Source organism: Peromyscus maniculatus, chromosome 21 (genome assembly GCF_049852395.1).
Source record: "Peromyscus maniculatus bairdii isolate BWxNUB_F1_BW_parent chromosome 21, HU_Pman_BW_mat_3.1, whole genome shotgun sequence".
In the NCBI taxonomy this organism is placed as follows: domain Eukaryota; kingdom Metazoa; phylum Chordata; class Mammalia; order Rodentia; family Cricetidae; genus Peromyscus; species Peromyscus maniculatus.
Genome location: NC_134872.1, coordinates 10106645 through 10176592, shown reverse-complemented (window position 1 = coordinate 10176592; position 69948 = coordinate 10106645). Strand labels below are relative to the sequence as shown.

At 53.2% G+C, this 69948-nt stretch overlaps 1 protein-coding gene and 2 long non-coding RNA genes across 8 annotated transcripts in view; all 3 read left to right on the top strand.

Moving 5' to 3' along the window:
• The first annotated feature begins 28226 nt into the window (after positions 1–28226).
• Positions 28227–50515, top strand: LOC143270035 (uncharacterized). Of its 3 annotated transcripts, none has more exons than XR_013046898.1 (8): positions 28227–28491; positions 35300–35480; positions 35592–35645; positions 41946–42012; positions 43255–43585; positions 43783–44552; positions 47186–47262; positions 48164–50515. It is a non-coding gene; the product is annotated as an uncharacterized LOC143270035 (long non-coding RNA). The 3 variants fall into 3 exon arrangements; XR_013046897.1 differs by having other exon boundaries at positions 35592–36174; XR_013046896.1 differs by lacking the exons at positions 28227–28491; positions 35300–35480; positions 35592–35645 and having other exon boundaries at positions 41624–43585.
• Positions 29496–33178, top strand: LOC121824804 (uncharacterized). 4 transcript variants are annotated; one of them, XR_013046893.1, is made up of 4 exons: positions 29496–29766; positions 30780–30861; positions 32340–32455; positions 32719–33178. It is a non-coding gene; the product is annotated as an uncharacterized LOC121824804 (long non-coding RNA). The 4 variants fall into 4 exon arrangements; XR_006066802.2 differs by lacking the exon at positions 30780–30861 and having other exon boundaries at positions 29519–29766; XR_013046894.1 differs by lacking the exons at positions 29496–29766; positions 30780–30861 and adding an exon at positions 31816–31908.
• Positions 50516–69610: 19095 nt separating the features above from the next.
• Sik1 (salt inducible kinase 1) overlaps positions 69611–69948 on the top strand; it is an 11676-nt gene continuing 11338 nt past the window's right edge. The window contains exon 1 of the mRNA XM_076558496.1: positions 69611–69749. The gene's annotated coding sequence lies outside the window, so the exon portion shown is untranslated. The remainder of the gene's footprint in view (positions 69750–69948) is intronic.

Genomic DNA, 69948 nt, shown 5'->3' with positions numbered 1-69948 from the left:
CCTCCCTCACCCCAGGGAGCCACTGCCTGGAGCGGCTTCCCTCTGCACTCAGGGTAGTGACCAGGCTTCCTGAACTAACCCTAGGAGAGGCGGAGAGGAGGCCATCCAGGGCCTGGGGCTAGGCCGAGGTTGTAGGTGGAGGGGTCCTGCTGGTCCCCAGGAGAGATACTGAGCCTTCCAGAGAATCCCAGCTGCCAAGTTTTGCTGAAACCCTGACCTCAAAAGGAAAGATGGAATTCAGACTCTGGCAGGACGGGGAATGAGTTCTTCCCATGTGGGCTTGCCAGCCAGAATCCGCTACACAGATCAATTCACTCACAGGAAGAGCATGTGTGTAGGGGGAGGTGGAGTATGCCGATAGATAGATTCCTGTCTCCCTCTGGGCTTTGATCCCAATCTGTGAGATGAGACCGTCCCTGGGTCTTTTTCCATGAGGTTCCTGTATAGAGGGATGGGAAGCTGAGTCCCTGCCCAAAAGTGTGCCCATCTGAGCGTCTGTGCCAGGCAGGACAGCCTCTAAGTGGATGGCCTGGAGCTTAGTCCTCCTGGTGCTGCTGGTTCCGCCGTCCCCTAGTGGATGCTGCTCTGTGGTCAGTGTTGGAGAGGCTAAGCAGGCGAGGCCTGGCCAAGGGGCCTCTGTCAGCTACGAGTTCTGAGACTAAGGAAGAGATAGAAGAGAGAACCAGACCAGGGTGGAGAGCCAGGGAGAAGTCTCCATGCAAAGCACGGGTCACCTAGGAAGGAGAGGGGCGCTGAGGGCTCAGAAACCGGCCCCACCCAACCAGACCTGTGGGGATCAAAGCAGTTGGCCCCACAGTGCCTGCACTTCAAGGGCAGCCTCCATGTGGGCAGCTGTGCCCGCGGGTCTCTGCCTTCCACCCAGCGTGCGGGATCTGTCATTTTTCATTGTGCCGGGCACCCATGTAGACACGGGGCAGAGAAAGACAGGCAGAGTCCAGCTGGGATGGAGATGGCAACTGCGTGAGCCACTCGGCAATACGCTCCAGCCAGGGGAGAGCCACGACAGGAACAGGGACAGGCTAGGGATGGCACCCGCAAAGCCAGGTGCCGTGGGGGACGGCGCCGAAGTGGCAGAGAGGTTCCCGGCTGCCTTGTGGGGTTTGGAGCCCACGACTGTCCTCATTGCTTAGTTCACAGGTGGTCAGAAGCAGGCTGGGCCAATGACCTCCCACCCTAGCCTGGTGTGGACTGACCCAGTCCCCTCACACAGCAAGGCGTGTGATTGGCAGGTGACTGATGGCCCTGCTCAGTGACCAATGGTAGGCAGAGGCGGCCTCTAGGAAACTGTTCCAGGAAGAGAGACGCTGCCCCTCCGCAGTTCCGGGCATGGGGAGGGCTGGGGTGGGGCTGTCTTCTTGCTGTCCAGGGTCTCAGAGACCTGGGAGTCCTAAGAGGACCAGAGCAGCTGTTGCCCCAGCGTTCAGAGTGACAAAGCCCAAAGCCCCACGGCCCCACCTGCCCTCCTGGGAGCTGGAGGCTGACTGGCCCTTGCCCTTTTAAGGACATCTCTGGCCAGCCCCTCCATTGCTGTGGCTCCAGCTGCACTGAGATGGCGGCAGGAGCCAAGACTCTCCTGCTCTGGAAGGAAGCTCTTCCTGGCTGCATAGCACCGCCTGCCCGCTGCTCAGCATGGAACTCCGATTTGGGAGTGGGAGACAAACAGCTCAGGGAACACTGCCCCTGACAAGCATCTGGAGAGGTGGCAGAGGCTGCTGCCTGGGCCACAGTGATGCTGGGTGTCGGAGGCACTGAGCTCTGCAAAGGGTGGGTGTCTGTCTGGGGTCCAACACATGCCCTGTGACTCTGTGTGCACTTCTCGCCAGATTCAGGACACCCCGACGGCTGGAAATCCATGAGTGCTTCTCCTTGCCGGAGGCCCTGAAGCCGAAGGAAGGAAGGTGTGTGGAGGCCTGGCGGGAGGCTATAGCAAAGGCTGCCCTGCCAGAACACCAGTGTCTCGTGGCACTGCACCAGGTTAGTGCTGACAGAGTCACAGGAAGAAAGGAGTTGGTGGGGAGAGATAAGGCTTTAGGAGGCCCAGGAAGAGCACTGTCCTCCACCACCCCCACCCCCCGGCCCCGACCCCAGCCAGACTCCACTGGGTGCCAGACCCTGCCACAGCTAGGGTAAGAATGAGGGCGTGTAGGCATGGCTACTCCATGCAGGCATTGCCCACATCTCAGTTGTCTGCCCGGCACACAGAGGAGTCACCTTGCAGGCTGCTGGTGAGTTGACTGTGTATCAGCTGCCTGTCCTGATGTCTGCCCCAGCCGGGCTGGAGGTGGACAGCACTCTAGTCTACGACCCCCTCCTTGCATCCCTTGGCTGAGGAGACATGGCAGAGTGAGCAAACTGCCCAAGACAAGGCGCCCAGAGGGAAGGGTGGGTTCCTCCAGTGTGCCACTAAGCCGGGGTCGGGAAGAGAGGTAGCCATGAGTGCAAATGCAAATGCCGGGGCCAAGCTCGTCTGGCCAGGGCCTGGGGGACTAAGTGCTGCTCTTGTTTTATTGGGTACACGTGTGAGGATCTCAGCACGTTTAGGATGACCAAGAGACCCCCCACAGCTGATGCCCCGTGCTGTGTTGGTTCATCCTCCCACTTTGAGTGGATTAACAAAGGCCCAGGACATCAAGTCAACCCGTAACACCTGCTAAGAGAAGGACCAGCACAAAAATACCTGGCCCTCCACTTTGACCTCCACTCTGGATTCTGCTCTGAGTCACACAGCAGGAAAGTGGGAGAGGAGGCATTCAGCTGGAAGGGCGGACGCCAGCTGCAATGCTCAGGCGACATCACTGGCTGGCGAGAAAATCTTATGCAAATGTGCAGAGAAACCCTCCTTGGCTCAGTAAACTGTTTAGTTAAGCTAATACAAGATGAATGTATAGAGATTAATCATATTCTATTCACTAGCAGCAAATAAGTCAAAATTAAAGCAAAGCCACTACTAGCATATGTGAAGTATCTAGGGATGAATCTTACAGAAACTGTGCAGGTTGGCTGAAAAATACAAAACATTGTAAGGGACATAAGATAATTAAACGGAGATGCAGACCAGTGAGATGGCTCAGCAGGTAAAGGCTCTAGCTGCCAAGCCTGGTGGCCAAGCCCAAGACCCACAAGGTAGAAAGAGAGAACTGAGTCCTGCAGGTTGTCCTCTGGCCTCTACACATGCACTGTGACACACTCAGTCATTCCAGGTAGGTAGGTAGGTAGGTAGGTAGGTAGATAGATAGACAGACTCAGCTTCGATAGATAGATAGATAGATAGATAGATAGATAGATAGATAGATAGATAGATAGATAGATAGATAGATGGATAGATGGATAGGTGGATAGGTTAGATAGGTGGATAAATAGATAGATAGATAGATAGATAGATAGATAGATAGATAGATAGATAGATAGATAGATAGATAGATAGGTGGATAGGTGGATAGGTTAGATAGGTTAGATAGGTTAGATAGGTGGATAGATGGATAGATAGATGGATAGATGGATAGATGGATAGGTGGATAGGTGGATAGGTGGATAGGTTAGATAGGTGGATAGATAGATAGATAGATAGATAGATAGATAGATAGATAGATAGATAGATAGATAGATAAATAGATAGATAGATAGATAGGTGGATAGGTAGATAGATAGGTGGATAGGTAGATGATAGAACAAATGGGGAGAGATGCTGAGTCTATGGTTGGAATTACAGTGTTAAGGTATCTATTCTCTGGGTTAATCTGCCCATCTGAAGCAGTCCAACCAGGATCTGAGTCTTTTGTTGATGAGAGCAATAGTTCTCAACTCAACAGTGAAATAGAAACAGACTAGAATAACCAGATAAGATCTGGTAAGTGCAGAGTGGCCAGGCATGGTGGTGTAGACCTGTGACCATAGCTACTCTGAAGGTTGAACTTGGAAGACTGGAAGTTCAAGGCCTGCTTACTTTAGTGAGAGCATGTCTCACAAAGTTTGATGCCGGGCGGTGGTGGCGCACGCCTTTAATCCCAACACTCAGAAGGCAGAGCCAGGTGGATCTCTGTGAGTTCGAGGCCAGCCTGGGCTACAGAGCGAGTTCCAGGACAGGCACCAAAACTACAGAGAAACCTTGTCTCGAAAAACCAAAAAAAAAAAAAAAAAAAAAGTTTGGGGAAAAAAAAAAGGTGGTGGTGGGAGATAGGAGATGCCTGCCTAGCTGGCTCGAGGTCCTGAGTTCAATCCCCACTGCTGACAGGGGAAAACAGACACAATTCAATTTTGGAGGACATACATGATCCGACTTTGAAACTTAGTATAGCAGTTACCTCAGTGGTGGAGGCCTGGCGTTGGTGTGAGGGCTGGCAGTCTTCTAGCGGACTGGAACAGACACACACATGTAGGGGCAGTTTCTGACAAAGGCGCAAAGGCTGCTCAGTGGAGAGGGCTTTAAAGCTGATACTGGGCAGGTGGGGTGGCACCCAACTTTAATTCCAGCACAGGCATAGCTCTGTGAGGTCAAGGCCAGCCAAAGTTTCGTAGTGAGACCTTGTCTCAAAAAATTAAAAAAAAAAAAATTAAAAGGAAGAAGAAGAGAGGGAGGAGGAGAAGGAGGGAGGAAGAGGAGGAAGAGGGGGAAGAACAGAAAAACAACCCCAGGTAGGGAGATTTTTGCTAAGAAAAAAAAAAAAAGACTTACAGCTAGGATACTGTGTAAATTCTTAAGTCCCACAACACCAAAACTGTCCAGCATCAAAATGGGTACTGTGAGTCACATTTACTCAGCTGCAGCTGTCTGCTTTGTTTGGAAAGAGGTAGGGAAGGAGAGTGGGACCAGTCGTGGGGTGGAGCCTGAGGAGAAGCAGGAGGCTTCCCAGGATCCCTGGATGGGATGGGCAAGCTCACTTTCTTATTGGTGCCAAGAGTTTGTATTAAAATGCACCAATCAGTGCATCCGCGCCATCAATCATCAGGAAGATGCAGCTGGGAGCCACACCCAGAAGCACAGTTCACTGGAATGTTCAAAGCTCTGTGCCAGGTGTTGAGCCGGGGGGAAGCTGAGAGTCAGACCATGCTGGCACGGAGGAAACTTGGTAAAGCCACTCTGGAAAACAGTCTCGGGGCAAGGAGGGAGGAGCTGGGGAGACAGCGCTGTCAGGAAAGCACTTGCCGCACAAGCTGGAGGCCCCCGCTTCTGGTCCCTAGCACCCACATAAATGCCAGGTATAGTGACGTGTACCTGTAATCCAGCACTGGGGACGTGGAGACAGGAGGGGCTTGTGGGCTACCCAGCCTAGCTGAATCGGCTGGCGAGCTCCAGGCTCAGTGGGAGACCTGTCTGAAAATAAGGTGGCAGGTGGTTAAGGAAGACACCAGACACTGACTGGTCACATCAGTATGCACAGGCACACATACCCACCCCCAGTCCCCAAAACACAAGTGGTCTGGACGTTTCTTGGAAAGCTAAGTGTGTGCTGTTAGCGTTTGGACATGAAGTGGCCTTCTGGACGGCTCGTGGTGGCTTGGTACATTGGTGTTCAGAGGTGGAACCTTGGGGAAGAGAGTGGATCCAGAGGGCTCTGACTTCTTCAGTAGGTTAATCCATTGGTGTGTTTGTGAAAGGATGGCATTGTAGGAAGGTGGTGGCATCTAGGAAGTGGGACCTCATTGGAGGAAACCAGTCACTGGGAGCATGGCCCTAGAAAGACACACTGAGTCCCCAGCCCCTTCCTGTCTGAATGCTTTCTGGCTATAAGGTAAACAGCTTACTTCCACACCTTCAGCCATGATACTTGCCTCATTTACAGCCGAGTATGAGCACAGCCAGCCAGTCACAGATGGGAGACCTTTGAAACCTCCGAAACTGTGAGCCAAAACAGTTCTTCGCTCATTTAACATGTTTCTCTCAGATGTCTGTCACAGCAAGGGAAAACACACACAGCCAGCCTAGTTCTAGAGGAATGAACATATCAGGCTATCTAAAGACTTCTGTGTGTGATCACAGCAGCCTTGTTGAGAATAGCCAGAAGCTAGAAGCACACCCATGAGAAAGTGTGTGGGTGAGATGCCATCCGGAGAAGGTAACAGACTCTTAGGTCATCATCCGGCATAGCTGCTTGGACAGCTGCTAAGCAAGAGGAGCCAGGAAAGCGCCTATGTGGGTCCCTTTGGAATTCTGGAATGTCCCAGCTAGCCTCTAGTGTCCAGAAACTCGCCTATGGCTGTCTGCTTTGTTTGGAAAGAGGTAGTGAAGGAGAGTAGGACCAGTGGTGGGGTGGAGCCTGAGGAGAAGCAGGAGGCTTCCCAGGATCCCTGGATGGGGTGGGCAAGCTCACTTTCTTATTGGTGCCAAGAGTTTCCCCACAGGTTTGTATTAAAATGCACCTAACTTCATTCTTTGGCTAGTTTCTCCATACATTTATGTCAGAATGTACCAAACATCACTCTAAATATGGGCAAATTGATGTGTGTCGATTATGGCTCAGTAAGGTCATTTAAATGTCACATAACAACTAAACCTCCAGGTAAGGAAGACCCCAGATGTAGAACTTTCCCAAAGGATGCTTCTGTGTGCATGCACGTGAAGGCACATTACTTTGTCCATGGATTTGTAGAAGTCTACCCTCTAGGACTCAAGTGTGGTTGACTAGAAAGTAGATCCAGCTCTTTTTCTAGCCTGTGATCGCAGAACTCCTAGAATAGAGGTAGGAGAATGATTGTCCCAGGCCAGCCTGGGCTTCACAGCAAGAGCCCATCCTACACAAGCAAAACCTTCCTCTCTCCAGAGACCCCTCCCCTGTAAAAGGTCACCCATTGGCTCAGCTGAGAGCGGAAGTACTCACACAGCACTGCTTGGGTTGTGCTTGGCCACCTTCCTTTTCTCTAGTTTAAAGGAGGCAGGATGCTTCCTTGCCTCATGGCTAGCACTTGGAACTCCTTTTGCATTCCATGCTACACTGGTCTTTAAAAGAAAAAAAATGAGCCAGGCACATGCTTTTAATCCCAGTACTCCAGAGGTAGAGACAGGCGGATCTCTGTGAGTTCAAGGCCAGCCTGGTCTATAGAGTGAGTTCCAGGACAGGCTCCAAAGCTACAGAGACACCCTGTCTCGAAGAACAAAACCCAAACCAAACCAAACAAAACAAGAAGTGCAGCTGGGGATGTAGCTCAGTTTATAGAGTGCCCACCTAGTATGCTTGAGGCCCTGGGTTCAGTTCCCGGCACTACATGAATTTGGGTATGGTGGTGCACCTCTGTAATCCCAATTTGAGAGGAGGCAAGAGTTCAACTACATAGAAAGTTTGAGACCAGCCTAGTCTGTAGGTAGAGTTTCTCTGTCTCTGTCTGTCTGTCTGTCTGCCTGTCTCTCTCTCCCTCTCTCTGTTTCTCTCCCCTTCTCTTTCCCTCCCTCCCTCCTACCTTCTCCCTCTCCTGCCACACACAAAAGAGACAGCCATGTTTCCCAGAGAAGGTTCCATGCCAGCAGTTGCTAGAAATGGGTCATAAAGGGAGCTAGGGCACAGATGGAATGACCAAAGGTGTAGCCTGCAGCGAGCTTCTCGGCCAGCGAGGAAGAACGACCACCACGCGAGGATTCTTCTCAGAACACACTTTATTGGAGCGCCTCTTGGTTAAGGGAGAGCGGGAGGTGAGGGGCCCCCGAGGACTAAAATGCCACTGCTTATATAGGGAATCAGGCAAACGTGCCGTACTGTGATTGGGTCCCGCCAGAATGCAAGCACAGGGAGCCACGGGATAGGCTGAGGACATAAGGTCGATTACCATACTCGTGCATGCGCAGATCACAGGACACATAGTCCCGAGAGCACAGCCAAATATGGAGTTGTTTACAGCTAGGCTACCAGGAAGCCAGCGCCATCTTTGAATGGCGGCTCCCTACAGTAGCCCCTGAGAAGAGGGTCAGGGCTCCCAGCAGCAGGCTTCCCTCAGCCCTGCAGGCTTGAGGGTCAGACCTGTGATCAAGGCAGAAGGGAAATGGGTAGCAGTCCCCTCCTGCTCTGTACCACAAACCTCAAATTTCTGAATACTCTGAGCACAGACAGAATGCATGGGACTCTCCCAAATGGCCCATGGCTGGCTAGAAGTAACCAGGAGAAGGCAGCTTTCGTCGTCTGTGCTCTTTTCTATGTCTGAATGACGCGGCCTGGCTGCCAAGGTGAATAACAAGCGTGGGCTGTCCCACTGAGTCCCCCCGGGCAGGTGGAGGGAGGCAGCAGCATTGAGGGGCACTGGTTGCTGGGGAGGTGGGACTTCTGCCATCTGGCTCGCTGGGACTGTGCTCCCTAGCAATCCACGCCAGACCCAAAAGCAGGACAGATGGCCCCTGCAGCTATGCATAGGCCACCAGGAATGAAATGTCATGTCCCAACAAGCTACGTCAAGGGACAGAAGCTAGCCTGGGTGGGGCAGAAAGCAGCTTCTGGAAATAGCACACTCCTAATAGTTGCAACCCGATTAGGTTGCCGTGGCGAACCCCCAGGCTCTCTCTAAAGCACCTGTTACGATGTGAAGTTATGTATTCACTGGGGAATTTGCCATATCCCCTCCTCAAAGATGCTAAGTGCGAACCCCTAGGACTTCAGAAGGATCTTCTTCAGAAACAGGCTCTTGACAAATGTGGTCAAGTCAAGATGAAGTTTAACTACAGTGGGGTGGGCCTGAATCCAACATGGCCAGTGTCCTTTTAAAGAGGGAAACTTGGGGCTGAGGAGATGATCCAGTGGGTAAAATACTTGTTGCCTGAGTAGTTGGTATCCCAGAAACCATGGAAACTGGAACACAGTGTAATAGCATCTATCATCCCAGTGGACCTGCCAGGAATCGGAGGTGGAGACAGGAGACTCCAGAAGCCAGAAGACTCAGGGCCAGCTAGCCCGGCTAGCACAGCACAAAGACCCTGTCCCCAATAAGAAGGAAAGGAGACCCAGCACCCAAGTTCTCCTCTGGCTTCCACACATGCTGTAGCACACACATGCCCTCACTCACATACATGAGCAACACACACATGCACACGCACATGCACACACAGCATGGGTTGAAGATTTGGATACAGCCTTATACACATGGAGATCATGGTTACATGAAGACAAAGGCAGAGAGCTGAGAAATTCCTCTAAGAACCACTGATTGCATGAGGTCAACATCAAATCCCCGGCATCTGGACAAGGCCTGGGGCAGATTCCCTGAGCCTCAGGAGGAGCCAGCCAGCCAGGCTGCACCAGGCCCAGACTTCAACCTCCAGCTCTGTGAGACAGTTTGTCTGTACTTTATTATGCAGCTAGCTGTACTTGCAGATGGGGACTCCACTCAGGCAGCAAGCAGCATGCCATTTTGTCATCTGGACCCCTTCATCCCCACCCCCCTGCCCAGGTGGGTCTGGGAGGCTGCAAGTGTGCAGGCTGAGTGTGCTAAGGACCCTCTGCTTGGTCTCAGCACCCTTCATCACCCATGGTCTTGGTGAGGTAAACGTTCGTCTCTGGAGCAATTGTGAGCCAGCCATACCTGGCGCCTCCACTGCTGTGTCTGCCGAGCTGGATCTGTTGCTCGTGTTGTTGAGCTGAATGCAGGAGCCCCCAAGCAGGCAGATGTCACCAGTTAAGGGTAGAGAACCCCTATCTACTCCTACCTTCAGGTCAGGGCCGTGGGCCAACTCAAGTGGCATCTCCAAGGCCTTCTCAGCCCTTGCCCTTATGTGTGCACATAGCAGTTCAGTGCTGGAATGCTGGAGTGGTGGCTCTTTTCAAGAGGGGTGGTTCCCTTCTGGAGTCTCTGGCTGGCCTCAGGAGAGCATATATACTTGACTCAATAGCCCACACTAGAGGGTAGAGCAGCAAGGCCCCTTAGGTGAGGATCTGGGTGGGGGAGCTTCCTGCTTTCACAGGAAGGAACAGAGCCTCCCTCCTCTGCCAGTATGCAGAGGCCCTGGCCCACTGTGTCTGGAAATATTACACGTATATGGAAACCTGCTCCAAAGTAAGCCTGGCCCAACATTTCATGAAGACAGGTAGATAGTCACTCCCCACAGCCTCTCCTTCCCCCTCCCCTCATCTCATCATCCCTTTATCCTCTGGGCCAAGGAGGCCTTAAGGCAGTGAGGCTACCCGAGCCTGGGGCGAGAGCTGCATGGCAGAGTGAAGGCGTCTTTGTCTGTGCAGCCATGAGTGGGGACCAGGCTGTCACTCCTCTGTGGTGTGTCTAAGGACTTTTCATCCTTTCTGGGGCTCTGCCCTTCAGAAAGAGATACTGCCGTGAGGATTAGATGAGTTAAATTCTGTGGCAAGGGCATCTCTGAGGGCACCTTCTGGGTGGCACAGAAGTCCAGGGGCTTTGCCTGGTGGAAATGTCAGACAGACAGTCTGCCATCTGCTAAAGGCAGGTACGCAGTCTCAGGGCCAGCATGGCAGGCAGATCATCTGGGTTCACATCCTGGAGGCTACAGGTGGACAGTCCTGAGGCCAGATGCCACCTGAAGACCTTTACAGATCTGTGCCCAGCATCCTCTGAGTCGTCCTGTGTACCCACAATTACTTGACATCAACACAGGCCCCAGGTCAGGAGCAGCCATCTGGCTGCTTCAGCGGAATGCTCACTTCCAGTCTGGCTGTGTGCAGAGCACAGGAGTGAGAGCTGGCTGTGCCTTCCTCGGTGATCCAAATGTCAGGCTTTGCAAACAGCAGGGAAGCCCCACCTTAGGCTGAGCATTTCCTGCTCTTTGAAAGGCTCTTGGTCCTAAGTCCCATGCCTGGAAGGTCTGGGACACTAAGGGAAGGGTGAAGAATGTGAGTTAATGAGCTGGGGTGGGTGATCCAGCTTGCCTTTGAAAGCTCTGATCTAGTGCCAGGGACAGCCACACTGTTCCCCAGAATGTTGCTGAATACAGAGGAAGCACAGGAGGCCCTCCCCACAATGGGTAGCAGATAATATAGCTGGCTGGGACTGACTTCGGACTCCACCGGAACTGGGTTTGGTTAGTGGAGAAATGGGCAACAGTATGTCAGAGAACTTAGATTTGTTTACTCTGGGGTTCTGGCCCAGATGGAGCCTTCTATGTGCTGGGCACAGTGTATATAGGCTCAGATAGCTGCAGCTTCCCAGCATCCTGTTGCTCGCTTTGGACAGCCCTGTGTGTCCCACTTTCCTTGACTGCATATGGAGATGCTGGTGTACCCTTGCAGGTTCCTAGTAAGTCTTTGCTCTGCTGGACCCTTCACACCATCACAACACGCACCCCAGCTCACCCTCAACACCATCACCATCACAACACGCACCCCAGCTCACTCCCAACACCATCACCATCCCAACACGCACCCCAGCTCACTCCCAACACCATCACCATCCCAAGACGCACCCCTCACTCCCATTCTCCTCCAGGGTTCCCGGAAGCATCCCTTACTCCCAACTTGCCTTCCTTTTATTTTTATTTTATCTTGAGAAGTTTGGAAAGCTATTGCTGAGGAGCTGATGCATCCAGACACCTTCCCAGTCCCACTCAGCCTTCCATCTTGAGAGCTGCCCGTTTGGGGAAAGAACTGATTTTGAGGGAGACTGCAGGATGCTTTCAGGGCCTCTAGAGTCCTTAGGGAGTGAGTAGGGCAGGGTGGCAGTTGGAGACACTCCCTCCTGCTTTTGGACCAGGCCTTGCAGCAGGCTGCTGAGGGTCAGGGGAGGGTGGTAATTCTGCCAGTGCCCTGGGTCACCACAACATTCCTGTGGTTCAGTGGGTGGGGAGGAGGTACAGCGAGCCACCTGTCCCACAGGCTGTCCCTGTGTTTGCAGGTCTGTGGCATTCCGTCACAGCTCCTGTGTACACACCTCACCTCCTTTGCCCCACTTGGCCATGTCCAGTGCTGTCCTCAAGCTCTGCAGTCATCAGGAGCAAGTGGGTGCCAAGAGCAGACGTCTGAACTCAACACTACCCTCCCAGGCCCTCAATGGTGGTTTGGACACTTGTCCGAAATGTTTTCCTGGCTCTTGGGAAGGGCTTCAATCCTTCTCTTGAGCTGCAGGATTGAACATTAGGCTTGTTCCCTAACACCCACCCTGACCCAGAAGGCTTTGTCTTCCAGTCCAGAGGTCTTTTGGTCATGTCCCTCTTGGTAGAAAATGCTCGCATTCCCTGAAGGCTATTCGTATGTCAAAGGTTTCAGGAAGGTGTGGTTTGTTCTGGACTCGTGTACAGGGCTTTAGAAGACCAGGCTAAAAACGGAAAACAGAGTCCCACACTCAAGTTCTACCTCACCAAGCTAAAGCTAGGCTACTATCTTACCTGAGTAATCAGGAAAAAGAGGTGACAGCCACATTTTCCCAGCAGGCCAGTGTCACTGGCTTGCCAGAGAAGTTTCCTCTGGTCGAGTTCTGACCAGGAAAAACAATGTAAGGTAACCAGTACCTCAAGTCCCACCTTTTCCCACTTCCTGCGTCTTCAGCCCTGTGGAGTCACAAACATGCATGTCCTTAAACTGCATTGATTTTAAAACTGGTGTCTTTGTGGTAATTTTACCCTCTGGCATCCGTTTGCATCTGCTGGGATATCATTGGCCAGTACCTCAATGCTCAGTGCACCTGAGAGCAGGGAGCCTGTGGTGGCAGCAGATGCTAACACTGCACAGTGTCGAACCCACTAACTCCATGGCGACTCCCCCACAGCGGTCTCTCAGACCCCAGTGCTCCGGCGAAGGGGATCCCAGCTGCTCCTGGGAGGTGTACAAAAGTCCTTGCCCAGGGAGTTTTGAGCTGGACTTCCACTGGCTCCTGTTCTGGTGCCTGGGGAGCTAGTGATGTGCAGAGCAGGGAACCTGAGTTAGAGCTCTCCATAGCATGTTCCAGAAGGTCCCACGGTTCCTGGCGGCCCCTGCCAGGGTGACTTCTCATCCTTCTTTGATGCAGGGACTGAGGCCTCAGCGGTCCCAGAAGCACCTGAGTCAGGAACTCATCAGCAGGTGTCTCCACTGCTGGTGAAGCCCGGCTGAGGTGGCTTCCCCGGGGCACATGCTTCAAGGGTCTCATCCCAGAGAGGTGACAATCCCCTTTGCTCAGACTTGCTGGTGCTCACACCTCTCCACTGTATACACCACAGCCCTGCTCTGGACTCAGGGCTGAGTCCCACCTCTTCCAGCAACCAGACTTTTTTTTTTTTTTTACTTTGTACCTCTGTCTGGTGTCCCTTTAAAATTGTACAGCCTCCACCACCATCCACCTTCACAACTCTTCCATCTTCCCAAGCCAAGACTTTCTCCCATTAACCACCAACTCCCAGCTACTCCCCAGCCCCCAACACTCCCCATCCTATCTTCCACCTCAGTCCCACAGCTCTTCCTCACTCCTGTAAGTAGGTCCATGCAGCCCTGTCCTATTATAATTGGCTCATCTCACTTAGCACAGTGTCCTCGGGGGCCATCTTTATTGCACTTCATTCCTTTTTACGGCTGGTTAATACTCTGTTCTGTGGATCTACCGTATATACCACAGTTTTTCATTCACGTGATGGTGACCCCTTGGGTCGCTCCCACCTTTTGGCTGTTGTGAAGAATGCATCGTGAGTTTGGAAGTATGGATGTAGTTAGGGTACAAGGCCCAGAAGTGGCCTTGCCAGGATCGGGGTGATCTGCGTTTTCCTCAGGAGATGCCATTTTACATTGATTGCTACCAGGGCTTCTTGCCTTCTGTGTCTTTGACAGTAGTCATCCTGAGGGTATGAGGCTGTTTCTCATGACCTTGACTTTCACTTCATCGGTGATTTCCAGCATATTTTCCTGTGCCCATTTGTCAGTCATGTGTCTTTTGTGTTTTTGTTTTTGTGTGTGTGTGTGGGGGGGGTGTTTATTCAAGTCCATAACCCATTTTGTAAAATTCCATATGAATTTTAGGATGGTTTTTTCTTTCTTTAAACAGTGCTGTTGAACTTTTCATAAGTATTGAATTGAACCTGTATATTGATTTAGGTAGCATTACTGCCTGGACAATGGTTAAGTCTTTTAATTAATGCCTATAATCTCAGTGTTTGGAGGGTGAGGCAGGGGGATTACAAATTTGAGGCCAGCCTGGGCACCATAACAAGATGCTGTTTTGAAAATCTTCCAAGGCATGAATATAGGGTGTCTTTCCACATCTTGAATTTCTTTAATCAACATTTTGTAGTTTGGGGTGTAAATCTCCCACCTCCTCTTGAAGTCCTAAGTATTTTACCCATTTTAATACAATCACATATGTAATTATTTCTTAGCTTTCCTTTCAGCTTGCTCACTGTGGATGTGTAGACATGCAGCTGGTGTTTGTATGCCGTGTCCTGAAGCGTCCCTCCATTCATCTGCTGCTTCTAATCAGGTGTCGGGTCCTGGAGTTGCCTGTACGTAACTGAGCTGCTCTGCTTTACAACTGACGTGTTTGCATGGAGTGTATGTCAGGGATGGGGTGTGCGATAAGGTATACGAATGCTGATGTGCTGGGTACCCGTGCATGAATATGTGTGACCTGTGACTACAGGAGATACACACACGTGTGTGACACATTTGTGTTGTTAGAGTTTTCCTGCTTTGCCCACAGTTAGGACAAATCTTTGTCACCCGCCAGTCCCACAGCCGCTCAGACCCAACCAAGTAAACACAGAGACTTATATTGTTTACAAACTGTATGGCCGTGGCAGGCTTCTTGCTAACTGTTTTTATATCTTAAATTAACCCATTTTTATAAATCTATACCTGCTTACCGGCATCTTCACATGCTGCTTCTCCTGGCAGTGGCTGCAGTGTCTCTCTCTCCTTCTTCCTGTTTCCCCAATTCTCCTCTCTCTTTGTCCCGCCTATACTTCCTGCCTGGTCACTGGCCATCAGTGTTTTATTTATATAGAGTGATATCCACAGCACATTTGTGCAGTGGGTATACATTCAGGGGCATGCATGCGTCTGATGGCTGCCATGGGGCTTTCTGTGGGTTAAGGCAGGGTCCTGGCTGCCCACTGGGCAACACAGCCTCTAGAAGTACCCAATATACATAAGATGGGGGAATTGGTTGGACTTGGAGCCACTGGCCTCAAGGGTGTTTGTAGATGTGTTTCTTTGGTTTTGTTTTTGTTTTCCGAGACAGGGTTTCTCTGTGTAGCTTTGCACCTTTCCTGGAACTCAATCTGTAGACCAGGCTGGCCTCGAACTCACAGAGATTCACCCACCTCTGCCTCCTGAGTGCTGGGATTAAAGGCGTGCACCACCACCGCTGGGCTGTAGATGTGTTTCTTGTGTTCAGCAGCCGACAAGACCAAGTACGTATTTAAGCTGCTGGGCAATTTCACTGCTTCTCAGCATCCGATCTCCCTCGCCGAGCAGAGAAACCAGCCTCAGCTGACCGTCCTCCCCGGGGAGATAGAAACTGTCTGGCCGGACTCTAGCCCAGCTGCTGGTATGGGCACCACTCCACAGCACGGCCCTGTCCCTTCCTAGGCAGTGGGACGCTGAAGCCCGGAGAGGGGAGATGTCCAGAGGGTGTGTCCTGACTCATCAGAGAACTCAGGCTACCACCTCGGTTCTCTGCTCTCTCGTCTTCAGCCCTTTGGGTGGGAGGAGTGTACTATACTCCACAGAGGATCGTCCTGGGCAGGGAGCATTTGCAAGTGATGGAGGCCCATAGGGACCTGTTGACATGTGGACCTGGCTCCTGCCCGATGGTGGCCCTGTATACCCAGGGGCCAGGTTGTAGGTGGCAGGGGTAACTGCTCAAGCGTGTCTATAACATGCTCACTTCACAGAGCTGTTTCAAGATCACCAATTATTTGATACCTAAGGACTCCAATCTGATGAGACCATGTGTTGCCAGCATGCCCCCGCTCCTGGTTCGCATTTTTGAGTCTGGAATGTGTTAAAGGATTCCAGAGCCAAGTCCCCTCCCAGAATTCGCAGCATCCCCCGTCCTTCCTGCCCCTCCGCATGGACCCTAGTGGCCTGTGCCCTTCACCCCTCCCCCCTCTTTCTAAGAAGACTGAGCTCTGAGAAGCCCTCCACACCCACATGTTTCCACTACAGGCACCTGTCAGGGCAACTCAGGGCACAGTGTTGACATCTGGGTGGAGCCGCCCACGCCGGACATCCCTCAAATAGCTGGCCTTTATCCTCTGCGTCAGCCTCACCAACCAGCTCAGCACAAACTTAACCAGCCACCCAGTGGCCATGGGCACCCGACACACACCTGTCCCTCCGCATGCTCAGAGGCGAGGAAATAAACCATCTTCTCACCGTTTTGCAAAGAGAGACGGACCGACTTACAGGGCTCCCTGTGGCCCTGACACAGCAAGCCAGCCAGCACCACCCAGTGTTTGAGGGCCCAGCTTTGCTCATGGCTGGTCCTCACAGCCTGTTCTCAGAATCCTTTCCTATCTGGGCCAGTCCACGGGCCAGACCTCTGCCGTCCAGCCTCTGGCCTCAGCTTTTGAGGCAGGCCAACAGTGGGCCAGGATCCCAAGGCCAGAGGAGTCTCACCAGGATCCCAGAGCATGGCAAGATTGCTGCTGGTGGTTTGGGGATCAACTCAAGGATGTTTCATTTAAATGCAAAAGCCGGTTTTAAATTCTTGTTTACCAGAAGGGCTGGGGGGGGCCACCATGGACCACCCCAGGGAGACAGGCCTACAGCCTCAGGGGAAGCAGCTCTACCACTTTTGGACCATGAAACTGAAGCCTGATGCCACCTGTGCTTTCCAGCCGCTTCCCGGGCCCTCGGCTGTCCTGTTGTGTGTGGCATTGACCCTGTCAGGGGCTCCCCTGGGATCCTCCACCCTAAGCCACAACTGCCCCTCTCCTCCCCAATCCCCCATCCCTTGACCCCTGTTCCCGGCTGCTGCTATGCCGTGGATCTGAGTCTTCCCTTTCCTTTACCTGGCTTAGGGTGCTTAGGCCGGTCCAGTTCCACTTCACTGACCCTCAGCTGCTCCTCACCCTCCCTCCTTGCATTTGTCAGGGGGGCCTGAAGCCAGCCCCCCCCCAAAAAACCTCAGGAGGGACACTGGGGGCGCAGTATGTCCTCTCAGCCGTCTCTAACATCGGTGGGCCCCTCCTCCTTCCCCAGGAGCATCAGCTCCATGCCTCCCCGGTTTTGACCTCTTCTCTGCACCAGCAGTCTGCATTGCAGTTTCCTGCGTTCACCCTCTACTCTGGTCCAGGGAGTCCAGGTCCGCCAGGCATGGGCCAGTCCTTAGGAGTGCTGGCTGCAGGACCCATCTTCTCCCAGGACATCCACAGGCCCCTTACGGGCTGTCCCAGCTCATCTTCCTACCCAGCTCCATGTGTAGAATGGACACCGTGTACCCAGACCTGGCCTCTAACACCTATCCTTCCGTTTTTACCTCTGGGCATCTGTGGTGGTTTGAATGTAATTGGCCCCCCGTAAGCTCATAGGGACTGACACTGTTAGGAGATTTGTTGGAGTAGGTATGGCCTTGTTGGAGGAAGTGTGTCACTGTGGGGGCGGCTTTGAGGGTTTCTATACTCAAGACACCGCCCAGGGTTACAATCCGCTTCCTGTTGCCTTCTGATCAGACTGTAGCCAGCACCATGTCTGCCTGCATGCCGCCATGCTCCCTGCCATGATGATAATGGACTGAATCTCTGAAACTGTAAGGCGCCACCTCAATGAAATGTTTTCCTTTGTAAGAGTTGCCGTGGTCATGGTGTCTCTTCACAGCATCCCTGATGAAGACAGCATCCCTTCAGATACATGGCTTTCAAGTTTACAGTCTGCCCACCAGACCTCCCACCTGTCTGGGGAGCCTAGGGGTCCTGTCCCTCACAGCCCAGTCTCTTTCCCCATTCCAAGCCAGGAGCCCTACTCAGAGGCTCCAGAGCCCCCACTGCCACCCTGGCCCTGACATAGCTCTCCATAGCCACCTTGGGATGCCACCTGTGCTGGGTTCTGTCTTGACACGTCGGTGCTGGAGAGCAAGCCAGGGCCTCCTGTGTCTAAGCAGGCTTTGCCTCAGAGCCACGCCACCAGCTGATCTTTGCTTCAGATACCTTTTTTTTTTTTTTTGATGTGTGTGTGTAGGGGGATGAGACAGGATTTCTCTGCATAGTCCTAACTGTTCTGGATACTTTTAAATACTTTTATTTTGACAAGTTTCAGATTTATGAAATTACTGTGAGGACACTGAGAATTTCCTCAGACTCCCACCAGTGTCCCTGTTGTTATACCTGTGTCTACATTGGTGACAATTAAAAGACCAGACCCACAATGCATTGCTATTCCCTGAAGTCCTTGCCTCGGTCTAATTCCCTCAGGTGTTCTCCCAGGTCCTCCACCCTCACCCAGGATCCCTTTCAGGAAGGAAACTGACATTTGGTTCTTCTGTCTCCTCAGACGGAGTCAAACTTTTTCCCCCTTGTTCTTCAGCCAGAGTGCGCCTCATGTTGTCTCAGGGGTGGAGGGAGCCTAGGTTGCCAGGAAGAAGTTCCCACAGACCAGGGGCCATCTTCATGACATCATCCAATCACACACCACCTGTCCAACTCACGGGTGTAATCCGGCCTCGGGCCACCCTGTTGGTTCCTGCAGTGTGCACGGCTTCCTCCCCTGTGGCCCTGTGGAGGAAGGGATCCTGCTGCTTCGCATCGGGAGCTGTTGGCCCTCTTCGGGACATGATCTCTGCAGCCTGTGGTTCTGTTGGAAAGGGAGCGTTCCCACATTGTTTGCCAACTACTGATGTATATTCATATAGTCTTGTGGGTGTCCACTCCATGCTTTGGGCCGTCACCCCAATTCCCTTTATTTTATTGCTGAAATCGTAGCAGCAGTCAGTGGCCATCAGCAGCTCCTCCGGTTCCTCCTGAGCTCCTGGCCCATCTACCTTCACGGCAGCAAGCTTGGAGTTACCTCTCAGTAATGTACAGCCACACGCAGCCTGCAGAGGCCTTGTGTCCCACCAGGCTCAGTCCTAAGGGTGTCCCCTAGTTTGAGTCACTCTGATTTCAGCAGAAGCCACTCGCTAGAGCACATGCCCCCCAGCTTGTGCACTGGCCCCTCCCCCCACCCAGCCACCCTCTCTCCTTCAGTCTCCCCTCTTGCCCTTTCTTTCTTTCTTTCTTTCTTTCTTTCTTTCTTTTTTTTTTTTAAGATTTTATTTATTTGTTATGTATACATAACAAATGCAGGCCAGAAGTGGGCACCAGATCTCATTACAGATGGTTGTGAGCCACCATGTGGTTGCTGGGAATTGAACTCAGGACCTCTGGAAAACCAGTCAGTATTTTTAACCTCTGAGCCATCTCTCCAGCCTCCTCTCTCGCCCTTTCTAACCACAATTCTTCTGTCTTTGAGCTTGGGCCACACTGGGCTTGCCCCTGCCTCAGACCTCTTTGCTCAGGGTATCCCCTGCTGTGGAAGCTGTCCCCCTGGGCTTCTGCCGGTCTCCTGTTACCATTTCCATCTCCTGGCTCCACAGCAGCCCAGCCCGTGGATTCCCCTCACTTGGCCCTTTACCATTCTGCTTTGAAGCTTGCTTCACTCCGAATGTCTCCGCTCTTCCCAAGTACCGGACAGAAACAGTTTGAAGAGGGAGGGTTTCACTTGCTCATACTGCAAATGTTTCAGTCCATCGTGGCCAGAAAGGTATGGCAACTCTAATCATGGAGGCCCAGGAGGAAGACGGTCAGAAAGCAGGGCTGGGGTGGCAGCGGCCCAGTGGGTGAAGCATCTACTGTGTGAGCACAAGGACCTGGGTTCACACACCCAGAACCCACGTGAAAAGCTGAACATGGCGTCACGAGCCTATAACCTAGTGCTGGGGCTGGAGGTGCAGAGAGGCAGATCCCTGAAGTTCACTGGCCTGTCAGCCTAGCCAACAGTTTCAGGTTCAGTGAAAGAGCCTGTCTCAAAAAATAAGGTGGTGAGCAGTCAAGGAAAGACATCCAGGATCTACCTGTGCCCTCCACATGCATGCCCATGTGTGTACACTTACACTAAGTACATAACACACACATACACACTCACACTCACTCACTCACTCACGTATATGGCAGAAAGAGATCGGGGACAAGAGACAGACCCCAAGGATGTGCCCCCAATCAGCTTCTTCCTCCAGCTAGGCCCTACCTAGAAGTTTGTACCATCTACCAGCTGGGGTCCAAACATTCAGCACATAGATCTAGGGGGCACATTCACATTCAAGGGACACACATCTCTTACTCCCCATCATAGTTAAGTTCATTTGTAAATTCAGTTAGTTAGCTCTGTCTCTGGAGACAGCTGGGGAACAAATCTGCTCGTCTGTAAACAGACGATGAGGCAGATTCAAGGGCTTGCCATTCATGCTGGTGAGCGAGCGATCATGAAGGGAAGTTCTACACAGTAAGTCAGGTAAGAGGCCAGGCGGTGGTGGCACACGCCTTTGATTCCAGCACTTGGGAGCAGAGGCAGGTAGACGATATCTGTGAGTTCAAGGCCTGCCTGGTTCACATGACCCCCAAAGGGACACTGTACACTAGCCACTGGTTTTCAGGGGTAGAGGACCGTGCTGAACAGTACCACAAGCCATGGGTAGACCCAGGAATGAGAATAGTACTCCAGCTTCCTCAACAAACACATGGGAAAAAAAAACAAAAACAAAACAAAACACAACAGATGTAGGAGACCTGGTGGCCACGTGCAGCCCTGGGCACAGCCTGGACCCCAAGCTTCTAGTGAAGTCAGACTGCCAGTGGGCAAAAGCCACAGTGGCGACAGCTTGGGGGTATGTATGTGTCAAACTCTAGTGTGCTGGAGAATTATCAGCCCTTTTTCTGGAAGTAGTCATGGTATTGGGATTATTCTAGAAGGAATTTCCATCAAGAGATGCTTCTGCCCAGTGACCGTTGACATGAAGGAAATGTGGGCGTAGAGGGGGGCGGGGTGCCATTGGGTTAGAGGAGAGACTGTTGGTCCTTGGCCAAAGTCGGAGGGCTGCAGGGGAGGTGGGCACAGTGTTGTCGTTGTTGCTGTATGCTTGTCGGTGATGATGTGAGACAATTTCCTAATGAAAAGTTAAAAAGCAGGGCTGGAGAGATGGGTCGGTCAGTAGAGCACATGACTGTGCAATCATGAGGAACTTGAATCTGGACCCCAGCTCCCAAGCTAAAAGCCACGCATGCCTGTAACCCTAGTGCCGAGGGGTAGGGCAGAGACGGGGATTGATGAGCTGTCTTCTGGCCCAGTTCCCGGTTCTGTAAGAGGGCCTGTCTCAAAGGAATAAGGCAGAGAATTACACAGCAGGACTTCCTCTGGCCTCTTGCACTTGAACACATAACGTGTGTTCACACCACACACGTGTACAAAAAAAGAAAAAAAAATTGAAAATCAGTTCCTAAAGACAAAATGAGAGTAGGTGGGTTTGGCTCTGATTCCAGGCCCAGGCGCCTGTCAGAGTAGAAAGGTTCCCTGCTCTGGCAGGCAACGTGCCCTGGAAGTACAGCGGGATGGAGGCACAGGGATGGCAGCAGTGCGGGCATGCGTGAGATCCCAGGCTGGCTTGAGTCCAGCCTCCACCTGTGATGGATTGAGCCAGCAGCCGCCAGGCTTGGGCTGGGTGAGTTTTTGTCATAGGCTTACCTGGCCACACTAGGCTGCAGATTCTGACCCAGGTGCCCCTATGGAGGCCTCCTTAGGTCAGATTTAATTGGAGTCAATCCAGTCCATAGGCAGATCACTCCAATCACAGCCATCTCTCTGTCTGGGAAGATACTTTAAATTTGAGTCGTTAAGGACTTCTGTAACTTCAAGAGAGTGTCAGTGCACATCACTTGAGCCCCAGGGATACCTCAAGACAGGCAGCCAGGCAGGAAGGCTTAAAAATAAGCGTGGGAATGAACAAGGCGCAGCAAACGCTGGAGCTTCAGAACCCATGTGAGGGTGACGCAGCGTGGCTTCCTGAGCTAATTACATTTGTGGGTGTTTCTGCCGGTCCAGGCTGTTCCAGACGCTGGAAAGGTTCAGAAGAGCCGCTTACCCTGCAGTGATCATGGTTGAGAGGATTTAGTGATAATCAAACCAGTAACCAGCCCAGGCAGCTGTGTGTCCACACCCCTCTCTTCCTGCATGAAGCTCAGTAAACCCAGCACCAGAAAGACAAAGGGATGTGCCCAGCATCCCCACTCATGTTCCTTGCTGGCTTTTCCCACCATGCCATTGGTCCATTAATCTTCCCGTTTAAGTCTCCACTGGGCCCTGTGGCATGAGGTAGGGACTTTGTCTCTCTGTAGTGAAGGGAGAGCAGACAGCAGTCAAGATGAGGAATCCTTGTGGATAGGATGCTGCGGGTTGGGGGCGGGGCTTCTCCCAGGTCCCTGCTACACTGGGGTTGGGGCACAGTGGCATCTTTTTATGAGGGCGAAGGATGCAGTCTAGCCCTGTACTGATCTTCTGTCAGTTTACCAGCACAATGCCCACAGATGTGCCCCTGAGGTCACAGCCCACAGAGGGAGGGTCGGGCCACAGCGCTGAGGCTCCAGGGCAGAGATGCCAGCTATGGGCAATGGCGTCAGACAGCTCTCCCTGACAAACAGAGACCCACACGGGCTCCAAGACAGAATGTTCCCACCGCAGCCAGGATGCCGGGTGCGGCTGCCCTGCTTGGCTGCCTCTTTTTGTTTATTTATTTGTTTAAGTTTTTCTTCTTTGAGTACAGAAGTGACATTGAGGAAGGAGTGTTCTGTGGCTGCCAGCCACAGCCTTTAGAGCCTATTCCTTTTGGAGTACCATTCACTTGTTGTGTGTGTGTGTGATTGTGAGCGAGCGTGTGTGAGTGAGCGTGTGTGTGTGTGTGTGTGTGTGTGTGTGTGTGTGTGTGTGTGTGTGTGGTTGTGGAGGTGCTTAACCTGTGTGGGTGCATGCAGAGCCAGAGGCTGATGTCAAGAATGTCTTCCTTGATAGTTTCTCCACATTCGTTTTTCAGGGTCTGCACCTCCGCCTGCAGCTTGTGGCCTTGGCTGTAGTTGTTTGGAATCCGAACTCAGGTCCTCCTGCAAGCACTTTACCATCAAAGCCATCTCCTCAGCCCTTGGTTTTGTTTTTAAGTGACTTTACTGAGGTAGAATTTATGTGCCATAAAAGTCACCTGCTTTCGGTGTATTGCTTGGTGAATTTCGTAAACAGACTGAGTCACGAACGCCCCACCTAACCTACTTTAGAACAGTCATCCTCTAGAGTGATCCTCTGTGCTGTCTGCAGTTAATCCCTGTTCCTGCCCTGCCCCTGGCAACCATCAATGCTGCTTCCGGCTCCTAAGGCTTGCCTGCTCTGAATATTCGTGGGCAGTGGCCTCCATGCCTGCTTTCTTCCATGCAGTGGTACATCCTGGGTGCTTGCCCACCCTGTGCAGGGGTCACTGCTTCATTCCCGTGTGGCTAGCATCACCATTGTGTGGCCAAACCAATGGTGCCTCTCCACCTCAGCAGTCAGTGGCCACTCGGGTACTCATGCTTTCTGGCCATTGTAAATGAAGCTGCTGCACCTTTCTGGGACATTCTTAAGCCAGTCTTTAAGTGGGCATGCTTTCCATCCTCTTAGGTAGATATTGGGACCTAATGACTTGAATTGAAAGTATATTTTGGAGGTAGATCATGATGTCCTATGCAAGAACATGCTGTAGTTAATTCCCTGTCTCTCCTGTTAGTGGATATCATTGTTCTGTTTACCTCTTAGTAATGCTGCAGTCATTTACTTTAGAATGCATTGGAAGTTAGGTGATTGGATAAGTAGAGGGATGGATGGATGAGGGATGCACAGATGGATGGGTGTGTAGAGAGAGGGAAGCATGGATGGATGGAGGAATAGATGGATGGAGTTGTGGGTAGACATGTGATAAGTGGACTGAGTGGTGTATCTCGGGAGTGGGTATATATTGAGTAATTGCTTAATCATCGCTACACATGGAGAATTTTGAAAGTAAAATGTGGGTAGAATGCTGCCCTGAATGACTATGTGCCAGTGTTCTGTTGCAGGGGACACGCTGGGCTTGTTCTGGGTGTCCTATGGAGGGAGTGCTGAGCCCAGCCACCTGCCACCAGCAGTAAGGAACACAAGGGTAAGTCTTAATGTACCGTGAAGGCTGTAAGTCAGGACACAGGGGGGGTGTGGAGTCTGTCACCTCCACCATGAACAGGTGAGGGTGGGGAGACTCTAAGTCCCTCTTGGGAATCCACCCGAGAGGAATCCAGGGGAAAGGTCCTACAGAGATGTTCAGGCTTCAGGATTGGCTGTGCTTGAGGAGACTGGAGGGCATTTCCTGAAGAAGAAGGAGGAGGAGGAGGAGGAGGAGGAGGAGGAGGAGGAGGAGGAGGAGAAGAAGAAGAAGAGCCTCTAGGCTAAGGTGCCTCAGGATACCTGAGCGCATGCGATGTCTGTTTCTGAGGTCTTCACCGTGGGCCCTTCCTAGAAACCGTGCCTGCCCTCCCTGTCTGTGCTTCTGCTGGTGTAAGCTCCTGAATTTAGTGTCTGTCAAGGTGTCCTCGTTGAGGAAACTCATCAACCCTCCCAATCATATGGGTCCCGTGCACAGGAGCCCCGTGAACATTGCTGTAGACAGGGGAGGCTGGGAAGGCAGGCAGAGAACAGTCCTGCCCTTAGGTCTGCTGTGTCCCACACCTGAATGTGGCCCCCAGGTGTGCAGCCCTGGTGACGCTCTCCTGGGCTGGCGAACCAGCTGGCTCATCCCGATGCACCGGGTTTCGAGGAGCAGCTAGGAAGAGAACAGGAAAGAAGAGGTGAAGGGATGCACCTGGTGTGGCATTGGTGTCGCCCGTGGAATGCTGGCTTCAGTGGCCCAGGGGTGGGAGGGTCCATCTGGTGGAAGCTGCAGGAGCCAGGACCAGCCTGGCAGTGCCTAGCCTAGAGAAGGTCAGGGCTCTCTGAAAAGCCATATCTGTCTTGCCAGTTCCCAGTTCCATGCCCAGGTCTGCTGGGCATGTCCAGGAAGAGGCTGCCTGGAAGGGAGTAGGGCAGCCATCCCAGAGGATAGGACCAGAAGGGGTTCTGCATGTGCCAGGGGCAGGTGCAGAGGTGGATTCAGCCACAGGGACTGAATGCCAGACAGGCACCAAGTTATGTCGGGTTTCGGGTTTACTGGGGACACCTGTTGCTGCTGGCTGTTTGAGTGGACAGCACCTGCTCCCAGCTGGCCCGTGGGACTTGAAGAGCTAAGCTGGACTTGTGAACTGAGCTTCCTTCCAGGGTCTAAATCCTTTCTGTCCCCGGGAGTAATCAGGCTGGGGACACATGGTTTGCTGTGGGGATCAGTAGGAACAGAGCTACAGGTCTGAATGCCTGTGCGCCCCAAATTCATGTATTGAAATAAACCCTCACCCCAAATTGAGAATGGTGGGAGATGAGGACTTGAGTCATGACGAGGTCATGAGGATGGAGCCCACATCTGTGGGGTTAGAGCCCTCACAGGAGAAGCCTCAAAGCACCCACAATTCAGTACCATGTGAGGACATGGAAGACACCATCTGCCGCCCAGGGCAGGTCCTCCTGGGTGCCGGAGCCTGCTCAGACAGGGAGAGGTCGTTGGTCAGCTGGCACTTCAAGCCCTTTGGCCCCAGCCTCCTTTCTACTCCTTCTGTGCCTCAGTTTACCACCCCTTAACAGCTCTTCTGTGAAGCCTTGAAGATCAGGAGAGGACTCAGAGAGCCACCTCGCCTCAGCTGCTCCTTCTCTGGTCAATGCCAACGTCATGTCTGTCCCTGCCACGCTGGTCTGTCCATGCCCCTCTGTGGGTCCTCATGCCATCTCTGGTCTGGGCTCGACTGATACCAACCTGCTGGCCTGTCCTTGTTCCTATGCGTCCTTCATGAGGTGAAGACTGTACTCTGGAAATAAAGGCTATGGAACATTGTCTATAGGGTGATGGCCACCGGGGCTGATTTAGGGATTGTGGCACTGGCCTTCCTTCTAGCTTGGTAGGGGACCTTCAATAGGGCCATGGGTGCTCTGATGCTGGGCCCAAGTTGGCGCTCCTGGGTCCCAAGCAAAGTCCTTGTCTACGGGGCTGGAGAGATGGCTCAGAGGTTAAGAGCACTGACTGCTCTTCCAGAGGTCCTGAGTTCAAGTCCCAGCAACCACATGGTGGCTCACAACCATCTGTAATGAGATCTGATGCCCTCTTCTGGCCTGCAGTCATACCTGCTGTATACATAATAAATAAATCTTTAAAAAAGAGAAAAGTCCTTGTCTACATGGGGCAGGGCCAGGGCCGCGAGCTTGTCTGTAGCATTCAGTACCACTGCCAAAGAGTCAGTTGTCTGTCACCACAAATAAAGAGACCCTACCCCCTGGCTCCCCCATCCTCGCTGCTCACTGTGTGCTGCTCTTCGTGAGTCACGGGAGACTCTCCATGTGCCAGTGCCCTCTCCTCTGTCCATTCAGAGGGTAGCTCCATCCCAGGTAGATGCCACCCCATCCAAAGAGGACAGCTCAGGCCTCACCTCCTCCAGACGGGTTGTTCCTGAAGAGGCAACATCTCCTCCCAGTGACTCCGGCCTGTGCTATGTTCCTTACTTTGTCACAGCTGCCCTCAGTCAGTTGCCCCTACCCATGATCCCCTTGACACAAGTATAGCGAATCAGGGCCTGAGCTGGTGCTCAGGCAGAGGGGCTGGTCTTGCTAGAGGCTTCCAGTTGCTATACTAGTGTTTGCTTCTCCCAGTTCTTCCAGAGATGAAGGGCCAAGGAGAAGACAACTCACCCTCCCCACCACCACCATGCTTCCACATCCACGTGGGACTGGCCCATCAGCTGGAGAAGCCTTTGTGTCTCCCAGGCCCTCGCAGTATCCATGTTTATTTCTAGAGTGGCATCTGGCTTCGAAGTTCATGTCTCTCGACTCTTCTTTGAGGGCTGGGACATCACAGGTGCTGAAGGAGTCTGTAATGGGGTCACTGACCTAGGGCTCCTTGGTGTACAGACACCGGCTTCGGGAGTGCGCGACCAAGAGGCAGAGGCTGCCGTGAAGACGGCTTTCAGCAGCGAACCTGTGTTCCTGGCTCTGTGTGGATAAGCTTGCCTAGGTGTCTGAGCACGAGGGCCCTGGACCGGGACAGGGTCGCTACAGACCATTCCTGAGCCCCGTTGTAGGTGGATACGGAGCTGTGGTTGCTTCTCCTCTCTCCACTGCAGCAGGGTCAGACGTCTAGAATTCCTCCAGGTACAAGTGGCACATTAATGTCCCCTTCAATGCCACCACAGTGCTGTGACCACGGAAGCCAGCTTTTTTTCGGTAAACCGTGAGGTTTTTACCTAAGAGCTTTGGGGGAACACGCGTATGTGGTGTTGCATGTGTGTGTGAGTATATGGGCACATGTATGTGGGGATGGAGTCCAAAGTTGATGTCAGTGGGTATCTTCCTCCATTACTCTACCCTATGCACGGAGGCAGGAAGGCTCGTTTGGACCCAGAGCTCACCTGACAGCTGTGTAGCCAGCTGTCTTGCTCTGAGTAGCCCTGCCTGCCGCCGCCCCCACCCCTCACCCCCCCGCCCCCCACCCCCGCTTCTCTGCCTCCTGGGTGCTAGGATTTGCAGGTGGCCACCACACACGTACAGCTTTCCCATGGGTTCTGGAGCTGTGAGCTCTGGTCCGCACACTTACACAATGTGCATTTTACCTCCTGAGCTGGTCCCCTCCCCTGCCCCACCAGCTTCTCTTTAGAACTGTCCCCACTGTGGCCTCGATGGATGGTGAGCTCTTTGGAGTCCCCTTTCAGAAGGAGAAGTGGGAAGTGTACGTGGCTCAGTCCCTGGTAAGGACGCCTACTGCTGTTCCTCCGCCTCCCTTAACTCCATATGGCATCACCGTAGCCTCAGTGGCTGCCGTTCTGAGCCCAGTGACAGCCTACAGGGACATTTGTCCTCAGGATGCCCCGTGACCTTCTCACTTTGTGTTCTGGCCTATGTCCCCTTTCTCCTGGTCCTTCTGCTTGCTGCTGAACTCATGTCCACCAGCTCCTAGTGTCCCTGACACCATTACCATTACGGTTGGGATTCTGCCCAACCTGGGACCAAAGGCCGCGTGCATGTCAGGGCCTCAGGAATCACGCCACATAACTGTGTACTTGTCAGGGGAAGGGCACTGGTTCTGGTCTCTGGGGACTTCTCACCCTCGTGAGAATAAATAAATAATAAATAAATTCACAAGTGTGCTCAGGAGCCCGAGGAGGCCAAAAAGGGGGACTTCTAAGGGGCTAGGGGCTGGGGAGATGCCAGGTCAGGTGGGCTAGTGCTGGGCAGAGGCTGGCCTCCCTGCTGGAGAGGGTGACGTGGCTGTGCTTCCTGTGGGGCCTGTGGGGCCTGTGGAGGCTTCCTCCAGCCTCTTATCAGCTCCTGGGCTCCTTAGGTAAAGACGCTTCCTGTGCATTCATCTCAGGCCGTGAAGTCAGCGCTCGGCAGATCTGGCCGAAGCACAGGGAAGGCTTCCTCTTTGGGGAGTGAAAAGGAACGCGGCCTCCCAAGCTTCAGGAAGGAAAGCCCTGGCTTCCTGGTGAGAGGGAACAAACACGGGGCCTTGACTCCAAACCCAGAGGAGCACGTCAGAGCCTGGCCGCCTGGGACATGGACAATTGGCTGGCCTGGTCCTGAGGCCGTACTCGCCGATGGTTCTGACCTTATAAGACAGGCCAGTGAAACTATGGGGCTATGAAAAGCTAAGGCTTTTCCTGGGGGTCGCTTGGCAGCCTTGCCCAAGCTGAGGTTCAGCCCTCCGGCCCAGAGGCCCAGGCTGCTGCGCTCAGCAGAGCCTGCTGGAGGCCTGGGCTTCTCCTGCTGATGCTCAGAGACCCATGTGTGAGCACTGTGAGCCACAGGTATTCTTTCGGTGCCCTTCTTGGGTTGCTCTGCAGAGAAGCTGGGCATGGTCCTCTCACTCGACCTCCTGCCGAGTTTCCCCATCTTCAGCAGCTGACCCGGGCCTCGGGCATGAGCCTCTGTCCCCTAGCTGGGGGCAGGCACTGTGGGCACCCTTGTTTTTCACCACTGGGGACATCCATGGGGACCTCCAGGGTAAGTCAGACACACTGCTTGTTAACGTCCCTTGGAGCTTCTGACGGATAGCAATTGGAGAATCGGCCCAACTTCTCTCCTAGCTCCACATGGGTCAAACCCGAAGTGTGTCTGAGGCGCTGATGGGGGACCTGGTTCCGTCCTTCCCTACTCCCTTCCTTGGGGGGCAGGGGCAGGGACAGAGGTCTTCTCTACATAATCTTGAGCCCCAACGCAGGTCTGTCCCAGGGGTGAGGAGGAATCTACTCTAGCAACTATGTGCTGTTTGTGCTCCAGCTGTCTGTCAGCTGTCCCTTTACCCATGAGTCTCTGGGCACCTGAGGCCATTGTCATTCAGAGAGGAGGGGGAGGGGACCTGCTTCTTGGACAAACCACTATTTATCTTTGGCTCCCAAAACTATGGCCATAGGGCAGGGAGGTGGAGCATGGTGTGTGGGGGGGGAGTCTGTCTTCAGGACACCGAGCCAGCCAAGCACTGGAGACTTTAGACAACACCTGGAAAGGTAGCGTGGCTGCGGCCAGCCCTGGCTTCTCCTATTATACACTCCCGGCTCTGTTAGTCTGGTGGTTACATAAAACTCCTTATATAACCCGGGCAAAGGCGGAAAGCCCCATGCAAGTCAAAACAACCCCGCATGGGGCAGGAAGCCTAGATGGACAAACACATTCCGGAAAGTGGTGACCCACTGCTAAGGACCGCGCGGTCACTGCCAAGAAAGGGACAGGGCAAGCGCCGGGAGAGAAAGTGGTTGGACAGGTACACAAACGGATACATGGATGGCAAGCACTGGCGGTCGGTGCAGCCTGCAGGGCACGGGTTGGGCATGGTGTGGCCTTGGCCTGAGGGTCTGAGCTGCTAGGATTTGCTGTGCCCCACGATGGTGCCCTCTGCTTCTGTGTGGCTGTCCCAACCTCACGCCAGGCCCAAATGGCTGGGAAAATCTTGTCCTACAGCCCCCCGCCCAGAAGGCAAGCTGCCCCCCTGTCCTTTCTGGCTCCTCCTACTGCCGGGGTCTTCTTCAAAGGACATCAGGCTGCACAGTGACCTGGCTCCAGGTTCTGGATCCTTCGTCTCAGCCCTCCTCCCAGAGTCTTTGCCCCTCTCTGCCTTTTTCTTCTAAGAACTTGTCCTTAGATGTTTGAATCCAGGGTGCTCCAACCTGAAAAGCCTCGACAGAATCTCACTCATCTGCAAAGGTCCCTTTTCCAAAAAAGCTCACATTTATGGGTTTTAGGGGACGTCTTTGGAACGAGAAGGTCCCCCCTACCCTGGATGTCCTGGCTGTTCCTATGGGCAAAACCAGAGCTGGATAAGTGCTACTCAGAACAGAGCTGGCCCGGGACGAGGCCTGAGCAGAGGCTTAGGCCACCACCCCTGCCTGGTGGGGATTGGATCTGGGGACATGTGGGCCCAGATGATGGGAGTGTTGTGGGGGATCAAATGGATAAGAAGAGGGCCCACAATCTGTGAAGACCTAGAGACTTAGCCAATCTGTTCCTAGCCTAATGGTGCTTTCAGACATGCTCACCCCCTGCCCATGGATTCCCCTGGCTAGTTTATAGGACCCTATACATCAACCTGTTCAGCCACTATGCTGAGCAGGGAGAAAGTGGGATCCTGAGGGGTGTGTTGTTGCCTCTGTGTTCTGGTAGGCACTATCCTTAGCCTTAGAGAGTGTCTAAAAGCAGCTCTCTCTCTCTCTCTCTCTCTCTCTCTCTCTCTCTCTCTCTCTCTCTCTCTCTCTCTCTCTCTTTCTCTCCATCTTCTAGACACAAGCTTGTCCACCCAAGCTGGTCCCACCCTGCCTTCAGATGCTGTTTGTCCTGCCCCTTCTCTGGGGCCCTGGTGAAGGTGAGGTACATGCCCGCTGCTTTAAGTTCCTCTCAGGGTAGAATTTTAGCTGGAGCAGTGCCCAAAGGTGAACTAGACCCTTTCCACGTACCTAGCCCACTCACCAGGAGGTCTTGGAGTAGTTGCTTCTGCTCAGGCACACAGAGACAGGACCCCAGCAGGAGCCTCCCACTCTCTCCCTTCTGTGGCTGGCTGGGAGCCTGGAAATAGTTATCTCCCACAGGTGGCTATCTGAGGAATGCTCCCAGAAGTCCCGGAAATAACTCAGAAAGCAGGAGTTACTCACGGGAACTCCAGGGCCAGTTGAGCAGACTCCGAAAGGCAGCATGGAGGGATGTGGGACTCTAGGGTACCAGTCTTGACCAAGAAAATGAGAGGGAGCCCTCAAGGGTGTTACAAAGGTCCCTGTGGTGTGACCAGCCGACCTATTTGTTCTCAGGTAGCACCTTCCTGTTTTCCTGGGATCTGAAGTCCAGCCCTGAGTCTTAATCCTGGGCCACAGGCTCAGATGCCATATGTGCCCCACTAGCCTGGTACGGGATCTGCTGCTTGCTCTGCCTCCTCCTGCCAGACTCTGCCCACCTGGGATCTTGTGTATCTTATTCCCTATGTATTGATACATAACCGTCGGTCAGTCCTTGCGTGTTTTGGCAATAACTTCCGCCAACATTCTGAACTTCTGGTCACCCTGGTTTTGACCACTGCATCCTTATGTAATTCCTGCCCAATGGACTCAGGTCCACTACTTGACTGTTTGCTTCACTTTTTTTCCCCTGGTCCCTTGTTTAAATATTTCCTCATGTTCCCTAGTGGCCTTTGCCTAGGTCTCCTTTGTCTTTAGTCTTTCAGTGGTTTCTCAGAGATTGCAATGCACCAGCCTTGACCTTTGTGGCCAGCTAGTGTCTCTTTAAATGAGTATATATAAACACACACACACACACACACACACACACACACACACACACACAGACCTGTCAGAGTTGGTGTGCGTGTAACTGCTGTAATCTAGATATGAAACGGCGTGTCTTCACCCCCTCCATCAAAGGCGTATGTTGAAGTCTTGGCTTCGAGCTGGTGGGTTGTAGGGAAGCCATTGGGTCATGAGTCCAGGGGACCTAGCTGTTGCTCATGTGGATGGCAGAACTTGGTGTTAGCCACCAGTGCTGGTTTTACAAACACTAGAACACAATGGGGTGTGGGGTCATGGAAGCTTCTACTTAAACTTCAAAGGAAGGCCTTGGAGGACCTGTGTGTGGTACAGAGTCCCCGTGAGGGTTGGGATCTCTGAGAGGGAGTTTTATGCTTGGAGCAATAAGGATGACGTCTGTGCTGCAATGGAAACTCCGGGGAGTTATGGGTGCTGGGAACATGGTTTATCTATAGAGGAAAAGTCACTTGTGGTTAAGCAGAGCCAGCCTGGGAGAGAGAACTCATCAGGCAAGGCCGAGGAGACAGACCAAATGCATTCTTCTCTGTAGGGTGAACATGATGAGCCTTTGGGGAGCAGGGATGATGTGTTGTACCTTGAATATGAAGTGTCTTCAAAAATCACTCATGTGGTACGGGCTGTTTGGCAGTGATGGACTGCTAGAAGGTAAATGGATTGTGAGAGCTTCAACTGACCAGTGGGTGGATCTATCCATGGATTTATAATTTGGCGGCTTCATTGAGAGGGGCCGGGAAGTAGATCATTAGGGGTGTCTACCTTGTCCTGGGTCTACTTCTCACTCTCTCTCCTGTCTGCCTTGAGGTGGGTCTCTCTCTCTCTCTCTCTCTCTCTCTCTCTCTCTCTCTCTCTCTCTCTCTCTCTCTCCACCACTTGCTCCTCACCATGATGTCCTGCCTCCCCACACCCAGGCTTAGATGCTACCGAGCCAGCTGACCATGGGTGGAAATCTCCGAGACCTTGGGCCGTTAAATCATTTCGCAGATAACCCTGTCACGACATCAGAAGACAACAACATCAAGACCCCGAGAGCTTCACTAGCCTGGTGTGCTGTCTCACCCGTTAGGCACGTTTTAAAGAGCTTTTACATCTAGTGTCAAAGTACCCCAGAGACATGGGCATACCACGACTCCCGTCTCCTCCTTCATTCCTAAAGATCTCAGACACTCCGGGGTCATTTCCATTCGGCCTGGGAGCATCCTTTTGTGTTTCTTCGGGAAGTCTCTGGTAGTGAAGTCTCTTTGGGCTCTTTTGTATGAGAATCCCCTCCCTTGATTTCATACCTGAGGGGTTTCCTCTGGCCATGGACATCTAGAGTTATAGTCTTGGAGATTTTGTTCATTAAAGATGATCGCTGTCTTCTGACCTCCACATGTTGTCTCTAATGCTTTTATTTAATCTTTTTCTGTGTTCATTTACTTTGTTCCTGGCTTCTCTTTAAGTCAGTAGACCTGTAAGGATATATTTAGGTTTATTGAAAGATTCGGAAGAAGGCAAGAGAATTCTCATGTGCCCTGCTCATCGCCCTGTTGAGCTTTGTTCCAGGTGGGGCATCAACAAAGGTTTGGAGCTGAGTCCAGTAGCTTTGGGTCCACTCTGGGTGTTTTACATCCCGTGGTCTGGACAAAGGTGTGGTGACTCCCTCTGCAGCATTTCACTCTCATCCACGTTTTGCCTACTCCTTTCTCCTTCCCTAACCCTGATAACCACTGTGGCATAGTTTCTTTGCCTGTTCACATGGTAAAAAATACTCTGAGAAAAAGGAAACTTGAGGGAGAAAGGATTCATTTTGGCTCACAGTTCAGGGTACACAGTCCATCCCGTCCATCCCATCCATCCCGTCCATCCCGTCAAGGAAGGAGCTTGAAGCATCCACAGTGAGGAAACAGTGATGAATGCTGCCACCCCCCAGCTTCCTTTCTCTGTTTGTGCTGCCCAGGATCCAGCCAGGGAGTGGTGTCACCCAGTCTTCCCAATTCAATAGCATAATCAAGACAGTCCCCCATAGACATGCCCATCTCCTATCTCCCGTGCAGTTCTAGACTCTGTCGAGGTGACAGCACTCTCCACCACATGCTGACCTGTCACTGTCTCTGTTTGGCTGTTTCCCGGATGTCACGTAGTGAGAATCATGTGGTTGGTGCCATTTGAGCCTGGCTTCTTTTACATACTGACATGAGTTCAAGTTTCTCCTTTTTTTTTCTTTTCTTGTGGGCCTTGGGCATGTGAGGTACAACCCCAGCTTTGCTTCGTGTCTTTTTGTGGCTTCATGGTTTTTGATGAAAAAAATAGAATCTGGAGCAAGAGAGGAGGGCCCACCTCTAGAAAACACACATGCCCACACCATGTGTAGAGTTTATGGAGTGTACAGCATTTTGTAACAGGCTCATGCCGACCCCTTCCAACTCCTCCAAGTTGCCTAGGTAACACTGCTGGCAAGGGGTATCTGCCTGTCTCCTGCTCAGCAAGGTTACTCCTAGGATGGCTGTCTGGTGCAGAGCGGTGGTGTGGGTTCCCATGCAGTTTGTCCCAGGACAGCTAGCTGAGGTCTTGGGACTGTTGGAGACGTTTGTGTCACCGTGGAAACTAAGCAGATGTTGGCAGGTGGTGATGGTTTCTGAAGCTGACTATCAGACCGTGATAGGAATCAATGCGGGTTTTTATTCAGAGCCGTATAAACTCACAGAGCTGTTCAAAGCCCCCACCCCCCCATCCCCCGGTCTGGAAGGAGGGCCAGTGTGGAAAGCAGCACACTGTGGGAAAGGCAGTGGCCCTTCAGCAAACCTGAACATTTGCAAGGAGGTGGGAGGGTGTAGCCGCCGCCGTGGCAGTGAGGTGAGCAGTGCGGGTGGGGTGGATGCAGCCATGGCAGCCAGGTGAGGAAGACCTGTACTTGTAGCGGGAGAGGGAAGGCTGCACAGGGGTTTGTCTGTGTCTGTGGCCCAGTGGGATATGCTCAGACTCTGTGGTGTTGGGCTGAGCCACATGGGATCCTCCTGATGGAAGGGCTCAGTAGCAGGGCTCACAGGAAGACGGTGTCCCTCATATCCTCAGGTACTGCATGTGTTCTGGACCCAGAGTGCTTCCTGGTCATACCTGGCGTCTTTTCTGCCCCCTTTCTAGTGTCAAGTGTAGGCAAAGGGATCCCCAGAAGCACCTGGAGCTGGGCCCTGGAATATGTGTTTTGAGAAAGAAGAGAAACAACACTTGGACTCCTTAAAGTTTTTAGTTGTGAAGGATTTGGCTAATAAATGTGACCAAGTGCTCTTCAAGGAGCCGTGTTGAGGTCAGGATGCGGTCAGTGTGTGTTCTGGCCCTGAGCAATCAGGCCTGCTGTGCCCAGTACTCTGGAATGTTCTGAGGGCCTGAAGTATGTGTTGGCCGCTTACTCTAGAGCTATGGGAGCAGACCTGGCAGCTGCAAGGAAACTTCAGCGGGGATGGAAACCGAGGGGTGTGTCCACCTCTGCCTGACCTTAAGTTTGCTTCTCAGGATCAACAACCCAGGAGTTGGGGGGTCCCTTCACTGGGTGGTCATGGCCTTGCCACGCCACCCAGCCTTCCTCAAAGCAGAGTCCCTGAAGCTTCTGCTCTGACGTCAGCACCAAGACAGCCAGGAGCCCTTTCTCCCAGACTGGGTGTGCTCTTGCCTGAGATAAACTAAATCGAACAAGGTTAGGAACTTGCAATGTGGTGGCGATACCCACCCGGTGTGGGGGAGACATTACTCGTGAGCCCACAATGAATAAAATGCAACTCCACTCTCCCTCTTGGTTTCTCCACAGTCAGCGCTGTGTCAGAGCCATCCAAGAAGAAGCAGCCACACACCTGCTGGGCAGGTAGGAGCAGCCTAGGAATGCTCTTCTTGTGCGTCTAGACATTCCAGGCCGACCACAACCTGCCTTTGTGACTGACAAGTCCGCCAGAGCGAGGGTGTGCCTCATGAGTCCTGACATGGGGAATGCCACGAGTGGGCATCCGCTGGGACAGGACCTTTGCTATGGATAACTGGTGTGTTGGGGGCACTGTGGGAGGAGACTAACACCTGACTGGCTTTGCTTGGCTGGATAGGTAAAGGGCATTAGATCCCAATACCATTGGCTGATGGTACTTACAAAGCGACTCACAGTAGAACCCTGGTGTTTCTGCTCTGTCAGGGGAGCCATGCCCAGACCCTAAGGCCACGCGAGCAGCTCCCGGAAGATGCCACTTTTTCGAGGACACCAGAGAATGATGAATATCTGCCTGCTTTGTGGCCCAGGCACTGTGACTTCAGGCTGGCAAGGGTAGAGCTTGGAGTGATACTCTGCTGTGGCTGTTTGGGAGTTCTTGAGAAGGGTGTTTCCCAAGCTTTGTGACACGCTACAGGTGTGTGTGTGTGTGTGTGTGTGTGTGTCTGTGTGTGTGTGTGTGTGTGTGTGTGTGTGTGTAGGCCAGAGGACAACCCTGGGTGTTGTTCCCTAGGCACTAGTCACCATTTTTTTAGGCAATGCCCCTCACTGGCCTGGAACTCACCAAGTAGGATAGGCTAGCTGTTCAGAGAGCCCCAGGGCCCTTCCGTCTCTACCTTCCCAAAGCCTGAGACTGAATTCAGTTCTTTGAGCCTGTGAGGCAAGGACTTGACAGACTAAGCCAACTTCCCAGCCTCCGTCCCATCCTGCAGCAACGTAGTGTGAAGAACACGCTCCTAATATGTGTATATGTACTTATTTTTAACACATGCCACATGAACAAGTGCATCAAACTGTTATATGGACAGCGAGGTAAAGACATCTTGCGCATTCTAGAAAGCCAAGGTTAGTATCTAAGCGTTGTAAAAGTAGCTTTCCCTGCCACCCCAATGCATTTATTCCTTAAGGACAGGCGTCTCACCCCACCCCCACCCCCCACCCCCCACTGAACCCTCAGCTCTCCTTACGTGATCGTAGACCTGAGCTGTGCCGCACAGTTCAGGTTCGCGCCTCACAGTTGACATTTCTGACCACATATCCGAAACCTTTCATGATACATTTTTTTTTCAGACGTGGAGAACATTAGAGAGAGCAGTATCACACCCCACCTCGGTGGGTCTATCTATAGTCCTCTGTACCACTCTCCCCAAATTCTTCCTGAGTTCTTTAAAAGCAACCCCGACCCCATTTCATCAGGAAATGCTCTATAGACTAAGGGCTCTTTTGTAAACCTAGTCCCAGTGCTCTTATCACACCGAATATATTAACGAGTTCTCTGATATGATCCAGCAGTCACTGTTGAAAGTCCTTGGGTCGGCTGCTGTCTTTTTCAAGTGGGTTTGTTTGCACACAAAGTTCAGATACAACTCTGCGGTTTCCTTTAAGCTCCCTGCCCCCTGTTTTCAGCCCTTCCCTCCCCACTCACCCCTTCCCCAGCTCTCCCACCCTGGCCTCTCCTCTCCTCTTCCTTCATCCATCAGTCACCATGGAAGAAACCTGGTTATTGTCCTTTCGAGTCTCCTGCAATCAGGATACTGAGTGCAGTCCTGTCATGTTGTCTAACGTGTTCCTCTGTCCCCGAGCTGGATGAGTCCAGAAGCTTAATTATATTCCAGTATGGCCATGATATTGATGATGAGAATGATGATGATGATGATGGTGGTGGTGGTGGTGGTGGTGATGGTGATGGTGGTGGTGATTATAGTGATAGTAATGGTGGTGATGGTGATGATGGTCATGATGATAATGATGGTGGTGGTGATGGTGATGGTGTGGTGATTATAGTGATAGTCATGGTGGTGATGGTGATGATGGCCATGGTGGTAGAGATGATGGTAGGGATGATAGTGAGATGTCCTCACAGGTGGTGTGTTTTTCCATTAGGAGCAAATCGTATCTGGTTGTTTTGGATGGATGGCTCCCTATGAAGAAGGTCCAGGGTTATCACTGTGGAAGTTGCTGTTTTCTTCCTGCTGGCCAGTGTAGTTAGTTTGCCCTTGAAGACAATTGTCTGGTTCAATATTTTGTTATTTATTTATTTATTTATTTATTTATTTATTTATTTATTTATTTATTTTGCAGGGAGAGACAGGATTTCTCTGCATAGCCCTGGCTGTCTTAGAACTCACCCTGTAGACCAGGCTGGCCTCGAACTCACACACACACACACACACACACACACACACACACACACACACACAAGAACTTCCTACTTCTGCCTCCCACAGTACTTGGATTATAGGTGTGTGCCCTCACACCAGCTAATTATTTACTTGTTTTAAAGGCTTTCTGCATGTGTGCATCTCTCTGTCTCTGTCTCTGTCTCTGTCTCTCTGTGTGTGTGTGTGTGTGTGTGTGTGTGTGTGTGTGTGTGTGTGTGTGTGTGTGTGACAGACAGAAAGGGGTATCCCTTGGAGCTGGAGTGGCAGCAGTGATGCTCAACTCTTCATAGCTGAGCAGCAAGTGCTCTGACCACTGAGCCATCTCTCCAGCCCCTTCTTAGTTAGTTTGTTTGTTTATGGTCAACATAAGGGTTCAGTTTTGCCTGCTGCAAGAGGTGTCCCTGCTGCTGGAGTGCAGGACCCCCAAAAGAAGCAGACTCATAGAAGGCTGGTTTTGTGGGGGTCACTTTTAGGGCTACCTTCAACTTCCTATGTCCTGTGTCACTGGGAAAATTTCAAATGGCTACTTGGGAGGACATCAAGGCATGAAGTGAGGACAGGACCTTGGCAGGTTCTCCGCCGGCCCTGCCATCAGCAACAGGACTATGGTAGGGCCTTCCTGCCGCAGGTCAGGCCTGTCCGGAAGGGGCAATAGGCAGGTTCGTGTCAATGAATCCAAGAGGAACAGTGAACTTTGTTGGGGAGGAGCATGACAGTGACACCCTTCCTACCAGTGATCCAGGAGGAAGTGAGCCTGATGTCCTGAGATTTCCCTTCTCTCAATACCTAGAAATGCACCGACTCCCACTAGCTTGGCACCTGGAGGACCTGGAGGCGTGATGGTTTCCTATGAAGCCCATCCTCTTCAAGGCTGGCTGAGAAAAGCTGGCGAAATGAATTATGGGAGAAATGGGTTTAAGGAGTGGTGTGTGTGTGTGTGTGTGTGTGTCTGTCTGTCTGTCTGTCTGTCTGTCTGTCTGTGTCTGCTTAGAGAAATGAGTTACTAAGAAAAGCGAGGCTTGGACATGAAATGATTATTTTGTTGTTGCCCCGGTTACTGCTGTAGAGGGGAGCAGCTCATCATTGTTCACTCACTCTACAGGTACCGCAGGCTGTGATTACGGACGTGGTTGCGGAACACAGTGTTGTCCCCATCCACAGGACATGGCCTTTGCCACCTAGGGCTGGCTGCTGGGCAGGAGCTCTGGTGGGCAGATGGAGTGGATACTGCACCCCAACCATAGATCTTATGGTCTTAGCCAGCTGGCAATACCCTGCGGTGGTATCCACTAAGAATGCCAGAGCCACAGCATGATGGAAGGGCTGGCCAGGGAGCCTTAGTCATCAGTGCTCCAGTGAATCATGGCCTGGCACCTCCAGGCTAAGTGGTGATTTGTCAAGGCAACTGGAGACAGGCCCCAGCTGGCTGGCCGCCTCAGGCGCAGCCTGGAGTCAGGGAGGCGAGGAGGCCCCAGGGGTGCCTCCAGATGAGGCCAGGAGCTGGTCAGGTTACAGGGTCGTTCTGAGAGCCCAGAACACGGCTGTTCACCCGGACCGTGCTGAAAGGAAGCCTCCCCATCTTCAGGGGACACAGGACAGGACTCTCCAAAGCTGCCCCGCCCCCGTGGAGTTCGACTTGAAAAAAGAGAGAGAGAGAGAGAGAGAGAGAGAGAGACAGACAGACAGACAGACAGACAGACACACACACACACACACACACACACACACACACAGAATGGCTAGGCCCTTGGACTGATGATGATTCTCCTCCCCCTCCTCCCCATCCTCCTATTTTCTTTTTGTTTAGTTGGAAATTGAAAGGCTTTATTTTCTATGAGCAGTTTTAGTTTTACAGAAAAAAAAAAAAATGATGAGCGTACAAAGAGACTCACATAGCCCCTCCCCCTGCAGACAGACTCCCCATGACTGTCATCTTGTTCCGGGGAGGGACAGCCACACTGATGGGCTGGATATTCTAGCATTTAGAGAAATGTATAGCAGCATGTGTCCCAAATGACAGTGTCTTGCAGAGGAGCTTCCCCCCTGCTCCACCCACCTCTCCCTCCCCTGCCCTGCATCCCAGACAACCACGGACAGTTTGCTGTCTGCGTGGTCTGCCTTTTCCAGAGTGGCCTGTGGTTCCACTCTCACAGCATGCAGCCCGCCTGGTTCTTTTCAAATGACAGTGTGCAGCATTCTAAAGACATTCGGGGGCGTGTCAGTGTTGCGGCCCCTCTGGAGTTTTATTCTCTAGCGCTTGAGTGTGGACAGCCAGTCTTGTGTTCTCTTACACTTCCTTGACTCCAACTGAGTCCACAAGGCTGGGCCACTGTGACTCCTGGGATTGCAAGGAGCCAAAGGAGGTGTCTCAGCAAGCTGTTCAGACAATGAGGAAAGGGAACAAGGCCTCAGCTCCTCCAGGGTCTCAGCTCCTCCAGGGTCTCAGCTCCTCCAGGGTCTCAGCTCCTCCAGGGTCTCAGCTCCTCCAGGGTCTCAGCTCCTCCAGGGTCTCAGCTCCTCCAGCCCTCAGCTCCTCCAGGGTCTCAGCTCCTCCAGGGTCTCAGCTCCTCCAGGGTCTCAGCTCCTCCAGGGTCTCAGCTCCTCCAGGGTCTCAGCTCCTCCAGGGTCTCAGCTCCTCCAGCCCTCAGCTTCTCCAGGGTCTCAGCTTCTCTAATCCCTCAGCTTCTCCAGGGTCTCAGCTCCTCTAGGGTATCAGCTCCTCCATCCCTCAGCTCCTCCAGGGTCTCAGCTCCTCTATCCCTCAGCTCCTCCAGGGTCTCAGCTCCTCCAGCCCTCAGCTCCTCCAGGGTCTCAGCTCCTCTATCCCTCAGCTCCTCCAGGGTCTCAGCTCCTCCAGCCCTCAGCTCCTCCAGGGTCTCAGCTCCTCCATCCCTCAGCTTCTCCAGGGTCTCAGCTCCTCTATCCCTCAGCTCCTCCAGGGTCTCAGCTCCTCCAGCCCTCAGTTCCTCCAGGGTCTCAGCTCCTCCAGGGTCTCAGCTCCTCCCACCCTCAGTTTCCTAGGACACGCAGCAGAGGGAACCCCTCCCCTGGACATTTGTGCCAGTCTTGTCTGTCCCTGCTTTACCTGAGGCCTCACCAGGGTAACCAAAGAAAATAAGCTCCCTTCACCTTCTTAGAAAGCAGCATAAGCCTAGCTGTGCATGTGTGTGCTGCAGGCGTGTGCACTGGGTTCTGTGTATACTTGTGGGTTGTGTGAGTGTGCTCATGAGTGTGTGCACTGCATGCATGCCAATCGAATGTGTGTGAAGAATGCTTTAAAGGTGAGTGAGACAGATGTGTGTTATGAATGTGTGTGTGTGTGTGTGTGTGTGTGTGTGTGTGTGTGTGTGTGTGATGGTTATTCCATGCACAGGCCAACGGACTGCCCTGCTACGCAGACATGCCTTGAGTTGTGGAAATGAAAAGCCAGGCCTCTGCTGTGGGGCCTGGAGGCCAGGGAGGTGGAGGCTTCTATTCAGCCCGTGGACCTCAGGAACACAAACATCAATAATTCAGTGTTTCAAAACTTCAGAAATCTCTACAGTTTTTTTTTTTTCTTCTTCTCCTTTTGATTCAGGGTCTTAATGAAAGTCCAAGCATTCCAAGGATAGTTTAATATTTAAACAGTTGTCTTCACTCTGAAGGTCAGCCCAGCGTGTAGGGAGTGAGACAGGGCCAGGGTTGGAGGAGGTGGGGGAGGGGAAGAAGGGGGATGGGGGATGAGGAAGGTCTACGCTCTGCCCCGACTGGCCCGTGGCCAGCGCCTTTTCTGCCTCAGACTTCTAGATGTGTCAGGTAAGTCTTTTCACGAACACTGAGTCCCCAGGCTCCCACAAGGGACCTGCTTGTAGTCCTTAAGCACGAGGCATCCGTGTGTCCTGGCCACCCGTGGGGCCTCCCTGCTGGGTACAGATACCTGACTGCTAGGGGTGGCCCCCTGAAGGAGACCTTGGAGGCAGGGCTCTCCCAGCTCGGAGGGTGCTGCGTGCTAGCTCAAGGCTGGAGCTGTGGGATCTGTCCTTCACAGCAGAACTCTTTGAGACACACGGGAGCTGAGACAGTTGCAGCAGGGCCAGAGGACAGGACTGTCCTGGGTAAGTAGGAACAAGGGAGGGGGAAGCTGGGGCCCCTGCCGCACTCGTAGCCTTCGAGTTAAACTGTTCACGGCCTTTTCCAGTTCGGCTTTGCCTCGCCCGAAGAAGGCTTTGCCAGGAACAGTGAGCTGGTTTTCAAGTGCAAGGGGGCTTCATTTATTTGGCTGAGGGTGGTTTAAAAAGCCAAATACAGCTACGGGCTAAAGCAGAGTGCACTCGGAGAAAGCAGTTCCGAAGGACAGCCCAGGCTGGGCGGGAGGGAGGCTGTCCACCTTCGGGGTCTATGGGGATGATGGAATGTGACAGGCAATGGGACACAGCTGATAGCCAGGCTGTGTGATCAGAGTGTGTTTGACCATTTATGGTGCCCACACTCCAGAGTCTTCAAATGGAAAAGCATCCAGACCCCAAACCACGCGTGAATGAGGAGCCTGGTGCCCTCCCTGGCCATGAGCCTGTCAGTGTGCCCAGGCCAGGGCTCGTAGTGCTGCCTCGGGAGCTAATGTATAGAAAAGGCCCAGGGGCTTGCTCACGGCAGAGTTCGTAGTGGGCCAGTGTTAGCCGCTGTGCACAGCGTCTCTGGGCATCTCTGCGGAGATGGGTATTGCTGAGCACTGGTATGCTCACTGGGTCCAAGGAATGTCTGGCGATGGACTCTTCACCCCTGACCCCAGCACCTTCTCATGAACCTGGGAGCAGCCCTGATATTCCGATCTCACATCACGCAGGGGTACCCTGTCCCCAGCCCTCCAGATGACTCCCAGCTCTCATTAGCATCTTGCAAGGTGGGCTTTTTCCTGCCCCAGGCGGAAGTGTCCACAGGGGTCTCAGAGTGCTCTCTGGGGCCTTCCACCCCCTCTCCAGCCTACTTCCTCATCAGCACCTGGACTGTGCCCCGCTCTCCATGAGACCTAGCACTCTAAGACCTCAGGACATGCTACACATTCATGCAACACCACTGAATGGAGCCAGCGCCACCGTGAGAGGTTGAGTGGGGAGGCTAGTTGCCCGCATGGTTCTGCTTCCAGGAACCCCTGCGGGAAGCTTGTAAAGGGCGGGAGCAGCCTTTTACAGGGCCTGGAGAGCTGACTTGCCAAGCGCACCTCTGAGGCTTCTTTGAGGAGCTTTAGATTTTTGCAAAGGCAACATAAAAACAGCTCTTACAATGGGGACCAGCTCACACTATAAGAGGCAGGAGTTGGGGGTCCACTCAGTACCCCTGAGTTCCCCTTGACCCCTCAGAGTCTCCCAGGGTGTCCTTTCTTCTGACCTCTGACCTCCGCTGCATGTCCAACTCCTCTCCATGAATGTGTGGCTGTGAGTCTAAAGCTGAGGAAGAGCCTGATCCCAAATACCAGCAGCCAGAGAGCATCCGGTCCCCAGCATCTGGCACCAGCCAGCCCCACCGGAAGCAAGGAGGCAGCGCCTCTGACCTCAGGGTGCTCCTCTGGAGTGGCCAGGACAAGGCCCCGACAAGCCCATTCAGCAAGTGGCCAGCCACATGCCAACAGAGCCTGGAGACAGAAGCCACCCACCAGCACCAACCAGAAGCTCACCCGAGTGAGTCTAAAAGGTGGGCAGCCCGGGGAGGGGGGGGGGGGGTTGGGGGGGGAGGCTGTTCTGGCAGAGACATTCCTTTGACTAGCACCCCAAGGAGAAGTTCTTGACCTTGATATCTGCTCGTGGAGACGACTCAGAAGATGCTCATTATTATTAGGTCAAGACAAGGTGTGCCCTCCCTCCCCATCACCCCACCCACCCATCCATCAGGACCCCAGGAAGCTCTGCCTCACTCACAGCTGCCCACAGGTTGCCACACATAGGCACAAGGCCTTCCGTGGCTAGCGCTTCCCACTCAGCATTGAGTTCCGGCGATGACAGGTGGCCTTTTCCGGCATCACCCAGGTGGCTTTTTCTCATTGCAGTGTGAGTATTCGCAATGCAGCTTTGACCCTGAGCCCGAGACAGCGAGGGAACTGTGGCGTGCACGCCCCGGTTGTGTGAGTGACTCTTGCCTGAGAGTCCCAGGGCCACCCCTGCTTCTTCCTTAGTCAGAATAGCACGGCCTGTGGATGAGTTCGTTGGGTCATGTCCACGTCTCTTGGTTATCCCGGTTGTCTTAAAAACAGCAGACCTATGAGGGAGAGTGCACCTGTGCGCCACAGCTTCCCCCACACTGGGCTGGGACACTGGCACAGGGGGTGTGGGGGGGTTGTGGGCACTCTGCTCCCAGCGTTTGCAGGGTCAGCACCAATGATGCCAGTGGAGCCTTGGGCCACTCCGCCGATCGAGGAAAAGACCTGCCCTCTATCTGGAAGGACAACTGGAGAGATGAAAGTGAGCAAAGACAGACAGACAGACAGACGCCCAGGGCAAGCATTCCCACTGCTCTCTCAATGGCTCACCCCATCCCAGGCTGGTCCTGCTGCAGAGTAGTGGCAATAGTTTGTCCTAGGTGCTGAGTTTCTGACCACACATGGCTGACTCTGCTCCACAAGACCCTACCGTGGATATCTGCTTCTCGTGACCCTGTTTTACCTGTAAGGCCTGCCTTGGACTTGGGGAGTGGATCAGTGTCATGCACCTTGGCATGTGTCTCTGAGGTTCCAGGTCCCCCAGGGACAGCAGTGCTGGGGAGGTGCTGGTTCACCCAGTGTGGCTCTGAATGGACCTCAGGGACTAGGATCAGGGCTGGGTACCTATCCAGGGCTCTGGGTGCATCACACTGAGGACTTGTTTTTCTTAAAACACATACTGTAGTGGGCAAGGTGACCCACAGTCCCAACACTTGGAGGGGAAGGCAGGAGCGTTCTAAGTTGATGTCATTATGGACTATATAAGAAGATCCCGTCGTATAAATAAATAAACAAACAAACCTACACACTGTATTAAGTAACATTTCCTAAAAATTCAGGTCAGCTCAGAACCTCACTTTCATTGGGAAATAGGATCTTTTTGAAAGTGTTGCTTCAGATGAGGTCACGCTGGAATGGGGTGGCGCTAATCCAGTGATCATGTCTTTATGAGAAGGGGGACGTTAGATTGATAGTCTAATATGGAGATGGAAGGCAGCTTTGTGACAAGAGGCAGAGGCCGCTGGAGTGACAGGAGGAACCCTTCCTGGAGCTGTTAGAGGAGGCGTGGTCTTGCTCCTTAGCTTCCAACACCTTCTTGCTACTTGAATCCCCCAGACTGTGGCAACTTGGACACTTAGCCATACAAAATATCCTGAAGACTGCTGTCCGGGACATCTGAAGCCTTCTTTCCACAAGGGTGACACTAACAATGACCGTCACCTACTCAGGGACCTTTCTCCAGTCTCAAAGGCCCTGCCTGTTCCTGTTCTGACCACTCAGGTGTTCACCCACCCACTTGGCGCAGGGCCAGGGCTCATCAACCCACACATGTCCCCAGGGACAGGGTTGCTCTGAGGGCCCAACCCCTGTGAGGGTGGTAGGGAGGAGAGCAGCCTCCGCTGGAGCGGTAATCTTTGTTACTGTGGTACTGTAGTAACTCTACTCCCCCAGGCCAGCTGTCCAACAGCCACGGAAAGTTCCAGAAAAAAAAAAAATCCTTGGCAAACTCCTCCCGTGCCAATGGACCTGAGAGTAGTCTCTGACTTGACAACACTCACAACATTAAAATCAAGGACACTGGCAGTACAGGGTGGAGTCACAAGGATTTGACATCCTGGTGGCATGGGGTGGAGCTGGGTGGGGCAGCTGGCACCATCCTTTAGGAAGAGGCCTGGAATGATCAGAACCTCTGGACACAACTCCTAAGCTCCAGCACCCGATAGCCAAATACACCACCAACAGCAGCCAGGTGACTTCCACAGAGCGGTCCCACCCGCAGGCACTGGACTCTGAGTCCACCCAAGAGCCCTCAAAGAGAATAGGTCACATGAGGGTACATATTCACTCAGCCTTGATGGGCAGCCCCACGTCCTCTGTGGAAAGAACCTTCCATCTGGGTCCTGCAGAGCCCAGGCTTGTGGAGTCACCTGTCACCCAGGGGCAGCCTCTCAGGAGTCTCAAGCCTCCTCGGACCTGCTTCTTTTTGTCCCCCACATTCTGGAAAGGGACCCCTGAGATCCATCGGGGCAGCACAGGGGGAGACGCCTGGATTGTCCTTTTAGAGGGAGAACACGCCAGGGAGACTTGTGGAACCAGCATTTGCCTCTGGCCAAGGTCAGAACCAGCAGGCTGAGGAAGGGGATTGCCCGTGGGATAGGACAGCTTAGAGGACGGGGCCATGGAAGGTACAGGGGGGAAAGATGGGGACGGCCAAGAGACTCAGAGAGAGGACCGACCGACCGGCTGTGAGGATTAACACAGCCCAGTCAGTGTGGGCTGAGGGTGGAGGGGGTGGGCAGGATGACAGGTGAGGATGACTCTGGTCAGCCAGGCTCCCGTCTAGGGCCAGCTGAGCAGAGAATGTGGGAGGTCAGTGGACTGGACCCTCTCGAAATGCTGCCCACCGGAATGTGGAAGCGGAGTCTCGCGAAGGTCGGTAGCACGGGAAAGATCCTGATAGTACCCTGATGGCTGCTGACTTAGATTGGGAGCTGGTCTCGCCAAGTTCTCAGCCGGCCCTCGGCCCTTTGCCCTTTGTGGCCCCAAAGGGGGGCCTAAGATAGCGGCTCGGGACTGTGAGGAGTTCAAATTATATCTGAGAAAAGCCCCGCACCGTAACCGGGGCCTCTCCGTGGTCACCCCAGTGGGTTTCTGGAGAGCTAAGGGGTTTGCACAGCTAAGGGGTTTGTGTAGCTGCTCGGCTGGGGCTGTGGTACGAACAGAACATGAGAAAGTGGGGGGCAAGGAATCCCTGTGGGGTAATGCTTGCCCTAGCCACAGGCACCCCCATGTCTGCCTGGGCCGGGGATCACAAGATTTTGCTCCCGAACATACGGCTACGGGGTTGCTCCTGGGGCAGAAGTTTCTAGACCCTATTTTCTTGGCTTCTATTTTTATTCTCTCTCTCTCTCTCTCTCTCTCTCTCTCTCTCTCTCTCTCTCTCTCTCTCTCTCCCTCCCCCTCCTCTCCCCTTCTCCCTCCCCCTCTCCCTCCCCCACTCCTCCCCCTCCCCCTCTCTCTCCCCCTCCCCCTCTCTCACTCCCCCCTCCTCTTCCTCCCCCCTCCTCCCCCTCCCCCTCTCCCTCTCTCTGAGACAGGGTCTTATTACATAGCTCACACCGACCTGAAACTCCTAGTCCTCCTGCCTCAGTCTCCCGTGTGTGCCACAGCCCAGGTAAAGCACAGCTTTGTCATCATGGAGGCGTGGGTGGGTGGGGAAGCCAACGCACCAAGGACGTGGCTGTCTCCGATGAAGGGACTCGTTAGACTGTAGATGGAACCATCCCCAAGGGAAGCCACACAGGAGAGCCAGGAGGCAGAGGGGGGCAGGGAAAGGTGGGCAGGGGTCAAGTGTGGGTTCCGTGGGAGGGAACTGGTGAGGCCAGGCAAGCACGCAGCTGAAGACAGGCCAGTGTGGGAGTGAGAACCGTCGTTGCGGGCTGTGACAAATGCAAGGAATGGTGGTCTGGGCGACGTGGGGACTAAGGACTGCGGTTGGGTAGGCAGTATCTGAAAGACACCCTGTAGGGAAACCCTTGGATGGATGTCTCTAGGAATTGACTTAACTTGCGTCTGTCTGTCTCTCCAGAGACGGCAGGGCCCATGTCAGGGATTAAGATAAAGAAGTTATAAAATGTAGTTGTTCTATAAAATGTAGAGTGATCGGAAGGGAGGCAACAGTCAGGTGATTGACATGGCCATAATGGGTGTGGCCAGTAGTCAGTGCAGTATATCTTTCACCTGTATAAGCATCCCTTATCCCATATGCTGGCATCTGGTCTGATCCTCACAGGGACCTAGTGCCCCATGTGGCCCTTGAACCTGTGTGACTAATTCTCATCCTCAAAATGTCTTCAGAGAATCTTGAATGGGGAGAAAGAAGTGAGTCTCAGGACCAACCCAGGCTTGGAAGGCATGGTGGAGACCATCCACAAAGGGTGGTGGTGTAGGGCGATCCCCAGAGCTTACAGGCACTCCCACAACAGAATCTTTGGTTGCTAAGGGGTCTCTCTGATTTCTCTGGCCTCTCCCTGAAAGATGTCCCAGCCACCAGCCTCCCTCTTCTCTTTCTCCAGGCCTGGAACTAGGCATGGTTGGAGTCAGAAGGGCTGGACTGCCCCAGGTGTGAGGATGCCAGCCATATGCCAGCAGCCAGTACACAGCCTGGAGTCTCCGCAGGCTTCCCCAGGAACAGAACAGAGGCTCCCCCTCAGGTTCCTCTCTCCGGGGGCACCAGCAGTGTTTTGACTTCCACACTGGTCTATGAGGAACCCCCCAAGGCATCTGCCGGATGTACTGTCAGAGGTTTCTGGAAGACAGATGGCCAAACGGAAGTTTGGGATGAGGTGCAATGGTGTGGGTGCAAATTCTAACGACGCCTCCTCAGCTGAGAAGAATTCTTGGTCTTCTCTGAACCTCCATCTCCTCCGCCTGTGAAGTAGAAAGGACAGCAGACGTTCGTCAGAGAGAGCTGTGGAGACTGAGAGCTGGGGCTGGGCAGGAGGCGTGAGTCAACACCAGCTGTCATGGGTGCTGAAGCACCAGAGGAGCAGGGAGCTGGGAGGGAGACGAGGGCTCCGGAGCGTTGCCTCCCCCGGGGCAGGAACAGGGCACCTATCAGAAAGAACACTGGGACCCAGCCTGGTCCTGGCTTTACTGGGAAGGCTGGACTCCAGCGCAGCACAGCACAGCAAAGAAACGACCAGATTGCAGGATCCAGCAGGCCTTGCTGCCCGGGGCCCCAACTGCAAATTTTAATGGAGGGAGCTGAACAAACTAGAGAAATCCCCAGGTTCACACATGACTCTGTATCTAGAAAGAACCTTCTGGAAATGCAGCTCACCCTCCCTTCTTGCCTCATACCCTTCGTGAAGGCCCCCTTGCAGAAGGACCAGACAGAGAGAGAGCAGTTTGGGAAGCCAAGGGCACCCAGCCTCTGGCCCAGGCAGTTGCTGTGGGGACCAGGCTGACAGACTGTCCCACAGAATGCCCTTTTGCCTATCTGGACTGTAGCCATGGCTTCTGCCCCTGATCCAATGTGGCTGGTCCTTGCACTGTCCTCTGTGGACATGCTAGTTCATTCAAATTGATTTTTTTTTCTCCCAAAGCCATATTGTAAAGAACAGTTTTCAAAAAAAGAGTTCAGCCTACCCCAACTTTCTGTGGCCACAACCCAGAGATCTTACATGACTGTCGGGCCTGCATGCTTCTTCTGTCTTTGTTGTTGGGCCTGGGGGTTCTGTGAGCCCATCTGGTACCTGCCCATCTGTGGTGCCACCCACACTGGCCTTAATGGAGCTTGTTCTTTTAGGAAAGCTATTCGATGCAGAGAGGAGGAAGGGATGTAAAGTATCTGTTGGCTGGCAGGAACCACCAACTGCATTTGATGTTTAATTTGCTGTGAAGTTGGACACACACAGTTGGCTCTGCCCTGGCAGCAGACAGGCCCAGGGTGACCCTGGTTAGAGTCCTGCTGGTGTCTCCAGGTCTCCAGAGCAACTGAGCACAGGGAAAGCTGAGCCCTGCCGCGATGTCCAGTTTCTCAGAGCCACCTTCGGGGCCACTGTCCACGTACACTGCAAGCCCAGGCCGCATTGGACCCAGGAAAACCCAAGTCCACACTGCCCATCACAAATTGGACCCTGAGGGGCAAAGCAGAAGGGACAGGATGGGTGACGTGGTCCCCAGTCAGCCTCATTCTGGGAGCTCAGGAGCTTCGGCCTACCCAATTCAGTGGAAATGCTAATTTTTTTTGTTTGTTTTTGCTTTGTTTTGTTTTTTCGAGACAGGGTTTCTCTGTGTAGCTTTGCGCCTTTCCTGGAACTCACTTGGTAGCCCAGGCTGGCCTCGAACTCACAGAGATCCACCTGCCTCTGCCTCCCGAGTGCTGGGATTAAAGGCGTGCACCACCACCGCCCGGCGGAAATGCTAATTCTTGCCCATAGCTGGACACATCCTGATCACAGAGCCACAAAAGGAGAAATTTCCATCAGCTGTTGCACGTGAGTCCACGTAAGTGTGTTCAAGACCATGCAGGAGCATGTAGCATTCAGCCTCATCTGGAGATGGAGTCCTCACAGAGGTGCTTCAGGTGAAACAAAGCCATTAGGGTGGACTTGAGCCATCAGGCCTGTGTCCTCAAGACACAGGGAGGGAAGACTGGTGAAGATTCATCTTCCCCTGCCTCAGGGGACCCAGCCCTGCAACAGCTCGGCCTTGGGCTTCCAGCTTCAGGACCCCTGAGATAGTGAAACCTGGCAGGAGCCTCCAGTCTCTGCGCTTTGATCTACAGCCTCAGGACATTTGCACAGGACTCCCCTGGTGTTAGTTTCTGAAGCGTTCTTTCCCTCCCTCCCATGCCGGTGGAATGGCTTGAGGCAGGTGGGCTCTGCATGGCAAAGGCCTCTGAAGTCCCACGGGTCCCTTCACGGGTGGTGGGTGGGTGGGTGGGTGGGTGAGTGGGTGGGTGCGTGGTTGGGCTGAGGTCACCCGTCCACCCACCACCTGGCTTTGGGGCCCTTTGTTCTGCAACCCTGGGAAAACTCATCTGCCATCTCAGCAAGGTGATGGCGAGTGCCCAGAGCCTGGCTGGCTCCTGACGATGCTGGGACATCTGTCCCACCCACTCTCTGTGGAATTCACATTGCTTTCGGCCTAATGTGATCTGCCCCAGGGTGTCCTGCAAGTTCCTGGCTGTCAGTGATAACCAATGACAGCCGGGACCAGGCAACAGCATGGCATGGCTAAAACCGGTGGCTTTGTATGTGAGACAGCCCATCCCTGGTCTCTTGAGGCACTCTGTGGGCATGCAGATTGTCCCCTTGGGATGCAGAGTTTCTTAGAAGTCAGGACTGCCCCATCTCGACGAGCCTGTGTGCCTCTGGACCCCAGGTGGAGTGATGTGCGGTACAGAGAATGTGAGACCGTACTGGAAGGACTCTTGGCAACCACGACGTCACTTCTCAGTAACCTGAATGTTGTTTCAATTTAGATCTTAACAGATCAGACTTCCTCAGGTGGGTTCCCCAGGAAACCCCAGTGGTCACGCTAGAGGAGATGCAGCTGCAGATGGGATTTTCCCAGCATGCTCTGCTTGGCTGGGCAGAGATGCAGTCAGGTAGTGTTACAACTGGGGGAAAGAGGGTACCCCACACTGAACCCCCTCTCAAGGCCTCTGGAGGCAGAGAACTACTTTCAGCAGCCAGGGATGACTTTGTTACCGGTCTGAGTTCCAGTACATTCCACAGCTCTAGCATTGATAAAATGCCATTAATCCTAGTTGACAATTATATCCTACTTCAAGTGGGATCAATAGGCTCAGCTCTGGAAAAGAAACAGACTAACAGGAGTATTTTGACAGTTGATGGCGCCAAGTCCTGGGATGAGGGCCTTGAGTGGACAAAGGGATGGATTGTTTATTTCTGCCTCACTTGCCCACACCACCCGTCTTTGGCCTTTGGGTCGGCCTTTCCTGCTGGACTTCTGTCTGAATGAGCCAACAGGGCAGAGGGGAGGCCATCACTCATCCCAGCCCCCTGCCCTGCCCTTGGGGTTCAAGCAGGTCAGAAACCAGTGTATGGCTCGACAACCTTCTCTTTGCTCTGAGCTGCCTGCTTGGTCCACACATAACTTGGCTTAACGTGAGTCCCCAAAGGGCAGGCCTGAGCCTGGACATGAATAAAGGAAGTTGTTTTTGGAGTCCATCCCAGGAATCCAATCGATCCCCAATGGGGCCGTGGAGATCGAAGGACAGAGAAGCTTCGAGAAGAGCTGACCGCGGTGTGAGACAGTGTCTGCCTTCTGGGGCCCCAGGTAGAGCCTAGCTCTGTATTATAGCCCTACAGTGATGCCAGGTGGCCATGAGCAGCTCCCAGCTGACCTTCGCTCTTGGGGTCTCAGACGGGCGGAGTACGGATTGCCGTCTAGCAGAGACGTATGGGTACAGACCAAATAAAAACCATTTTCTTTCACCTCATTGACAACACCTGGGCCCCTCTGTGCTGCTCGGTATCTGTCTGAGCTGAGTAAGCTGTCCAGGGCTGGTGGGGTCATAGAGGCAGAAGGCAGGCCACAAAGCATGGGACAGGTTGGAAGCAGAGAAAAGCTTCCCTGGTCAGCGTAGGGGTGACGCCATCCCTCAGCCAAAACAGTAGCTAGAGTGTCATGCTCTGCCACGAGGCCTGGTCATTAAGGAGGAGGGACATTTGGCCTAGTTCTCTGGAGTTCTCCTTATACTAATGTCTGGGGGAGGGGGTGGGAATCTCCATCTCAGTCACTTTCCTGGATCGTATTTTGATAGGGATTTTAAGTACACAGCGCTGACCCTCGTCCCCCATGCAGCTCTGTCTCGTCCAACGTGATGATCTCACTCTTTCCTGTTCGTTTCCAGTTAGGCTGACTCACCCTGACCTCTCCAGGGGTCACCCCGGCAGTTGGGTGCTCTAGCCAGGCTCCAGGGTAAATAAAGGGAGCATGCACGCACACAGGCCAACTCAGACACTCAGTACACTGTCGGCGTAAGTGCGTGTATGTGGGCATGGGCGCTTGCAAGTACAGGTATACACATGGCAAACACCCATTTATGGCCAGCGCAGAGCACACACACAGTCCTGGGTACATATAAATGTATGCATGTGCACACATGAGCAAGCACTTGCACACTCATGTGCACACACAGAAAAACAAACACACAAGCATGCCCAGAGTTTCATCTGTGATTATGCAGTGATTATGTACTAACTCACCATTCATTAGACAGTGGCCTTGGAAGCCTCGTAAGCGGCGTTCCAGGCACTGAAGCCAGCAGCAAGCTTAGCACCATTGTGGACTGACCTCCTAGGAGAACCCCAGGAAGCGCCTGGTTGTGCCTGGCCTTACACAGGGCTTTCATGAACTGAGGATCCAAGGTTTCCCCATAAAAGGAGTGTCCCCGAGTTGGTGAGGCCTTCCACATCCCGTCCAGCGCTGACTTCCCTTGGGCAGGCTGCTGGGAACGGGGCATCCTCTCACACTGGTGGAGGTACTTGGGGAAGTCATGGCCACTGAGTGTACTGTGTTTATCCTGCCGGGGACTTGTCTTCCCAGTGTCCCCAGTGTCCCAGCCTGCCCATGACATCCAGCTGAGTCTCTTTCTCTCTCCCATTACCCCATCAAAGCATTTGTGGTTTGGTGGCTTTGGTATGGCTTGTCTCCTCAGGGCCCCTCCCCCTACAAGGCATAGAGTGCCCTGATCAGGGCGGAGGGTAGCAGGGGACACCAGCCCAGGGGGCTGAGAGACCTACATATAAAATGAAGGAGGGGACACTGGGGCTGCGTGTGGCCAAAGTGACCTGAGCGATATGGCGAACACGTTCTGAGTGTCTGTGCTTTGCCTCGCCCAACCTAGGAGTGTGTGGCTCTACATGGGACCCACAGGGGAAGCCGGGCTGTCCCAGTCTCCCTCAGAGGTGACATTGGAACCCACGCCCTGGGAGGGCAGGATGCTTGCCTTTGTTAAGCGGCTCTTTGAAGCCTTCCTACACCCGCTTCCAGCTCCCTGTGTTTCAGTGTGAGCCGTGGACATAGCACAAAGCTGTGCACACAGGGCTTACTGCAGCAGAAGCCCTTGTCACGGTGACATTTGAGAGATGCCCGGGTTAGCTTCCCTTCCCTTCCCTTCCCCTTCCCTTCCCTTCCTCTCCCTCCCTCTCTCTTCTTCCCTTCCCTCCATTATTTCTTCAGCAGAGGGGACTCAGGCACTGAGTCCGCCAGGCTGCACTGGTGCCCTGCCCCCCACCTCGGCCTCGTCTCTGCCTCTGCTGTTCACATCCTGTGTACTCCCACCCAGAACTAAGCCACCTCCCAGGGGCTGCTGTCAATCATCGCGACATCTTTCCTTTCTGGGTAGTGACTGTGGGTGGACAGGTCAGCCCCCGCAGCCAGAGCCAGTTGGACCCTCAGGGGGTGTCTCCCTGCAGATTGGAGGACAGGGTTCCAGCATGAATAGGGCCACTTTCCCTGGGGATACTTCCCTGTGGCTCCCCCAGCCATCGGAGCTATGCAGTGAGGAGCAAGTCCGTGAAGGGCCTTCACTGTCAGCCATCTGCCTCCTCTTCCTCCTCCTCCTCCTCCTCCTCCTCCTCCTCCTCCTCCTCCTCCTCCTCTCCTGTGACTCTTGAATTTAAGTCATAAAAAGGGAAAAGCCAGGTGCCAACAGAGATGCTTCGGAATCTGTTCTGGCCAGACCCATGACTGGAGGGTACACCATGCCATCCAGACTTCCTGTCGCTTCCCTGGCTCCACCTGGTTCCTCCCATGCAGGGCAGTGCCAGCCTCCGGGAGAGGAGCACCACCTATTTGCCTTTAATTCACAGCTCCATCAAAAGGCTAACCAGATCAAAGTTACATTTCTTATCGTGTTTTAAGATTGAGTGAGGACTTGTGTACTGGGTGGAGCGGCGTCTGCTCTTTCTGCACGCAGAGGTTTTACTGCCCCCACTGACCTTCATCTGGGGCAGCCATGGCTTCTTGGCTGCAGCATTCACCTGTGACGTCTGTGTGAAGGACGATAAGCTTCCCAGTGCCAGCCACTTGCTGACCACTAACTGTGTGTGTATTCTCTTCCCTTGGGGGGGGGGGGCGTTGTCCATACCCTGAGAACATGGCCTGGTGACAAGCTCCAATTGTATCATGAAGCTTCTGAGCAAGGGTACCGTGGTCACATTGAGACTCAAAGACAGCCTCTGGCCTCAGAGGGAAAAAACCCACTAAGGCAAACTAAGAAAAATACATAGATAAGAAGGATATAAAGGACCAATACCCTTAATATAGAAAGAGCTTTCAGAATAAATAAGAAAAAGCATTTATTTACCTTGGTCATCTCTTGATTTGGGTCAACCAAAACTGTCTGGCTCCTTTGTTTGGTAATAGCTTCCAGGAACTAGCTCTTTCCCACTGTGTTCCTGGGGTTTGGGTGGCTGACCTATATGCCACTCCCAGAGTTTAAATGCAACTTTCTCTGGCTGATAAAAGGCATCCCTGAGACAAACAGGAACTACGGGAGTAGACCTCTCGCTATGGCCCATAAAGCTGAAAGATGGTAGCACCTCTCGTTGCCCACTGTACATTCCTGCAACAGACCCCCAGGAAGCACAAAGCAGGCCTTCTCCAGGGAGCAGACAGATCCTCTTACTTTGCAGAAGGCCTGAAGTCCAAGGCAGGGGCACCTGCTGAGGGCTTACCTCTGTGTCAGCCTACGGTGGCCGGTGGCCGGCAGAGAGCAGGCAGGACAGCAAAGCCCTCACCTCACAAGGAACACCTGCTGCTAATAACCTTGATCCAGCTGTGTGGGAGAGCCCATCCTCTGACACCTCCCCAGACTCAGCTTTGGGATCAGGTTTCAACACATACATTGCAGGCAACACAGTGAAAGCATTGCACTTTCCTACCAAAAGAAGGAGAATGGGAACAAAGCTCACACCAGGGAGCCGAGAGAGCTGAGACTCTGGGGGAAAGAAGGAGGTGAGCAGGACAGCATGGTGTAGGGACCCATGTGGCTTAGTCTGTCTTGCCCTTTGCACCTGCCTGTGCTAGTCACCAGTTCTCGTTTTTAGGTTGAACAGGTTGAGCTGCATTTCAACGAGAGGCCTTGGATGCGATCCAGAAAGAGAAAACTGGGTGGAAAATGAGGACTGATCCTTCCGACTTAACACGCAGCCAGTGGGGTGAACCCCCAGTCACCAGTGTGAACTCTCAGCCAGTGGCATGAACGCCCATCCCTGGCCACCAGCAAGTTCCAATGGGTGCCATTCAGGCCGAACTGCATCTCTCCAAAGATGTCATAAGTTCCTGATGTGAAAACAGAGCTGTTGCAGTGTTCTTGGTCAAGACAAGGGCATCCTGGACCAGGGTCCTCCTAAGAAGAAAGAGACCAGCAGGGCAGAGACGCCTCTACAGGCACAATGATGTCCCCTCCTCACTCAGCATCCTGAGGGGACACAGTCCAATGTTGGTGATACTTTATCTCGGCCTCAGGAAGTGAATGCAGATGCCATTTTAACATCGGAAGTTAACAGAGACTCCTTTCTTAAATGCTGGTACAGCATAAGGTCTAGAGAATGCCAGATGTGAGGCAACCTCATCCAAAGGAAGAATTCACACATGCTGCAAAAGGCACTGTGGCACCGTTACAGAAGGTGTGCACACAACCCGTGTCTAAACGCAGAGGATGTTGAGTAAGTGTGAGGCACAGTGAAATACTAGGTACTAAACACAATGCTTTCAACCTAAGACACAGAATTGTCTCTCTAAAACCAGAAAGACCGATATAAAACTACTCATGGGCCAGAGGGGGGACTCAACGGATAACGGTGCTTGCTGCCAAGCCTGACGATCTGAGTTCAATCCCCAGGACCCGGACGGTGGAAAGCGAGACCCATCTCTCACACAAGATCTCCTCTGACCTCCACATGCTCCCTGGAGCATACAAGCCCCCTGCTCCCCACATGTGTGCGCTCACACTCACACAAATACATAGAAATAAATCAAGATGTAATGAGATTTTAAATTCTTCGCATAAGGCGCAATCTACATTTTCTTTTTGAAAGCTCTGAAATATGCATTTGTATAATATAAAAATGCATCGTGTTTACCACACTTGGATATCAACAGAACAGTAAAATATGGATTGCCCTGTTTATTATTTCTCACATGTGTTTCTCATGAGTATATATTCAGTTTCTCTTCCGAGATGGAGTTTCGCTATCTTCCTCAGGCTGGCTCTGCACTTGTGGGCTCAAGCAAGCCCCCTGTCTCAGGGTAGCCGGGACTGCCAGGTGCCCTATCACCACACCCAGGGTGCCGAACGCACGTCAACATTGGGAAAGTATCAACTCTCCACACTGGAGAACGCACACTGATCTTTGGAACTCACATGAAGATACTAAGCCGTGATAACCCTGCCTATCCCAAGCCCAGCAAACTCCCTGCACATTCGAAGTCATAAAGCAATTTAAATTTGATAGCAAAGGTCTCCTGTTGGGTTTGGTGTTTCTAAGTGACATCTGGGAGGCCAAACAAATAGTGGGGACTCTCTGACCCCTCTGGGGGGTGTGGCTGCACCCCGGGCTCTGGGGAGTTGTGCCTTTTCTCCGTGGTCCTCTCTGTGCTCCCACCCCAGCCTTGGTCATTGGGCTTCATCCCTCTCCTATCAACTCCGCAGAATGCTCCCGAAGGGGCGATTAATGCAGGACAGCGCCTAGGCCTGACAAGGTGGAGTGAGTGCCTTGTCCCAGGCCTCGGAGCCGTCATCAACGGTCTGGAGAGAAGCTCAAATTGGCCGGCCACCCCCAAGTTGTAGTCCCTTTTCTGGAGGAGGAGCACCACTGTCCAGGGAAATGTCACCAGCCCTCTGACACTCCCCCATCCAGAGTTGAGTGACAGGCTCTCCGAGACCTTCCTGACCCCCTCAGTGAAGATGGCTCTCCTGTTTTGAGGTTCTCTCTGACTGAGGCTGTGGCAGTTATGACCGGGTCACCTGCTATGGGGCAGGGCCAGCCTGCTGCTGACTCACTGTCCCCACCCTCTCTGCCAGCATGAGTGGGTGGGTGGGTAGGGCCTGGCAAAGCCTTGGAGTCTATCTGGAAGGAAGGGGGCAGCTTTGCCTCTGGGCTGACTAGTCCTGCCTGGTGCCACCTCTGCCCTGTGGCAATAGATGCTGGCCTCTTACTGCCGGCCACACCCAGAGAAGTTCCAGATGTTGCCGGGTCCCCTTGAAGTTCTCGGTGCCCAGCTGTCTCCGCTGGCCTGGCCTGGCTGCCTATGGCCTTGCCCCCACATAGAGTTGAATGAGGCTGCAAGGGTCCAAAACTCCCACCCTCAAGCTGTGTGGATTTACTGGGTGCAGTGTGGCCAACCGGGTGGCCAGAGCTGCCATCACCTAAGACATAGTCATGTGACCCAATCAGGCTCCTGCTTACTTACTCCCATTAGCCTGCCTCATAGCATGACCCCACATGGTAGATCTGGCCAAGTTCTTGCTTCTGTGTAGATTTGATTACAACAGACACCAGGGGCCTTTGAAGATCAGATCCTGGCTAGGACAGAATAACCTGTCCTCCATGTCTTGCCCAGAAACCCCTATATTCCACAGAGTCCACATCTTAGCTGAGAAGAACAGTTCCCTTAGGTCCATAGCTTGCACCTGCTGTGTGCAGTGTGTATGTGTGTGTGTGTGTGGGGGGGGACATTGGGGTGCTCATTCAGGTTTCCAGAACCCCAATCCCTGGTTTATGGTTTATGAGTTGGGGTTTATTAGTCCCTGGGGTTCTCCATCTTCAGAAACACCCCAGAGTAAGCTGCAGAGTGCTGGCCACAGCCTGAGCGGCACATGCCACATCCACGGGAAAGAGTTTCTCCCCTGTCCACTCTCACCCTGTAAATACCTGGGAGACGCCAGTCACCTGGGGTGCAGGGTGCTTTGGACTCTGGGCAGCATTGGTTTTGCACACTCTTGTGTTACATTTCACAGCTTGTGTCGGGCGTGTAAAGAGCAGAGTGGGAGGCGGCTGGTCCAGGCGCCGGCTGCAACTGTGCCTGGTTAGTCACCGCCGTCTTCCAAGCACTGCGGGTGAGTATCCTCAGCCCATACCACGACCCCACCTCCCTGTCCTGGCCTATCCACCTGAAGCCTGCAGGGCAGACCTAAGGCAGGGTGGGGCCTCGCTTTGGGCACTTGGCTGATCTTTGCACCCCTGTGGCCTCTGGAGTCTGAAGCTCCGACAGGGACTTCCTGGAGGTTTGGATATTTTTCGTTCCTTCTGAACTCTTGGACTTTGGAAGCTTTGTACCATTTTTTGTTTTTTTGAGACAGGGTCTTGCGGTATAACTGGAGTGGTCCTTGAACTCATGACCCTCCTGCTTCTGCCTCCTGTGTACTGGGACAAAGGTTATTGCACCACCACATCTGGGCGCCTTTACCGTGTTTGAGTACACAGACCAGCTCCATTATGTCCACTTGCAGAGATTTCCCACCCCCCAAATGAAGCTCTGTCCCACTAAACACCAGCCCCCCTCCCCTTTCCCAGCCACGGCCCTCACCACTCCACTCTGTGTCTATGCTTTAGGGACCTCGTAGGAGTGGAATCACAGTGTCCTCTGGGGACCAACTGACCGCACCGAGCATGGCGCCTTCACTATCCAGCCGTGTTGCGGAATGTGCCGGAATTCCCTTCCTCAATAAGCAGAACCATGTTCTGTTGTGTGAAATGTCTTGCTCCTCCACGTGTCCACAGGTGGGCACTGGGGTTGCTTCAACGCCATGGCATCGTGGACCCTTTCCACGGCTGCTTCACGCCTTTCCCTCCCGCGCACAAGGCTCCACTATGGTGTGAACCTCACCCTTTAAAGGGGATGAAGGTAAAGCAGTTTTGTGTGTGTGTGTGTGTGTGTGTGTGTGTGTGTGTGTGTGTGTGTGTGTGTGTTCCTAAAGGACTCTTAGTGACCTTGGAGGACTACTGTGGATGAGGTTGAGGTCCAAGAGGACATATAGAGCAGGCCTGGGACTGCAGGAGTCACAGAAAAGGGGTGAGAGATGGAGTGGGAATAGCAGACCAGTCCCAAGACACCCTACCTCCATGGACACTCCACTGGTCCAGTGCCTAAGTCCTGGGCATTCTCTGAATAGAGGAGCCCAAGCAAGCGGCCCTGGAGCCTGGGAGGCGCAGGGAATAGACATCATCAGGGTTGTGCTCTTTTCAAGCCGCTCTATGATCCCAGCCTCTCTGCCACCCTCCAAGCTCTGGACCGGCTTCTGCTGTAAGTGTGCCGACCCAGCATCGTCTACGTTCTGTCCCCACTCAATGCTCTGTCTGGTTGAGGAGTGTCTACATGGGAGCTGCCTCCGAAACACGAGTGTGGATTTCTGGTTTTGGGACTGAAGGGGATACATCTGTCATGCTAAGCCCAGGCTATGTCCAGCAATCCTATTACACCTTTGGTCCAGCTGGTTCCACGAAGCTCGGGGTGACTCCAGACTTCTTGATTTAAGCACTAGCACAGAGCCTTGAACCACAGGCGATATGTATCCATTTCCTGTGTTTTCTTTTCTTTTTTCTTTTTTTGTTTGTTTTGGTTTTGGTTTTTTGAGACAGGGTTTCTCTGTGTAGTTTTGGTGCCTTCCTGGATCTCGCTCTGTAGACCAGGCTGGCCTTGAACTCACAGAGATCCGCCTGGCTCTGCCTCCCTAGTGCCGGGACTAAAGGTATGCGCCACCACTGCCCGGCCTTCCTGTGTTTTCTGTGGCTTCTCTAGACCATAGATTCAATGACAGCCTGACAGTGGGTGCCGAGGCCACTGCCTCTATCCCACACTGTTACACATCTTTGCGTGGCTTCTAGCTATCATGAGGTCCCTGTGCAGGGTCTTTAGGGTATATGTGGTGTAAAACCGATCGCATAGGCCGGTTTTACCAGCTGACCTAACGACGTCCTTGCCGTCTCGTGACACAAGCTGGTGCGTTTCTCCTTTAAACAAACAGCAACAATTCCTGACGCCATGGAAACCAGGTCAGAGAAAATAAATACCCTTCTGTCGGCCAAGAAAAAATGCCTGTCAAACCCCGCAGCCTTCCTCACAGGCAGGAGCCTGCAGATTGCCTTGGCAACCTAGGGACAGGCCTCCACATGTTCCATGGCTTGGCTGTGGTGACAAAAGGTGACTACCAGCCTCTAGCCCCAGATTTCTATAGGTGGTGCTGCCTTTAGCCTCCAGGGCCTCCTTCCTCCTGAGAGTGCTAACCCACATGCATTTTCAGTATTTCCCCGACTCCCAGACCCATGCATGCTCTTCTTAAGCAGTCTCCTAAGACTAGGGGGAGGCATCAGAGTAGTCCAGGAGCAATGGGAGCTGGCAGTGTTCCCCCAGAGCGCAGGTCTATGCTGCAATATTTGTTCTGCAGGAGTCCAGGATGAAAAGAGGAAGGGGTCAGCCTAGCCCCTGCACAGGGAGCAGTTTGTCTTCCCACAGTGCAGTTTTAGGAGCTGAGTGAAAACCAAGATTTTGATGGTGCTTACGGACAGGGCAAGGGGCTTTCTCCACCGGCCACTGGGAAAGGCAGTCGTGAGCCCCACATGGAAGGGGTGGTACGGTGGTGTAAATGGCACTTTGGGAAACATCGAACACCAACAGCATCTCCTGTGTCTGATTTCATCTTTCTGTGTTTCTGCATCTTTCAGTTGTATGCTGCATATTTCCCATCCTCCCCACTCCATCCCATTTCTCTTTCATGGTGTCTGTTATTGGTGGTCAACCTTGGTCTGGAAATACTGCATGGAAAAATCCTAGAAATAAGTCATTGCACAACACTTGAGCACCAACATGAACCTTGGGCCACATTGCTCCATCCCACCCAAGATGTCCCGAATCATGTCCAGTGTATCCACAATGTTACAACACTCAACCGCTAAGCTCACTTTCAAGGAGACTGTCTCAGAATTCCAGTGTTCAGGGGCCCCATGCCAGATCCCACATAGTCACAACATCTGTGTCACTGTCCTCATTTTATCTCATTCCATAGGCCCAGGGTCATCACATGTCACCCTAGAAAGAAAGGTAAGCACTGCCCAGTCGTAGCTGGGAGGAGATAAATCACATCGCTTAGTTTGTGTTTAATGTCGTTCTCCGATAGTATGGGTTGTTGATGTTAATCACTTACTATGCCTAATTTATAAGCCTTATCATCGTCATGTATATGCAGAGAGATGTGGCTACGTGTTATACTGTTATTATAGGCAAGCCTGTATACCTATATGCACACACACCCTGATGGTGAATTTTGGCTGTCGCCTTGGTGAGATTTGGAATCACCTAGGAGACACACCTCTGGAGGTGACTGTGAAGGCATTTCCAGAGAGATTTTAACTCATAAGACTCACTCTGAATATGGCAGCGCTATCCGTGGGCTGGTGTCCTGGAATCCCAAGGGAAAAGGGAGGAAGCCAGCAGCTGAGTACCAACTTATGCCTCTCTCTCTCTCCAACCCTCCACCCACCCCACCCCCTTCCAACTGGATACAGTGTAACCTGCTGCGCCACGCTCCTGTTGCTGTAGCTAGGGCCTCCACCACCATGAGGAAGCATAGCCTTCAGCTGAAAGCTATGATCAACTCTTCCTTCCTTGCTTTTGCTGGGGATTCTGTGACAGCAAAAAAAAAAAAAAGGAACCAGTGCACACCTGTGGGGGAAATGGAGCCACAGCTGTGTACACAGCCTATCTATGACCTTGCACTTGGCTTGGTTTCAGGGGGGGAAAGGTCTTAGATCACCCCTTGTGCATGAGAAGGGACTGTTGTAATTTCACACGAAAGACCAGTGTGCTTAGAGGGCCACCTCAAGCAGCTGAAATGAGTGGAGACGCAACCAGAAACCAAGCCAGACTCCCGGCCCTTAGGTTTCTGACCATCACTCCTCAGACCACTGGGGGGTCTTACTTCTAGAATATTGTGGGTCCTCCCCCGCCCCCAGGGTGAGCTGTGAGAAAAGGCAGGGAATTGCTCTTACCTCTTGAGGCACTGGACCTCCAGCCCCGGGATCCCCCTCTTTCTCCGCTCCCTCCCCCAGCTTGCATGCCACGGTTAACCCTCAGTTTCACTGTCTTTCCATCCCCGACATCCTTGTCAGCAATACCCAGCTAAGGCTGGGTAAACCTGAAGTGTCATACCTGCCTTCAAGCACCTCTGGAGAAACCACACAACCATTTAGGAAACGTATTGCAGACAGACACTTGGCCACACTGAAGGTCATCACTAGATTTTTCACCCTGACCTCAGAGCTTGTCCCAGACACCATATCAGCTCAGAACCTACAGGGAAGAGGCAAGTGGCTGCCTCCTGCCTGCACTCTCTGGCCCATGCCAATGCCCACCTCTCCATCTCACAGCAGTGCCCATCCAAGGCCACTCTCCCCGCCCAGCCCTCTGTTTCACTGTCCTGCATGTGGCTTGCTTATGGTTCCCTGTCTCAATTGCCCATCTTTAAAAAAATAATCAAAAATACATTATTAATTGTATATGTATGAGTGTATGTCTGCACCTTGTGCATGCAGAGATCAGGGAAAAGGTGTCGGATTCCCTGGAACTGGTGTTACAGATGATTGTGAGCTGTCTGTCAGGTGCTGGGAATTGATGCCAAGACTCTCAGAAAGAGCAGCCAGCGCTCCTAACCACTGAGCTCTCCCTCCAACCCCTCAATTGTCTGTCTGAGAACCAACGGCCTGGAGAGAAAGTGTCTGTAACATCCAACCCCAGGGTTCCCAACACCCAACAGTGATGGCACACAGCAGATGCCTCATGAGCCTTTGGGGGACCATCTGATACCAGATTTCCTGTGGGAATTCATACTTGTGTTCATCTGTCCCTTCTCACCTTGATCTTGGCAGGGTACCTTCCTGTCTGTCACCATTTCGGGGCAGTCTGGAGCATGCTCACTCACGTTCGTAGCCACAGCACCTAGCACAGCTCTTAAAGATTATAGAAATGTGTGTGTATGCTTTCCAGATGACTAAACAAAAAAAAAAAAAAAAAAAAAAGCAAAACCCAGCAGACTGCAGTGTGCAGAGCTGCTGGACTCTGAAATGATGAGCGCCGCCACCGGAACATCTGTCATGGGAGTCACAGTGTCCTGTGCAACCCAGCAGAGAACCCAGAGGAAAGTGCTAGGCTGGCTCGAGGCAATGCTGGGGCCCCAAGGCTGCTCTCTCCGAATCTGTAGAGGGCAGAGCTTCCCAGGCTCTGCCAGGTGGGAAGAGTCAGAACTTTGCTCCCTGTGCTGGTTGAATGCATCCCCACCACCACCACCAAAGTTCACCTGTTGGCAATTTATTCCCTAAAATGGTATGTTGATGGTCTGTGGAGCTGGGGCTTCTGAGAGGTAATTGGGGTGAGATGAGCTCACGAAGGAAGGGCTCCCCGGACGGACGCCTTAGTGGCTTTGTAGGAAGAGGAAGATGCAGAGGCCTGGGCGGGCACACCTGCTGCCTGCATCAAGTTACAAAGGCATTATGATGCAGGAAGAAGGCCCTGGAAGGAAGCCAGCATCCTGCTCTTGGACATCCCAGCCTTCAGAACCATCAGCCATGCACACCATAAACCGGCCTCCGTGACCCAGGAAGTTCCCCAGTGAAGCAGCTCCCCAGTCTCGGGCACTTTGTTACAGCAACAGAAAACAGACCGACACTCCCCGGTGGCTAGGTACCTCAGATCCCACAGTGGAGAGCTGAAATGTATGGACCAGAGGACTTCCTCTAGACATGCCTCGCCAGGGTCGGTAACCAATCCCAAGCAGGGGTCAGTACTACAGTTCTCAAGCAAGCCCCGCCCCCGCCCCCCCAGCCCGCGCTAGGTTCTGAAGCTCTTCTTTCGGTCCTTGCTGATCCTCATGACACTGATGTCATCTTGTGCTCCATCTCCAGCTATCTCACACAGTTGTGTAGCAGATGTTAGGGGCACCGGCATCCAAAGGCCTCATAGCCCTCAGGTTTGGAATAGATTTGCTTGACCATCAAGCAAGACCATCATCAGCTGCATGCGCCCATGATTCCTCACTAGGGCTGTCAATGTAGCTCAGTGGTAGAGCACTTGCCTAGACATGTAAGGCTTTGAGTTCCCAAAGATGAAAATAAGAATATAAAACCCTAACCTTTATTTACTGCTGGGTGGGACTACAAAAATGTGTATCCACTATGAAATTTAGTATGAGGTGCTTTCCATTGCTGCTATAAACACCTGGACCAAAAGCATCTTGGGGAGGATGGGGTTTATTTTAGCTTACTTTATAGTTCATTATGAAGGGAAGTCAGGGAAGAACCCAAGGCAAAGGCCACAGAGACTTCTCTGGCTCCCATATACCACCCAAGTCTGCCTTCCCAGGGGTTGTACCACCCATAGTGGGCTGGTTCCTCCCACATCAATCATCAGTCAAGAAAATGAATGCCTATAGGCAATCTGGTGGAGGGACCTTCTCGGTTAAGGTTCCCTCTTCCCAAATGACTTTAGTCTCTATCAAGTTGGCAAAGACTAACCAGCACAGGAGATTTCTAAAACAAATGAACAAACAACAATAAACCAAAACAGAACTACAATATGACCCGGCCATACCATTCCAAGCCAACATAACACAGACGTTTTATATGTCCATGTTTCCAGCTGTACTGTTCACAACAGAGAGAAGCAGGAGCCACCTGGCTGTCCATCAATGGATGAATGGATAAGGAAAATGTGGTCCATGTACACAAAGGAATTTCATTCAACTGTAAAGAAAAATGAATTCGTGACATTTGCAGCAAAGTGAATAGAAATTATCTTAGGTGTCCATGCCCAGAAAGATAAATACCACGTGATCGCTCATGTGTGCATCTAGATTTTCATTTCTATATATGTATAAGGATGGGGGCACAGGTCTTCAAACTAGAGAGGGAAATGAGGTCTTCTGGGAAGGTTGGAGGGTAAGAGAATAAATACCTGAGGCTTGGAAGAGGATGGAAGACAGGTGAAGGGAAAGGACCCGGGGAGAGAATGGGAGAAAAAGGGAGAGATGAGAATATACAAGACAGTGTATGAAAGTCTTATGGTGAAACCTATTGCTTTATGCTAATCTAAAAACATAATAAAAATAAAAGTTAAAAGACCCACAAGTTGAAAAATTAATTAAATTATTCACTACAAACAGGAAGCCTAGCGCTCTGGAATTAAGGCCAGCTGGACAAGGATAAACTCATTTCTACTGGCAGGTGCATGGAGGCCCCCGAATCTGTTTTGTACTGGGACCACCTCTCCAGAACCCCAGACACCTCCCACTCTTGTTCCAGCGTCCCCAGGCCCTCCACCTCTCTCCACTGGGAGCTGAGGGGTGTGGCTTGCTTGCTGTTTGGTGAACTGTTAAGTGGTCCCTGCTTGTTGATCTGGGCACTGTCTGGAGAGGCGGGAGTGCCTGCCCGGGCATACTCCGACAACGGTGGCGTGCTAGGACAGGTGCCTCTGTGCAGGTGGGATGCTGTCAAGGTCAAGGCCAGGTAAGTTTGGGTAGACCTGTTCCCTAAGCTCCTGGCCCATCACTGGGGATTACTGGGCCTTGGGCTTTCTCTCTTCTGATTCCAAACCTGGGCTGTGACTCCTGCCTCAGCACACAACGTGTCAAAGTTTGGGGGTAAGGTGGGGCCAAACAAATGCAGGGAAGTGGCCAGGCTGGGATAGACCGCTTTCCTCGACCACTTCAGAATCCACTTGGCAGAGGCTGCGCAAAAACAAAAAACAAAAACCATGAAGTCCAGAGGGGCAAAGAGGCTCTTCCGTACAAAGAGGGGTCCAAGAATGAAGAGTGCCTTGTCCAACTCTTGGTGATACAGGAAAGCACTCCTCTCCTCAGAGGGGACACCAAGGTCTTCACAGCTCAGGGTAGCAGGCCTGCTCCCATTTAGTCTCAGAGCTACTGCGGAACTCCAGGCTCTGCGCATGGTGATTTAAGTTGAGAAGGCACAACCGGCCACGGTCCGGTCGGCACAATCATGAACACTGAAGGGCCCCCGCCCAGCAGACAGAGCTTCCGGCCTCCTGGTCCAAATAACAAAAGCAACCTCCAGGACCATCGCACCTCCAGGTCAGGTATGAGAATTCCAAATGGAAAGACAAAAGAAAACAAAAGAAAGGAAAACAAAACAAAACTCAGAGTAGTTCCCAATTGCCAGTCAGAATGCTATTTCAAGAAGGTGCCTCATTAGCAGAGGAAGGCACAGCCTGTGCTCCCCCCCCTGAATCATTTGCTCATCTCTCTAGAAGTGCATGCCAGGTGTTCTCTCCATCCTCAAGTGCCAAAGCATACCACAGAACCTGACAGAAAATGGTGCTGGAAGTTTCCAGGGATCAATGACAGAGCCACTGGAGGGCAGACAGGATTTCAAGAGGGTGCCAGGTACCAGCCCTCTCAGGTGGACCTGAACCCTCCTGTCTGCCTTTGTGGGCACAACAAGCTCTTCCTCTAGGATCTGGGAGGGAAGGATATTATGGGCAGGGCCGGCACAGGACAGTTATGGGAGACGGGCATCAGGAGGGACCAGACATCAAGTATGCCTGGATCCAGGTTTGCCTCTGGGGCAGCATCCTCCACTGGGTCTAGGCCCCAAGGTTTTCTTTGGTGCTGATTGAATAAAGCTGAGGACATCACCACTCCTGGATATGGTGGAGGAGAAGGTTTTTATTGTAGATAGGAGGGAGAGAACAGCCAGAGGCATCGGGAAGGGTCCAGATTGAGCATGGCCAGCAGAACAGACCAGGCCATGAGAGGAAATAGAGAGGGGGCGAGCAAGAGAGGAAGAAGAGAGATGAAGACAAAAGACGAGAGAACGGAGAGAAGGGGCAGGTCCAAGGAAATGAGGACCAAGAGAAGACCCGAGGGAGTGGAGCTTGGGCTGAAGAGGATTAGGGTATGGAGCCGGGTGAGAAGTGCTGGAGGAGCCAGGACTCGGTAATAGATACCTGAGAAGCTGAGAGAGCTTGGTGGCCCGTGTCAGCTTTGATATGCTAATGGGCACCTCAGTTAGCCATTTGTCCTGAGTGTCTTTGGGCCCTAACACTGATGACATGTTTGCAAACACTTCAGACCTTTCCAAAGGTTCTGGCTAGACTGAGGGCCAGTGGGTGGGTAAACTGGGAAGAAATGAGGGCCCTTGAGGCAAGAACAAGGGGGTTTCTTTGTTTGTTTGTTTTTCAAAGACAGGGTTTCTCCATGTAGTTCGGTGCCTATCCTGGCTCTCTGTAGACCAGGCTGGCCTCGAACTCACAGAGATCCGCCCGACTCTGCCTCCCAAGCGCTGGGATTAGAGGCGTGGGCCACCACCGCCGCCGCCACCCGGCCTCAAGGGGCTTTCTTACCTGGTTTCTTACCCTCTGTGTAGCTCTCCTAGGAAGGGGGCAGGAGGTTAGGACCCCCCGGGGAACCAGTGGTAAGCGGCTCAGATGGAACTAAAAATACTCCCCAAATCCTTGACTTAGGAAACCGTGACAAACCAATAGAGCTCTTGGGAAGACTGAAGGGACTCTGAGATGGCTAGTGTCCTTGAATGCCCTTCAAAGCACACTGGCCCCAGAAAAGCCAGGCTGGGAGTGGTGAAATCCTGGTGAGGCCCAGAGGTGTGGCAACAGTGGCACACGGCCCTCCCCCTTTGCCCTCTCTCAGGCCAGCAGCCCACACCACCCTCGTCTGCCCACAAACTCTTCCTCCCTTGAGGAGATCCCGGTTCTGAATCGGTTTGGATTAATTCCTGCTCAGGAGCTGTTCTGTGAAGCGCTCAGTTTTCTCTCACACAAAAAGCCATCTGGAAGGGAGACACAGAAGTTTAGCTTCCAACTGCTGCCTTCCTAGCCCTGGAGAATCGTCTGTCCCCTGTCATGTCTGCGCCTTAGAACACATCTAAACTTTCTGAGGAGGTGTGAAGGAACACCGGGCAGCCGCCACAAACAAAAGGAGTCACACACAGGCTGTTTCCCCTCTCTCCACACTCCATCTCCCCTTTAATGGGCCCTGCTTCCGGCAGGCACTCTCAGGGTCAGTCCCAAGGTCCCAGCCGCCCTGTGTCCTATCTGCTGCTGTCTGGAAGCAGCTTGGGGACAGACAGGGTGGGCCAACTGGCAGACAGCATGAGCCGCCAAGGGAGTGGGCAAAGTGCCCAGACCTCCGAGGGCCCCACCTATCAGCCCGGAGTCGGGTGGCGGGTGGCAGGGGCTGGGCCCTTCCGTCGCCTGTGTCTGAAGTGCCTCTCCTATTCAGCTGTCCCCAAAAGGACACTGCAGGACCAAGGTGGGGGCCCTTGAAGCGGGAGGCTTCAGGGCCATGCTTTAACTTTCCAACTTGCTGAATACTTTGAGTTTTGTTTTTGCTCTCGTTTTATTTTTCTGTTACAAAAGTAACTGGCGTTCAACTGACCGACAGTTTCCTAAAGCATCTTTGCAGCTGGCCAGCCCTCTCCGGGATGGGATGAGGGTCAAGGGGCAGTCGCTGCTGGCTGTACATCGCGTGCCCCGGCAGAGCGGAGTGATCAGCCCAGGGCCACCAGCTCCAGAGCCCCATGCCGAAAATCCCGCGGCTCTGTTCTACTCGTCAGCGTCGGAAGGGGTCCTGAGTACCCGCAGGGTGCCGTACCTACCACCAGGCCCCCTACCCCGGACGAGCTGGTCCCCGAGCAGGCTCGGCCTCCTGGCCCGTGGGCCACAGCAGTGTCGCCAGCTCCCGGCAGGGGGCGCTGGCAGTCTCGGGAGGCTGCGGAGCCCGGCCCCTGACGTCACCGCCCGCGGTCGCCATGGCGACGGCCTCACCAGCGCGCGCGTCAGAGCCTCCAGTCTCTTGGCAACCGCCCGATCTCCGCTCCCCCTCTGTCGGCACTAGGCCGCGCGTCGCTCTGGCGTCAAAGCGACGTCAATGGGCTGTGCCGGCCGCGGGGGGCGGGGCGGGGCGGAGCCTGCGCGGGGCGGGGCGGGGCGGGGCGTTGCCGCGTGCAGCCGGCGGCGGCGGGGCGCTGACATGCGGCGCGGCCCGGGCGGCGGCGGCAGCGTTGGCGGCGGCGGCGCGAACGGCGGGCGCCGGAGCAGAGCGAGCAGTCGAGCGGGCGGCGTCCCGGGTCGGGCGCACGGAGGGCGGCGGAGGTGAGCGGTAGCGCGGGTTCGGATCCCCGTGGCCCCGCAGGTGCGCGCGTGGGGTCGCGGGCAAGACTCCAGCCCCGCGGGCTCCCCATTGTTGCGGGTCGGCGCCTGGAGGCGGGTCCGCGAGCACCGGGGTTTAGAAGTCTGACCCAGGGAGCCAAGCGTCGGCGCGAGGGAGCCGGAGCGCGGTACAAGCCCGGCA